Source organism: Chenopodium album, chromosome 8, assembly GCF_948465745.1.
Source record: "Chenopodium album chromosome 8, dcCheAlbu1.1, whole genome shotgun sequence".
Taxonomy (NCBI): domain Eukaryota; kingdom Viridiplantae; phylum Streptophyta; class Magnoliopsida; order Caryophyllales; family Amaranthaceae; genus Chenopodium; species Chenopodium album.
The window spans coordinates 76,963,243-77,035,331 of record NC_137841.1 but is presented as its reverse complement, the minus strand read 5'-3'; the positions used below and the strand labels follow the sequence as shown (position 1 = coordinate 77,035,331).

Below are 72,089 nucleotides of genomic sequence, written 5' to 3'. Positions count from 1 at the left end.
TATAAGCAATGAGTCTGGTCTATAGATCTAGTGGTAAAGGCAAACATACCTGATACAATCCACTATCATCTTTAATTTAGAACCTTATAAGTCTCACCGATCAGAAACCTTATCCTTTGCCATTTTCAAAACTAACATGAGTAACTCATTAATTAAAGGAAAATTTTTAATTTACCACCCAAAAATGTAACCATTTTCTATCTAACCACCCAAAAAAAAAAAATTATTTTAAATTACCACCCCATAATTTAATTATATACTCAGATTACCATCCAATTTGATTTTCAGTCGGAATTCTGTCATGTGGGCCCCATTCAACGGCTAAAAATGGCTAATTTTTTCCTCTATTAGTTTTCCTTCCCCGATATTTCCTATAAATCAGTTTTCCTAACTCAATTTGCCATCCCATCTTCAATTTCTCCTCAAATTCTACAAATTGAAGCTCAATTGTAACTGCTAATGCAACCCTAACTACCAGAGAAAATCATTTCGCTTTAGGTAACCATTTTTTTTGTAAAAATTAGGGTTATTGTTTCAATTAAATTGGGGGAATTTGGGTGGTTACTTAATTAGGGCTTTGCAGGCGATTTTATTGATTTCTGTAGGTTATTAGGTTATGTAATACTATTGAATTGGGGTTTCTGTTAAATTGTGTGGTTGAATTTGAAATAATTTTGCTGAATTTATAGTTACAAATTGTTGGGATTGTTTGAGTTGATTGCTTGCCTCTTGCGATGCCATTTAGGAAGCAAATGATTCTTACTGACCTAAGCAACTGATCCCCAACAAACACGCCCAAGATGGCGATTTCTCTTCAGCAAAGCTTCTCCAGTAAAACCAACTACCCTCAAATAAATGCGTTGCAGAACAATTAGGGTTTCAAAAGAAAATTAGGGTTCTAAATTCTAATCTGAAGATGTGTTCAGAATTAAGAAGAAAAGGGGAATTTGCTGTGAATTAAGGGAGAAAAATGAATAAGAATGGAGTTGGTTGACATAATTGAATGAGAAAGAGAAAGAAATCGAGAAAAAAGTAAAAAAAAAATTGGAGGGAAGTAACTACTGTGGGGCCCATATGACAGAATTCCAACGGAAAATCAAATTGGGTGGTAATCTGAGTATATAATTAAATTATGGGGTGGTAATTTAAAATAATTTTTTTTTGGGTGGTTAGATAGAAATTGGTTACATTTGTGGGTGGTATATTAAAAATTTTTCCTTAATTAAATACTACGTACCCAGTAGCTTGTTGAGTTAAGGGCGATCATAAACACAAGTACCATTGAAGAGTTAACTTAAAATAAGATATGATTAATGGATATAATAAGTAGGGAAGGGGGCAACATCCTATTTCTAAGAAAGACCAAATATGATTCGTTTTCCTGAAATGGTGGTGCATCCACAATGTGATGGAGACAAGATCCATAACTAATCTCATGGGTTGTAACACAAGATTATTAATGAGCATAATTTGATAATTAAACCGTATAAATTATATGCAAAGTAGCCAAACTTTCGCTAAGCACTGTCTGCTAAATATTGTTTAAGCACCATTATGTTATTGGTTACAAAAGATTCACCTTTGTTGTAAAATCTTTGAGATTCCTTGCCTTTTGGAGTCACGTGCGTGACGTACCGTATGCTTCCCACTAAAGTTAAATGATGCCAGAAATAGGTTACTAGTGAATATGTGAGTGACTGAGTGAGTATAATTTATCTTCATTCATTTTGGTATGCAGAGAAGTGAGAACGTGAGATAATTTGGAAAGATACTTTCAAGTTTGTTTGCTCTTTTTTAGTACATGCATGCGCTTGACTGGTTCAGCTATTTGTACTTGTATAGTACGACTATATTATTAATTCTACGTATACCCCTAAAAAATACATAGTATATGTTGATACGAGTAATTCCTTACAAGTTACTCCGTACAAACAGTCAAATACATATGGTCATTGTTTTGATCATTTAGACTAGATGAGTATGTAAAAATAATGGGTGTACTATATCACATTCATTTTTAAGTACATTCGGGTGTATAATCAATGATATGAACATTTATGAGTAATATAATTTGTAATCTTTGGATGTTGATGAACTGAATTTCATTGATTTCAGCTTACATAGTTGCATGATTTCGTTTTATGTATCGGTGTTTAATATCACTAAATGGCTTCAATAATGATGTTTTAGATGTCACAATGATGAAGTAGTTGTAGGAATATTAAGAATAAGGGTCTGTTCTTTTACGTTGAAATTCGGTTCGGTTCAGTTCAGTTCAGTTAGTTCAGTTCAGCTCCTAATTTCCTTCTCTTATAAAACATTCAGTTCAGTTCAGCTCAGCTCAGCTCAGTTCAGTTCAGCTGAGTTCAGTCAATGAGAACAGACCCTAACTTAAATTTAAAAAAGAAATGAGAATGGCTTCCAATAAAAATATACAAGTAGTAAATTTGTAGAGGGCTCTGAGCAATGAGCCCACAACAAAGACTTAAATCCTTTTGGAATATACGGAGTAATCCATCCAATTAATGCTCGGCTAACAAAAGTGAATGGTCCATTATCAGCCCAACTAAATGGGCCATCCAACCAGCCCAGGATCCAGGCCCAGGGGATCTGTTCCTTTTTATTACACACACATACTTTTATTGGTGATTGCTTTGTTACTTTATTGAACCCATGTGTTAGCTTATAGTTTTCCTTTCGTTTAAATTATTACACTAGCTCCTAGGCCCTATTTAGTCAACTTAATTTTCACTTACTTTAAAAAACAATGATTTCTAATTTAGGGTAATTAAGGATAGCCCACAATTAATTCATAGCTAAACTGAGTTCTATAAAGTTTGGCAAAGTATATCAAGTACACTACGTATATTCAGATAAGTGAACAATGTTGTTAAAAAAAAAAAGTGACACTCTTGGTAAATTGGATTATGATGTGAAGGGATAGGCTATATGGATAAATTACGGAGTAAGATATGTAGTTTTTCACTTTCCTTTTTAATTCATATAAACATGATTATATTTTTTGGTGGGAAAAGTTAAGGTTCATACAGACCACGTTAGTTAGGTGACATGCCACCATAATTAGAGGGCCACCGTGGGCCAATACAATTGTCTAGATTAGAGTTATCAAAAGACAAAAGATTAGAATAACTAAGTAGTACATTAAACTGTAGTAGCCACTCGTGGTCAGGCAAGTTGTTGACAGAGGTAAGGCCTAGGTCAGACTTGGCTTTCCTGGCAATGAAATCCACCTGCTTCAGTCTTGGCATGGAAACATACACCAGAATTGAGAAGTTCCCTGCAAATAGAGCTGTCAATTCGGGTAAACGGGTAAGGTTTGGGTCAGATAAGAGTAGGTCGGGTCAATTCGGATTAATTCCATAACCTATGCGGGTCGAGTTTGGGCTGGGTCATGCTTTAGTCGGGTCACATCGGGTCATACTTCTTATTGGGTTTTGGTCGGGTGTAGATCAAGTTACATTCGGGTCAACTGAACAATAGGTCGGGTTTAATTCGGGTTTTCACGGGTTAAGGTAATTGGCGGGTTCGAGTTGGGTTCTATTGAAGTCAATAATTTGCGGGTTATAACCAGGTCAAGTCATTCTCAGGTTTGAGTCGGGTTTAGTTCAAGTCAATAATTTGCGGATTATAATCAGGTCGGGTCATTTTCAAGTAGTGTCATTCTCGAGTTCAAGTCAATAATTTGCGGGTTATAATCAGGTTGGGTCATTTCCAAGTCGGGACATTCTCGGATTCAAGTCGGGTTATGTTAAAGTCAATAATTTGCAGGTTACAATCACGTCGGGCCATTTCCAAGTCAGTTCATATTCGGGTTCAACTAACTATAAATAGATAATTATCATTTTTATCAAGCTTATTATTTCCTTTGACTAATATACTAGGGAACTACTCCTTTCGTTTTAAAATACTTGCTCCATTTCTCCATGCGCGGAGTTTTAGGAGAAATTGAAGAAAGTAATAAAATATGGAGGTGGTAAGCTTGGTGGAAGAATAAAAAATTTTAAAAAAAAACCAAAAGTAGTGGAGATAATTGAAGGAGATAGAATATGAAATTAATATTGTTGGGTCCACTTGGTGAGAGAAATTAATTAAATATTGTAAAAGTTTCCCAATTAAGGAAATGGAGCAAGTATTTAAAAACGACCGGAAAAGGAAAGTGGAGCCAGTATTTAAAAACGGAGGGAGTATAGTCTATAATTTAGGGAGATAATTATCTCATTTGACCATACAACAAATATATACTATATTTAACTCATAAATTTGAGGATTATGCTCCTTTCTTTTGCTGGCATGGACCGACTTGGTCTCCTTAGACAAAATGCTTTAATCAACAATAATAAGGTGGTCTAAATTGCATATAAGGTGATTTGAAATCGGGTCAGGAACAATTTGAGTTGAATTTAGGTCAGGTCAATAACAAGTCGTGTCAATTTCGAGTCAGGTTAGTAACATATCGGGTTGAATTTTTGGGTCGGGTAAGTAATAGGTCTGCTAAAATTCGGGACGGGTCAATAACAAGTCATGTTGAATTTCGGTCAGGTAAAAAACAAGTCGGGTTGATTTCGTGTCAGGTTTGTAACAGGTTGGGTTAAATTCGGGTCTGGTTAGGAACGGGTCGGGCTGATTTCAGGTCTGGTTAGGAACGGGTCGGGCTGATTTCAGGTCAGGTTAGTAATAAGTCGGGTTAAATTTGGGTTTTGACGGGTTAAAACGGGTTAGGGAAAATTTCGGTTCAAGTCAGGTTCGGTGCAAGTTAATTAAATTGGCCGTTATAAACCGGTAAATCGTAGCAAGTTGTAAACCAGTAAATTGGTCGTTTAACAGCAAATTGGATGGTTCCACACCCAATTGGACTACCGTAGGATATTAAGAAACATGGTAAACATTTCGGCAATTTTTATTTTCGGTCAAAAAAAGTCATGAAATTCCAAAATTGAAGGCTAATATCCACTCTTTTTGAGTAATTTCGGAGGTTTCGGGGCCCGATGTTGAAAAGTATTGAAATTCTAGGGGATACATCTCGAGGTCATATAATGTCGTTTGGAACCATATATGATCATTATTTGTTGTCATAAATGTTCGTGGTATATGCCTGAATTAATGAAATCGATGCTAGTTGTAAAGCGGTAAATTGGTCGTTTAACAGTAAATTGGATGGTTCCACACACCCAATTGGATTCCCGGAATTTATTAGGGATCATGGTAAACATTTCGGCAATTTTTATTTCCGGACGAAAAAAAAATATCAAAAAAATCCAAAATTGAAGGCTAATATCCACGTTTTTTTTTTTTTTTTTTTTTTTTTTTTTTTTTTTAAATTTTGGAGGCTTCGGGGTCCAGTGTAGAAAAGTCTTGATATTTTAGAGGATACATCTCGTGGTCATATAATGTCGTTTGGAACCATATATGATCATTATATGTTGTCATAAATGTTCGTAGTGTGCTTGAGCTAATGAAATCCGTGTAAGTTGTAAACCGGTAAATTGGTGGTTTAAAAGCAAATTGGATGGTTCAACCAACCCAATTGGACTCCCGGAGGATATTAGGGACCATGGTAAACATTTCGAAAAATTTTATTTCCGGGCTGAAAAAAGTCAAAATTTACCAAATTGAAGGCTAATATTCACGCTTTTTGAGAAATTTTGGAGGATTCGAGGCCCGGTGTCGAAAAGTCTTGAAATTCTAAGGGATACATCTCGGGGTCATATAATTCCGTTTGGACCCATTTATGATCATTATATGTTGTCATAATTATTCGTGGTAGGCTTGAGTTAATGAAATTTGTGGAAGTTGTAAACCGGTAAATTTCTCGTTTAAAGGCAAATTGGATAGTTCAACACACCCAATTGGACTCCCAGAGGGTATTAGGGACCATGGTAAAAATTTCGACAATTTTAATTTACGAGCGAAAAAAAGTCAAAAAATTCCGAAATTGAAGGCTTATAACCACGTTTTTTGAGAAATTTTGGAGGTTTTCGGGGCACGGTGTCGAAAAGCCTTGAGATTTTAGGGAATACATCTCGGGATCATATAATGACATTTGGAATCATATATGATCATTATATGTTGTCATAAATGTTCGTGGTAGGCTTGATTTAATGAAATTGGTGCAAGTTATAAACCGGTAAATAGGCCGTTTAATGGCAAATTGGATGGTTCCACCCACCCAAATGGACTCCCGAAAGGTATTAGGGACCATGGCAAACATTTTAGCAATTATTATTTCCGGGCAAAAAACGTCTAAAAATTCCAAAAATAAAGGCTAATATCCACGTTTTTTGAAAAATTTTGGAGGTTTCGGGGGCCGGTATCGAAAAGCCTTTACATTCTAGGGAATACATCTCAGGGTCATAAAATGTCGTTTGGAACCATATATGATCATTTTTTGTTGTCATAAATGTTCGTGGTAGGCTTGAGTGGATGAAATCATCTGTGTAAGTTGTAAATCGGTAAATTAGTCGTTTAATGGCAAATTGGATGGTTTCACCCACCCAATTGGACTACCGGAGGGTATTAAGGAACATAATAAACATTTCGGTAATTTTTATTTTCGGGTGGAAAAAAGTCAAAAATTTCCAAAATTGAACGCTAATATCCAAGTTGAGAAATTTTGGAGGTTTCGGAGCTCAGTGTCTAAAAGTCTTGAGATTTTGGGGAATACATATGGGGGTCATATAATGCCGTTTGGAATCATATATGATCATTATATGTTGTCATAGATGTTCGTGGTAGGCTTGAGTTAATGAAATCGGTGCAAGTTGTAAACCGGTAAATTGGGTGTTTAAAGGCAAATTAAATGGTTCCACCCACTCAATTGGACTCCTGGAGAGTATTAGGGACCATGGTAAACATTTCGTCAATTTTAATTTTCGGGCGAAAAAAGTCAAAAAATTTCGAAATTGAAGGCTAAGATCCACGTTTTTGAGAAATTTTACAAGTTTCGAGGCCCGATTTGAAAAGCCTTTAAATATTAGGGGGATACATTTTGGGGTCATATAATTCCGTTTGGAACCATTTATGATATTATATGTTGTCATAAATGTTCGTGGTAGGCTTGATTTAATGAAATCGGTGAAAGTTGTAAACCGGTAAATTGGTCGTTTAAAGGAAAATTGGATAGTTCAACCCACCCAATTGGACTCTTAGAGGGCATTAGGAACCATGGTAAAAATTTCGGAAATTTTTATTTGCGGAGGAAAAAAAGTCAAAAAATTCAAAAATTGAAGTCATATCCACGCTATTTGAGAAGTTTTTATAGGTTTCGGGTCACGGTCTTGAAAAAGCTATGAGATTTTAGGGAATACATCTCGGGGTCATATAATGACGTTTAGAACATATATGATCATTATATGTTGTCATAATGTTCGTGGTAGGCTTGAGTTAATGAAATCGGTGTAAGTTGCAAATCGGTAAATTGGTCGTTTAAAGACAAATTGGATGGTTCCACCCACTCAATTGGACTCCCAGAGGGTATTAGTGGCCATGGTAAACATTTCGTTAATTTTTATTTTCAGGCGAAAAAAAAGTCAAAATTTGAAGGCTAATATCCACGCTTTTGAGAAATTTTGGAGGTTTCGGGACCCGGTGTCGAAAAGGCTTGAGATTTTAGGGGATACATCTCGGGGTCATATAATGTTGTTTGGAACCATATATGATTATTATATGTTGTCATAAATGTTCGTGGTAGGATTGAGTTAATGAAATCGGGACAAGTTGTAAATCGGTAAATTGGTCGTTTAAAGGCAAATTGGATGGTTCCGCCCACCAATTGGACTCCCAGAGGGTATTAGGGACCATGGTAAAAATTTCGAAAATTTTTATTTACATGCGAAAAAAAAGTCAAAAAATTCCAAAATTGAAGGCTTATATCCACGCTTTTTAAGAAATTTTGGAGGTTTCGGGGCACGGTGTTGAAAAGCCTTGAGATTTTAGGGAATACATCTCGGGGTCATCTAATGACATTTGGAATCACATATGATCATTATATGTTGTCATAAATGTTCGTGGTAGGCTTTATTTAATGAAATTGGTGCAAGTTATAAACCGTTTAATAGGCCGTTTAAAGGCAAATTGGATGGTTCCACCCAGCCAGTTGGACTCCTGGAGGGTATTAGGTACCATGGTAAACATTTCGGCAATTTTTTATTTCCGGGTGAAAAAAAGTCAAAAAGTTCCAAAATTGAAGGCTAATATCCACGCTTTTTGAAATTTTTTGAGTTTTCAAGTATAGCTGTCAATTCGGGTAAATGGGTCGGGTTTAGGTTGGTCATATTGGGTCGGGTCAACTCGAGTCAGGTTAATTCAGATTAATTCCATAACCTATGCAGGTCGGGTTTAAGTTGGGTCATGCTTGGGTCGGGTCACGTCGGGTCATACTTCTTATCGGGTTTAGGACGGGTTAATAACATGTCGAGTTACATTTGGGTCGGGTGAACAATAGGTCGGGTTTAATTTGGGTTTTCACGGGTTACGGTAATTCTCGAGTTCGAGTCGGGTTCGGTTCAAGTCAATAATTTGCGGGTTAGAATTAGGTCGGGTCATTCTCGGATTTCAGTCTCGTTCGGTTCAAGTCAATAATTTGCGGGTTATAATCAGGACGGGTCATTTTCGGGTCGGGTCAGTCTCGGGTTCATGTCGGGTTCAGTTCAAGTCAATAATTTGCGGGCTATAATCAGGTTGGGTCATTTCCAAGTTGGTCATTCTCTGATTCTAGTGGGGTTATGTTTAAGTCAATAATTTCCAGGTTACAATCAGGTCGGGTCATTTCCATGTTAGGTCATATTCGGGTTCAACTAACTATAAATAGATAATTATCATTTTTATCAAGCTAATTATTTCCTTTGATTATAATATATATGACAATATAATAGGGAACTATAGTCTATAATTTAGGAAGATAATTATCTCCTTTAACCATACAACAAATATATACTATATTTAATTCTTAAATTTGAGGATGATGCTCCTTTCTTTTGCTGGCCTGGACTGACTTGGTCTCTCTAGACAAATTGCATTTAAGGTAATTTGAAATCGGGTCAGGAACAATTTGGGTTGAATTTAGGTCGGGTCAATAACAAGTGTTGATATCGAGTCGGGTTAGTAACTGATCGGGTTGAATTTTTTCGTCGGGTTAATAATAGGTATGGTAAAATCGGGTCGGGTTTGTAACAAGTTGGGTTAAATTTGGGTTGGTTTAGGAACGGGTCGGGTTGAATTCAGGTTAAGTTAGTAATAAGTCGAGTTAAATTCGAGTTTTGACGGGTTAAAACGGGTTAGGGACAATTTCGGTTCAAGTCGGGTTAGATTCAGATCAATAATTTACGGGTTACATTCGGGTCGGGTAATCTCCATGTCAGTTATTGTTCGGGTTCGAGTCTCACATACTCGGGTCAACTCGGGTCTAGGGTTGGTTTCAGTGCGGGTCAGGTCGGGTTTGGATCACCATTTTTCGGGTTCAGATGGGTTGGTTAATAATCGGGTTTGAGTAAGTATTTCGGGTCGGGTCAACTTTTGACAGCTCTACCAGCAGATCATGTACAGATAACAGGATTCATCAGAAGGAGTGTTAGGAGTGTTATGGTTATTGATACCAATAACCGCCCTTTGACAATCAGAACAAATCACAGCATCAGACCAATGTTTAACTTGTATCAAATAGAGGCCTGCCATTATTACTAAAATTTCAGCAATTAAGGTAGAATGAGCAATGATATATCTTGCAATTCCACCTAGGCAACTACCAGAAGAGTCGCAAGCAGAGAGGGGTTGGAGAGAGCAAGAAGGAGGGATGCGAGCAGGTTGGTTCATAAGGAAAGTAAGCTCAAAGGATAGCCTTCTCAGGGAGTTAATGAAGGAAGGGATAGGGATGGAGCTTTTCTGGAAAATCCATTTGTTTCTTCTATGCCATATTTTCCAAGCACAAAGAGCAAATATGGAGCACCAAGGTTGCTGCAGGAAGGGGTGAACTGAAGAAACCGACAAGTTTTCTTTCAGCCAAGTTGAGGGATTGGTCTGAGAGAAGACGGAAAGAAGGGGGGATAATTCATGCCACACCTCTAAAGCTCTAGGGTAATCTCTTAAGACATGTAAAAGATTCTTGATCCGCAGGGAAGAAGGTGCAGAAGGATGAGGTGGTGAAGTGTTTAGAGAAGAGTGAGGTTGGAAGTTTTCCCCAAGCCACCTGCCAATCATAGAAAGATATTGGCAGGAGAGCAATCCAGGCCCCAAATTTGGCTTCAAATGTCATCAAGAGGCTGGTGAGAGTGGATGTTCAACCAGAGGTGGTTGTAGGCTAGCTTACAGTCAAAGAATGATCCTTTTCCAAGCTGGCAGAAGGGAATGTCATCCTTGTTGGGGAAGATGGGGATTGATTTGATTTTGGAGATGATATTTGGAGGAAGGGAGAAGGAAAGGTTCCGCAAGTTCCAGCCTTGATCAGAAATGATGGCATTCAGTTTTAGGTTCAGTTCATGCTCGGGAATGCAATGGGACCAGCAATTACGTCCCTCAAGGGACCACAACCACTCCTCAAGGGACCACAACCACTCAAGTTGTCATGCCAAAGGATGCAGGAGTTCCCATTTCCCACCGGCCACTAAGTAAAGTGAGCATAAACATCCCACCCTTTACCTAAGGCTTGCCAAATGTGTGAACCATTCTTGAAAGAAGTGGGAATGGTTCTGATGATTTGGGAGGAAATGTTGCTAGAATTATATGATACAACTTTGGCTCTTATTTTATTTACATCAATATATATATATATATATATATATATATATATATATATATATATATATCCAATTCAAACCACGATGTCATTTTCTTGTTCTTGAATGGGTCTCTTTCATTTTTTTAGGTTTATGCTCTACTCCGGGTAAAGATCTGTCCGATTTTGATTTGCACATATAGGGCAAATCTTTCCAATACCACTTGTTTGTTTTTTTTATTTCATATCTTTTCTTGCATCAATTTCAATATTCAATCATTACTTTATTTGATTGCTTGAGATCACTCTTTTTCGAGTTTCAATTTCAAATTGAAACGATTAAGAGTTAAAGTAAATAAACTCTATAGCAGTAATCTTCAATATATTTCCAATTGGGATTGGGTTTTTATAAACGGAGCCTGGATACTTGATTTTTTTGGTCCACTCGAGCCAACCATAAATTTTATTAATTGATAATATTAATTTGAATCCTCCGAAAACTAAAAATAGATCTAATTCCATTTCACGCTCCAAATTTTGGATGATTCAATCAATCTTTCTTGGGTGAAAGGGAGGATATCTCAATCGAGAGAGAGAACGGGGAAATACCATATGACCCAAGATATCTGACAAGCCGCACTATACGTCAACCCAAGCTGCATCTTCCTCTCCAGGACTTCGAAAGGGAACTTTTGGAACACCAATAGGCATTAAATGAAAGAAAAAAATTAAGTACTCTATTTCACTTTAATGTGGAAACGTAATAATTTAGGGTTATTGTCTTTATAATATCAATCTTTATTCGATTTATATATATATATATATATATATATATATATATATATATATATTAAAAAAAAAAGTCATGACATCTTTTTGGATATTTTGTGAAAAACTACCTTTTAAACTTTGAATTTTGCGAGAAACTACCCTAAAAACAAAATGTTGTAATTAACTACCTTAAGTATAAAATGTTGTAATTGACTACCTCCCACTGGAATAACACATTTGTTTTTTATTTTACGGTGTTGACCATGTCATGTGAGGGTCACATGACCCTTTAATGACTTAATTCCCCCCTTTTCTCCCAAATTTTCCCGCTTTATACCAACTCTTTTCCTTAACAATATGATTATTCATATTTTATATTGTTTATTTGCAACCCCTTTGATAATTATATGGGCTGAATTGGTGTAAAGCGGGAAAATTTGGGAAAAAGAGGGGAATTAAGTTATTAAAGGGTCACGTGACCCTCACGTGACATGGTCAACATCGGGAAATAAAAGTCAAATGTGTCATTCCGGTAGAAGGTAGTCAATTACAAAGTTTTATATTTTATAAGGTAGTTAATTACAACATTTTGTTTTTAGGGTAGTTTTTCGCAAAATCTGAAATTTTAAAGGTAGTTTTTCACAAAAAATCCTATCTTTTTACTTCCCGAGTTTCATAATAGCTATGACAATTGGAGATTTGAACAATTTTTAAGGTATGTATTTAGTTATGATATTTTAGAAATTAAAGTGTAAAACTTCACATTGAAAATTACATTTCATGATTTTTATACATTACAATATTATTCGAAAATTCAGTTATTTTTGGAAACTTTGACCATGAAAAAAAGTGTTAAATGCATTATGATATAAAGACGTAAATATATTGTACATGTTACCTTAAAAATGCACCTTAGTCATAATAATTGAACTGATAAAAATCCAATTCCAATACTGATGGTTGAGAAGATCCGAGCACCCACCAAATATATTTAAAATTGTCTCAGAAAATGATTATATAAAACCGCAATGTACTACTTTTTTATGATTTGATGAATGACACGCCTTAGCTTGTAGATTAAATTTATAATATATGATGCTCTTTAACTTTGTTGGCAACGGCAACTTTATATGTTTTTATTGTAAGCTTTTTGGATAGAAAGAAAGTATAACCTTATCTTAAGTTGAAGGGGCATAAACTCTGATTGATAAAATAGGATCTTCAACTCCCTTCACTTTTGGGATAGTTGCTCATTCATTGGAACTCTGTGCAGTGGTCCTTCATTCATTCTTTCTTACACATTCCTTCTTCAAACTCCTACTTCTGTGCTCTACACCTAAAGTCAGTCCACTTCCATTTGTAACTTTATTTCATCATCACAACATTATTATGGAGTATTTCACTACTTGGATATGCATGTTTATATAGTTATTGTCAATCATCTTTCAGATAGAGGTGATAGATCATAGATAGATGCAACTAAGAATACCGTTCGAGTCGATTTCACTTTTTATTAAAAAAAAAAAAAAATCATGTAATGTTGTGCACACTTGACTCCTACACAATATTATCACCAAAAGTAACTTGTACTTAGTACATTTTACGTGGACACGAATATTGAATATAGCCTGTTTGTATACAACATTATTGGTAAGAAACAACATGCTTTAAAGAGAAGCACAAAAGGCAAGTGTAAATGACCTCTAATAAAAGTAGCATGCAACTTTTTCTCAAAAAAAAAAAATCTAAAATCTTAACCAAAGAAAGAATCCAAGCTAAGGTCTCATATTTCCCTTTCATGGACATAACAAAAAAGCTAAGAGAGATGAGCTAAAGGATGTGATGGCAATTCATTCATTTTTAAGGCTAAGGATCACTAATAATAAAGGTTGTTTTGTTTGCTCTCCAGCAATGAATATGGGACCAATTGCCACCCACTTATTGCTCTATGTACTTGACTTCAAACTAAAAGGACACTTTGAACATCAGATTATAAATAAATAAAATAAAAGTTGGAGGCAGATGCTTATGTAGTACTTCTTCATATATTTCATACATAGTTTCATATACTTCGTATTAAATTATAATTAAACTGTTAAATATATAAATGGTATAATTTTTGCATTGACAATCATTTAAAGTTGCAATTAAAAGAGAGCGAAAAAAGTAGTATGAATTATGAAAGCTTATAAATATATAATTTAAGTCACTAATAAATAATACTCTATCTTTTTTTTAATTTAATATTAATTTTCATTTTAATTTAGATGATTGAGATCCAAAGAACCATGTTGCATGTTGAGGGTTTGGGGGTATGTAAACTGACCATCGGCAGTAGTTGATTTTGGGACATTTGCTAATTTGATCAAACGAGTTCAAATTTTGTCAATTCAAATAGCGTGATGTGTTTTTTGGGACAAGACAATTGCATGGATCCAAGGTTGCATGTCCTACAAATAAGTCAGGTTTACTAAACTAAGTTGCGCTAATTAAAATACAACTATACAAGAATTAAATATAAGTAATCCGTATTAAATTATTCAACTCCGTCATTTTTTAAAAACAAATAAAAATGGTTACATAGTAAATATTAGCTAAGTGTTCAACAAAGATGCTTTTGGTGGTATAAAGAATTCAAATATGTAAACTAACAATTAGTTCGATGCTGACCTACCTTTGCCAAAAAGAAATTAAAAAAAAAAAGGGTCGAAAACCAAGTTGTTCATAGAACACATCATGGGGAACTAACATTATAATATTTTTTTTGGTGACCTTAAACCTAATTTCTAGCTTTTGGACTGATATTTCATTCCAAATTCTAAGGTAGGGTTTCCTATTCCTCCCATGACACTATTGGAGAAGAAACTTGGGTTGGGGCCTACAAAAAACTATCATTCCTAACAAAAACTAAAGAGTATCTTGATGAAATCGTACGTCCTCTAATTTTTATAGCTTAATCAATACATTTATATCAATTTCCCCATATTATTCTTTTTATTTCTCTTTCTCAATAAACAATATTATATATAGCACTTGATTCTATAGAACGAACCGTGCAATTCAAAACAAAGGGAGCCTAGAGAGGTTCATACGCACTACTGGCATAACAACATATGGAACAATAAAAATAACAGGTGTTGGACAAACATAAGTAGAAAAATCAATCAAGGATTGAGGAAGGAATAAAAAATAAAAAAAAAAAAAAGGACAAGAAAAGAAAGGAAAACAGTAAAGAAGACACCATTAAAGTAGACAGGATTAAAGAAATGACATTAAAGATGTGTAAGCTAATCCATATTATCAAAACAACAGAAAGCAAGGTGGCTGTGTGTTGGATCAACCAATAGCACAATTGCTTTGAATTTTAAAGCAATCAATCATACAAAAGTAGCAAAATTTATAATAAAACCAACCTCATCAACATAATATATTACAGTATTACAGATTTACAGTACACATCCATGAAAATTTAGTGGAGCTAAAGTGACGAATCTCAAAAAAGTTGATTTATTATTATTACTAAATTCATACTACTTGAAAGATGAAGATTCAAGAGGGTCAAATTGCAGTGTAACGCGGCAGAACGAAGACAGCTGCATCTGCTAGTATGAAGAAAACTTCATATATACTTCACTTTCAATTCCATCCCTCTAAAGTCTAAGGTACATTTTTCAAGTAAAAGGGGGTACATACTACATTACTACATACTCGCTTTATCATTCTTCTCGTGTTATAGTCGATAACATCTATCAATCTCATACAATTTTCATTAACAACCTATCATCCAAATTATTCCAAACTCCAATGTCACTGCCAATCATCAGAATAGTTCTGATCCTCTATTAGAGATTATTTATTCTCTATTATCCTTTAATTTATCCACATATAATCAATCAACTGAAAACCGCCAACTTATTTACTTTTGAAACGTTAATCTGTCTGTCAAATGGAGAAGAGGTTTCGTGATACAAAGTAAAACACTAAATTAACAAAATGGAGGATCTCAACTAGAATTCCTTTAAATCCTAATAATAATATGAAATTTCCCCTTTAAAATAAAGTGGCACGAAATATCTCCTCTTAAATAATCATAATATTAACCAATCCTAGTCTATCTCAACTCTCAACTACCTCTAACTAGTTTGAAAATGGCCTAAAAGAGAAGTCAGAAGAAGAATAAGACTAGTGATAAGTGGGGTTAGGTGCTCAAGGAGCGCAGCTTAAGTAACATACGTAGATTGTTCACACCTAAACATAATCCTTAATTAATACAAACAAAGCCCTTCTTCAACTCCTTTTAATCGCAACGTATTCTTTATTAGAAGTATACAAAATACAGATTTTTTTTTTTTTTGGTGTATGATTCTTTCTTTCTCATTATCACATAATTTCCTAGTCAAGTCTATATTATCTTCTTAGAGAATAGAGATTGTACATACCCGACGTTGCGATAATAGCGAACAGATGGTGTATGAAAGAAGTCTACTTTATCCATTAGTTTAAACATAATAATCAAAAATCAAAGTTTTTATTTTAAGGGGTAGTCCAATTTATTTCCTTAACTTTCCCCTCTTTCAGGTGTCAACCAAAGCTTTATTTAGACAGACAAAGATCTTATAAAGAGATTTGGTAAAATTTGATTAGACAAAGATGTGCAACATGGAATCATTTTAAAGGGAAATTGTTTAATAATTAGAAAAGGAGAGTAATTAGCAACAAAAAAAATGCCAAACTGCACTTACTTGGTTCTTTCTTTTCAAAGGGCCTTTTTTACGTGGGGTATTTATTAGGCAAAAGTCACATGAGTTTGGTTTTCAATCATAATAAAAACAAAAGCTAAGATTATACTTATCTTAAAGAGTTTACTTTAAGGATTTGATGATGCTAAACTAATAATAATACAGCATAGAATACCTAGAGCTGGGCATGGGCCGGGTCAGCACGCGGGCGGCCCGGGCACGGCACGAGGATGGCCCGGCACGGCCCGGCCCGACGGCAGGCCCGGCCCGGCACGATGGCACGCCCCTCGTGCCTCGTGCGGGCTGCGGTGAAAAAAAATCCAAAAGTGGCCCGGCACGGCACGAGCCCGGCCAATAGCCCGTGGCACGGCCCGCAGGCACGGCCCGCAGGCACGGCCCGCAGGCACGGCCCGCAGGCACGGCCCGTAGGCACGGCCCGTAGGCACGGCCCGCAGGCACGGCCCGCAGGCACGGCCCGCGGGCTAACGGCTATAAACTGGCGCTGCTCTTGTTTTTTCCCTCCAATATTTACTATGAATGCATGCAACTCGGTGATGGTGTCGAACAATATAAAAATCATGTGAAAGATAAATTTTTTGAGTTATATAGAGTTTATGAATCTAAATATGGAACCGTCACTCATTTTGCCCCTTCTCAAACATCCAAAAGCGTAAGTAAAACGGGCAAAAGTTTGGCGGCCCAAGCTGCTAACATGTTATCTAAGTTTTCAGGTAGTGGATCATCATCAAGGCGAACACAAAGCGATGTTTCGGAGTTGCAAATGTACTTAAACTACGACTTCATGAAAGACTTGGACGAAGATTCGAGGTTGGGGATGGACATCCTAGATTGGTGGAAATCCCAAAGCACAAAGCATCCAATTTTGGCGGCAATGGCACGTGATATTTTCAGCATCCAAGCCTCCTCCGTTGCCTCGGAACGAGCTTTTAGTGCTTCGGGAAGGGTTCTAGACGATAGAAGAACAAGTTTGAAGCCCGAAACACTAGAAATGTGTGTTTGCTTGAAGGATTGGATGGATGCCCAAGAACGCATCCAAGATCGTACTTTTACGGCCAACGACAACATCGATGGTTCCGATCGTTCTGGTTCAACTAGCTCCTCCGCATTAGCTAGTGAACATGAAGCCGAAAATGAAGACGAAGAAGATAATGAAGACCTTGATTGAAGATTACCAACAACTCGAGAATTAATATTAATTAGCGAAAATTCTAGTATTTCCTATGTACTCTATTAATTAGTGAAAATGTTAGTATTTCCTATGTTGGCTATGTACTCTATTAACATTAGCCGTATAATAAAATAACAAAATAAGTTATTCATCAATTATTGTTAGTTGTACACTTGTACTTCATATTATCTTTTACTTAATAAATTTTTATGAATGAATTTTTTCAACTTTTAATTTTATGGAATATGTTATATTGTTATTTAATTTTTGTCTAATACTTATATAGTTATATGAATAATATGATATATAGTAAATTATGAATGAACAATAAATATTAATATAATTTAAACAATATTTAATATAACTTAACTCCATAAAAAATTTAATAATTATTAAATTCAAATATTAAATTGTATAATTATTCAATTCAATTTTTTCTTTCATAAAAAAAATTCAAGTTTTTTTAAAGTTTTTTTTAATTTTTTTTTTTAAAAAAAAAAAGAAAAAAGGGTAAGCCGTGGGCCGGCACGGCCCGCCTCCACCGTGGGCCGGCACGGTGGCCGGCACGACGGGCGGCCCGGCACGGCACGACCGGCACGGTGGGCCGTGCCGTGCCGTGGACAGGGAAACCTTGAAGGCCGGCACGGCACGGCACGGCCCGCCTCCACCGTGGGCCGGCACGGCCCGGCACGACACTGTTCATGGCCCGCCTAGGCACGGCCCACGGCAGGCCCGGCACGGCCCATGCCCACCACTAAGAATACCACAATATTGAAGTAGCTTAGAGAGACTTAGGCTTGTATTTACAAGAAGACTAGTACTCCACCTCACCTTCCCCGTTAACTTGTCGGCCACTTGTCATCATCGCCACTGTGTTCCAGATATACGACAAACACCTCCTCACATCTCCTTTCGACACGTGGGAGCGTCTCATTGGGCCGCGTTTTTAGTTCCAACCTCTGACTAAAGTCATACAAATTCATTCAACCCAACCCAACCCAACCCACCTCAACGTCCGATTCTAAGTTTCTAACTAACAAGTGCTAAGATTAACTAGTACGAGATCATTGTAGTTTGTTTGAGAAATGCCTTCCCTACAATTGATGTCTAGCTTACTCGAGTTGGAAGTTAGTGTCAACTAGGCTCTAATAATTAAAAGCAAGTAATAGGTTAAACGGTTTCATAGTAAAGATAAAAGTTATTTCAATCCATTAGACCTTATATGACACGCTCTTTATTTTACCTCAAGTACACATATTAAATATTTGGTACCCAAATATATAGATAGGACACTTCAACCCTATAATATTAACCAAAATCATGCATGAAAGTTTGATAAAAATAGACAGTTCGAGGTTAGACACTTTAACATGTTATGTCGGACATGGATACCTGAGTCTAAAAAATATTTTACTCAAGTAATCACACCAGTAAATATACTGGTGTCAAAACATATACTACCTCCGTTACATATTATTTGCAACGATTAGACATTTCTCCTCTCTACTTTATGTCAAATCGTTTATGTAACGGAGGTAGTAATATAAGAAGGAAACAAAGAAAAGTCTGAGCTGCCAAAATAATATTAAAATGCAAAAGAGCAACATGAACCAAGTTAAGTGAGACACTTCAAATAGGTAAATTCTCATCAAATCTGAAGAAAATATACCACAAATCTCATCTAAATAATTGATTTGTGGTAAAGAGAGAATACTCTGACATGCACATACATACTTTTGATGATGAATATTAAAAAAAAAAAAAAAAAAAAAAAAAAAAAAAAAAAAAAAAAAAAAAACCTTAAAGTTTGAGTGCACACTGATGAGTATCCCACCAAATAATAGCTATATTTAAGTAAATAAGATTAGGACTAAAGAAGATGCATGTTGTAAGTACAACCACTACCATTAGAATATTTGGCAACTGGCAATCTATGAGAAGATAACACAAATTATAAACAAACAAATTAATACATTACATTAATCTGTAATTAGTCAGAGGCTTAATAAGTTAGGACACAAGTATGCTTCCCTCTAGGAATATAATTAGCAAAATTGTACTATCTTTGATTATACTAATTAGTTATACATCTTCTGACAATGAACGAGGAATCAGAAGATAAACAAACCCATCAGCATGCACTGCCCTATTGCAGTACTATATGTCAGATGCATTATTTGACACATGGCTTTGCCCGATTCGGCCACATTTTCACTTGTTATTTTTTATATGCATGGAAATTGGAAATGATGCAATACAAGCAAATGATAATATATACACTCTTAGATACAAGTATGTTTTTCTAGTAGTTTAATGGTGTACATGATGGTGCTTTTTCAGATCTTTCGAGCTAGATAGAAGGGTGATTTTGGAATGAAAACATATTATTTGACTTTTTATTGTTATTTTTTTGGAAATCAGCTAGGAGTTCCTTTACAAAAAAGTTTTATGTAATACAAGTGAACATTGCAAATCTTAATATTAATGATGAAGTAAATAAAATGGTAATAGTAATGATTTAATGATTGGTTATCTAAGATTAAGCATAGACACATAGCACATAATTTTGACTCTTGATGAAACACATGGTGATTTATTCTAATACTCCATATGTGCAAGAAATAAATTTGAAAAATTTCAAGGCAACAAAAGAAGTGGGGAGACAAAACTGAAACAATGAAATTTCCTGGACAAAGACCTTAAGAGAAAGCGATTAGTTCCTAATATTTTGTCCACCAAATTAACCCAATCTCTTGAGTCTCTAACAAGATGTGCTCCGACAATCATTACAGTTTAGACCAAACTAGTTAATGATAGTTGACCTTCTACCATATGCAACATTCTGCTATATATATGGTTTAATAGTAAACTATAGACCTTTTTTTTGTGGGACCTCCATCATCAAGTACTAAACATTAAACATCAACTCCTAAACACTTGACCTTTTTTTTTAGTAAATCCTAAACACTTGAACTTGAGTAGCACAGAGTGATCAACCACCCTTAACTACTAGTTGATGAAATCACTCCAATCTCTAGCTGTGGGGCTCTAAGAGTTATCTTATTGTGAAATCACAATCTCACTGGTATACTAATTTGACAATTTTAGTTTTGTCACATTAACTTGAGTAACAATGATCAACCACCCTGAATTGTTACTGAAATCACTTCAATCTCTAGATGCAAGGCACATCGCAACACATATCCTCGTTCTCAGTTTGTATCTATATACTTTATGTGTTCCAACTATTTTACTTTTGTCACATCACTTTAATATGTAGACATTGTTTAAAGCTAAACATGTAATAAGATTAAAAAAAAAAAAAAAAAAACATGAACAATGAGAAATTTGGGCTTTCTATCACTTCTCTATGATTTCATTTGGTGGGAATTAAGAAGTCATGATAAGTATCCAATTGGGTACCACCCTAGCAATAATTTAGATTGAGGTAAACAACTAATTTAGTTCAAAGTGCACAAGGAGGCTAATGAATATTAAGCAGTAAATTAAGTTAGTGGCAAAATAATTAATGTAGGGAACACCCCAAGTCCAAAAAAAGCGGCACCTCATAAAAATTCACAAAAGGAACAAACCCCAAGTGACATGGGACAAGCTGCCTCTAACTGATAGTCTAATCTGCAGTACAAGGTTACCTTTGTCCCCCCATTACTAGAGCACTCCTTAACCTCCAACAGGTATAAGCCCACATAAATTTCACTCTTTAGGCACTTTGCCTACTGACAAATTTTATGTGTACTGTATATCAAAACTTATCACCTCTAACCAAAACTCTTATCATATGCCCCCAGTTCTACGCCAAATATGCATCTTTACAACTTATATGGGGTCCACTTAACCAATGAGAAAGGGAATAATCAAGAGACCCTATAAGCGATTATGTACACAATTTCCTTGTCGCTGTCATCATAGTCCTAATTCAAAGACGCACAAAAACATCCAATATTTAAAGTCCTTTCTTCCAAATATATCTCCATATTTGATCAGGAAAATCCACAAATGCCCCTAAAATTAAATTATTTTTTTACCCGTTCGGAGTTGAGTTTGTCATCCCTTCTCCCCTCATTTATTTAATTGGTTTCAAGCATAGTAAATGGCGCACATTCATATTCCATGAGAATAATATATAAATAAGATGAATAGACTAGCCATAGGCCCCTTTAGATTAGATATAGGCATAACGTGCAGTGTCAAATTAAAAAAAAGTTTGTGGGGTGAATAAATAAGTCTCCTGCTCTTAGATCAACATAAGAGACACTCAAACCCAATACACTACCTAGTAAGAAACAACTTCAAACAAAAAAAAAAAAAAAAAGTGAATTTCTTGTGTTCATTCAATTCTTCATATAAAATAGCAGCAGTGAGTGCAGAAAATTCATTTACCTGATGGAACAAGCAGAGCTAGAGCCATGCCTTTCGGGCACATCGAGCACGATCTCAGCATCGCAAGAAGCTCTGCCACAAGAACGCCTGTACAGGTCACTGCATCAGCAACATAAAGCAAGCAAAGGAGCACAACAACTAGAAGATCAGGATGCAGAGCAAGAAACAGTATCTCAGACACAAATACCATTAGATTTAATGCTTTCTAATGAAGATTCATGTAATGAATTCAACGCGGAACTCAATCTGATCGACTGCATAAACGTAGGATCATCTCAGAGTTCGTCAGAATCTCCTCCCCAAGGATCAGAAAACTGCGAGCCTAGAGTATTCTCGTGCAACTACTGTCAGAGAAAATTCTACAGCTCGCAGGCGTTAGGTGGACACCAAAATGCTCATAAACGAGAGCGTACAATTGCAAAAAGAAACCAGAGAATAGGAGCAACAATCGCTGCGACTGCAGCAGCGTTTGGGCATCCTTACTTGCACCAGCACCACAATTACTCAAACATTGCTTCATTACCATTACATGGTTCTCCCAATAGATCTCTTGGAATTCAGGTACACTCAATGATCCATAAAACTCCTAATAATAATATGACAATGTCTTCTTCTGGAAATGTGTACGGACATCATGGGTGGTTAAGGTTACCTATCGAACAGCAACCCGCCGTAGGGAAGCTAGTGTCAGAGACCTACCACGGTAGCGTCACCGCAGGACCGTCGTCCAGAGGTGGACCTGGTAGGTTCAATATAGTGGATGAGGGTGTCACCAGTGGCGGCTGGTGGACTGGAGATACTCAGATTAAAAGTAATTCAGAAGAATCTACAAAGCTTGATCTATCCCTCAAGCTTTGAGAACTTTTTTTTCTTACAGGAATATTTTTCTTTTCTTATCTAGAATTAGGGGGTTTGCTACAATATGCTTGGAAAATTATTAGCTTAATTATTCTCTTTACTTCCTGGGATTATATCATGTAAATTTTCTAATGACAAAAGGTAAAAATGATTTTTCTTTCTTGAAAGTTTTTCAGCTTAATTTGGGTGTAGAAATGGTCATAAAAGCAATTCTGTAGACAAAATTTAACTCCATGATGTTAACCAACTAATTTAGTTGACATCCGAATAAACAGCTTATAACAAAGTTAGAGTTAACTTCATGTTCATAATCTTGTAAACCAAAGACAGCCAAAATCTGCAAAACTATTCTTCAATGTTTCAGCTTAAGATTTCATAAACAATCTAATTCATCCTGCTTTAAACTATAAGACAATAACTGACATACAAGGATGATAATGTACCACGAACTGTGAGCAAAGTGTCCCAATCAACTGTAGAACTCTAAGAAAAAAGCATTTAAAGTGGCATAGGAAGCAATATATTCAAATTCTATATGTTTAATTAATAATGCTATTATTAATAGAAGACAAGAGAGTAGAAACACCAAACCCAACATAAAATGCATTTGGCATTTTGCAAGTGATATCTAGTGAAAAATCTTCTACCAACTTTTCTAGTGTCTACTGTCTACTGTCTAGAGGTAGGCATCTGATAGAGTTATATAGCCTTCTGGATACTTGGCATCATGCCATAAACCATCAATCTATTTCCCCTACAGGGGATGGCTGCGGAGGCCAGTGGGCCGGGTTAGCCTGTCTCTAGTCATGGCCTGGCCCAGCCCCAGCTCGAACTGCAACCACCCCCACCCCCAAGCAAAGCAGCAGGTGGGTTGGGAGCAGGTTATCCACCACAGGCTTGGTTCAAACTAACTAACTATTGACAATTAAGAACCCTGCCGAGACTGCCTCACCTCTCAACCCGGCGTGTACAGTTGCTTCATATCGTGGTCATAATTCCCCTGACTGGCTTACTTACTACCTCTATGTAGAGGTATCTTACTTCATTCCATCGATTCATATAATCATCATAGCAGTGCTGATGATACAGAAACTCGAGCAACCTTATATGTGATCACATAAATAGAAATGCATACACACTATTAGAAGTGCTGTATAAAGAATTGAAGTTTAGACTTTCCAGCAGCCAATCAGCAACAAATCTATTGGTGCTAGTTTTCAAAGTAATAAGTAACGTCAACGACTACAAATGTCAGAGATCAAACCTCATTTATTTTCGTGCCACTGTCAGCTAATTATTGGTTTACAGATCTTAGGGGCCAAGTTGATATACTTGCAGACCGCTTATCTGCAACTTACCAGATACACCCTACTGCAACTCTGCAAGTGGAGACGTTAGCAGAGTCTAACAGGTCTTGAACACAGTCCATAAATTATTAGTTTACTACATTATGCAGTTAGTAGTTAAGAGAGTCACAAAGCAATACTTCAGTCTTCAGACCTTAAATTTGTACTAGTACTATCACCAAATATAAGCAACAATATCAATAGTTCACATAGAGATGGGCAGCGGGTTGGGCTAGCAGAGCTGGCGACCGGCCAACGAAGTAATAGAGCTACACGACACTATATTCATTTATAATAATAAACTGAGGCTAACTGGGTGGGGCTTATTTGGTCCACTAGGCCCGGTATCCAAATGGGCAATGTCCGACCTGGACCACAGACCACATCTAAGTTTCAATAAAAAAAATCCAATTAATCCGTATACAACTTTTCAAGCTGCCTTGCTTCCACAACAAAGCTCTTATAGGAATTAGTATCGTGAATAGACAAAAACAATTAAACGGTACAGAGCTTCCGATGTCATAACTAGTGGGATGTCTGCAATTCTACATACCTTCCAATTCGTTGATTTCAAACTTAAAGCTGTAAAGATATTCTCAGCTTTCAGCTAATCCAACTAAATTGAAATCAACAACACAATGATCATCAACAATAATGAGGCTGGATACTAATATCAACTCTAGAAACAAACACTGAAATGTGACTAGCCCTTCATTAGTGAAAGTGATTGAACAAAAAGAGAAATAAAGGACAATAAGCAGATTATGAAAGAACAGAAGTTTTTTGTTTTTTGGAAAAAAAAAAAAAAAAAAAGAAATAGCAGAAGAATGTAACACAGGGTTTTACAGATCCAAAGATGATATAATGACTGCAAATCTGTAACTGTAGCACATTCAAAGATTTAAAATTCGATGTGATAAATATGAAGCCCAATCAATGGATGTAATAAATATGCAGCCCAATCAATCATAATTTTCCATTACAAGCCAACCTTTCTTCACGTCTCTATTGTATTGTAAAGGTTTTATTAAGCAAACCGCAACTGTGATCTTAGGCTGCAAAGTAGCAAGCTAACTGCATTACTCGTAAAAAAGGTTTTTGCAAACATTATTGCGATCATGATCGTATCTGGGACTATATCCCTTAAACCAATTGAATTTCCCCAATCAAACCATCAAACTTCAGTCACTAAAATAGGCCCACGAATTCCACTTCCACTAAACCCAGGTAGAGAAAAAGTAAAACAACTAACCCATTCGAAATCTGGTTATAGGTTTAAGCTATGTTTAACATGCTAATAAACCTTCACCTGTTTAGTAAAGCTTCTGTACAGCATCAGGCAAATGATGCAATCATGCGACTAACATGCAGCCAAATGAAGAAAATTGTTGACCTTAGCATCCCAATAGTTCTAGTTCTATGCTTTTGTCACCAAATTTCTTATTTGACGAAAGCTAACATAGCAAATCTAGCCAGCAGGAAGAGACTGGTATTTGAAATAAACTCATAGTCAAGATCCAAAAGGCAGTGTTAAACATCATGTACAATTCCGAGACACACACCAAGGTGTCATGAGCCAAACCAATGTGGAAGCAGCCTAATTAAGTCTCAAGTTAGCTATCATTATTCATTACCTAACACAACCATCTCCTAACAGCTTGTCAAGATGAGGAGTTAGAATCTAACTTAGATTTAGCATAACTGCCCTTGCTCATGTCATCACACCAATAATGAATTGATCTCAAAATATATCAATTTTGTCAACATTCAGCAAGCAAGCAATTCAAAAAAGAGAATAGAGCAAAATTGCATATTATGAACAATTATTATGTTAATGGAACATTCTATACCCCCTAAAATCTAAGTAAATTCAATGCCATTACCATACATCTGATCTTCCAAGGCTGCCAGAAAGGCACTCTACATTTCGACAAAACACTTGACAGTTTCTAACCATCTCAGGAGTTCGGTTCTATCCTTGTTGACCATGTAATGATGCAAGAAAACAGAAAGTTCACCATCCACTCCTCTTGCTTCCAAGTATTGATGAAGTGCCTTACGGAGTTTAGGGTCCAGTTTTCTGAAGTAATAGAACAATAATCATGTCAATTACAGAGAAAAGAGCTGTAGCCAAGCTAAAACAGTGGCTAGCACAGGCCTTTAGGTAATGCAGAAATCTTAAGTCACATTGCAATAAGATTCCTGGGGACATGTATACTAGCCTATTATACAATCCAAAATTGTGTGCAACCAAGAGCTCAAAAAAAAAAAAAAAAAAAAAAAGAAAAACCACATTTTTTAAAGTCTCAAACTGGAATAGGGAGTAGAGTGCAATGAATATTGAGAAGATAAAAGCACTAATCATTAGCAAGATGTGCAATAGATTTCAAAAAACACACCCCAATCTTGAATACATAGATTAATTACATATATTTATTATCTCTGATGCTCGGTATACAATAATGTAAATTATTAATCTTTGGCAAACTTTGGTGGAGCTACTACTATTCCACATTTCCACTACTTTGAAAAATAATGAAAACAGGAAAATCTCAAAGAAAATGCTCATGATCATTGTAACCATCATAATTACAAAATCAAACACTATCATGCTAAGCACATGAAGCTGTTACGGCAAAGGAAGCAGTACCTTATATTAGGACCCATGTGAGCTTTAGGCAACAATTTGTTCCCATGAAGCATGTAGACTTTCATGATCTCCAAGCCATCTGGCCATGCAGAGCAAACAAATCCTAATCCATCAGATCCTTCTCCCTTATATATGTCAACCAGCAAGCTTATGTGAAGACGAGTATCTTTGCCGTCGGCATCATCCCCAGTTTTTGGGTCAGATACACAACCATCGAACATTGTAGCCTCAATTTTGATATCTTCTTTTTCGCCGAATTTGTGTCGTAGCCTAACAAATTGCTCGCCTGGGCGGTCTTCAATTGAGAAGAAATTGAAACTTGCAGGAGGCTGCATATTCAGATAAAATAAGTTTAGATAGATAACAGCAGCCATTCTTACAACTGCAACAATTGAAAGAAGGTGAATGTACTGCTGTGCTGTCCTAGGAAAATGAAAAGGTTTTTAGAATATTTTTAAAACTAATTTTGCCCAAGGTTTCTAACGGCTGAATGGGATGCCAGTAGATACACTGGCCCATGATTCATTATTCATTTTTCACATTCAACCCAAATAATGTCGAAAGTAACCTGATAAAAATTCATCAACATTAATCTCCTATTTTGCCCATGTCAAATTTTCCTTCCCAATGTGTTGCCAGATCAATTTCATACTTTGGTCAAAATGTGGCAATGACAAAAAACCACAACATGCAACATGTGACAATCATACCTTAAAGGTCTATAGGTGATCATAGTGCTATCATATTACAAGATCATCCATCTTCATTTCAAAAAATCTGATACAAGCGAGGGAGCAAGATCATCCACCTTCATCTTAAAAATTCTAACACAAACAAGGGAAGGAGATAAACATAGTCTTAATACCAAAAAGGGGTCAGCTACATGAAGATGAATGTAGTCAAATGCATAAATTCTATCCATTCATTCCTTTCCACTAACCATCAGGTGTTCTACGAGACCCAAAGCCTTTGTCCTTTTTAATACCTCAACACATGTCATCTCTGGCTTCCCTCAGTTTCTTTGTAGGTCAACAAAATTCCAAGTCTCTAATCCCCATACAGCCATACCAAGCATCCACCCCTCAACAATGGCCAGACTAACATAATCGACTTTCATTTCTTTTTTAGTGTGAATTTCAGCATTGTGGACTCTATGTTCCTTGTGTAACCACACATCCTCACGCAGCTCCAGTCACCCTCTTTATTTAAACAATCCTGATCACCCAATATTCTGATTGTTAAAAAATTTAAATAGGCTGGCCTAAGCAGTCCTATATGAATTTCCTTTACTTTAAGAGACACATTAGTCACCAAAAAATCTCCCATTGCTCCTCTCTATATATTTAGCCGACACAAATCATATGAGTGACAGTTTGATCAACATCTCTAAGCTTTTGTAATTTGTACAATAGACCCTGGATACTAGAACGTCTATAAACACTAACATAGAGTTAATTATCCAATCCAACTTTGCTGTACTATGGTCTTTTTCTTTGTTGATAGTTTGATACTAAACTTAACTCCAACTACATAATCACTTAGTAATAAGTCCTTATCATAAAACCTCAAAATTTTAACTCTTGTCTGTAAAACTCCAATTTAGCATCGCATCCTGCTTTAGTTGCAAAAAAAACACACATTTAAAACCACAACTCATGCCAACAGTTACATCCGCCTCTAAACCAATCCTACTTGAGCAGTCTAATTCCGGTAACCAGACCTCAAAATTAGACTCGATTCTGCTCTAATTGCAACCAAGAGCTGATATAACCAACTCTCACAGTCTCACACTAACAGTCACACCCATCATTCCATCCCCGCGCATTACTACTAGAAGCCCTATGATCCATCCAACCAACATTTAACATGTCCAATTCCATGGAAACTAAAGGAGATACCATCAACGTGTCTGACAGAAAAGATACTATAATCAGTAACATCACCCGTACTTCACCTAAGCAGCACTACCTTACTCCATAAGGTCTCAGGTAAAGGGCACTCGATTTTGCTTATGTATCATTATCTTCTACTTCTATCACTCTTGGTAGACTTTGAACCGATTTTAGGTCTAGAAAGTCACTTCTTTCTCCCATTCCATAGTTCTCACAGCTACATTTTCAATAAAACATGAAATATTTACAAAAAATAAATAACGATGTGTTGTAATAAATTTCCAGAATCATCCATTTGTAATAAACCCATTTTCTATTACTCCCCTAAATCACATGAAATTATGATATATACTCTTTCACAAGTCACACCATCAAAATCATTCATTTATTCTGTAAAATTTCCAAAAACAATACCAATTGAAATAAAACCATCTAATGCAATCTTATTCAATAACCAATAATATCAACATTTCAAAGTTTTACCAATTGCAGAATAAAAAATTGAAATATTTGCATAATACCTCTTGAGGGGGAGCATATTCAGTCTGATATTCGACCTCAGTGCGAATAATTCGAATAATGTTGGAATCGAAAGGTGATCGGAGCTTTGCCGCTTCAGAAGAGTAAGTTTGAATTTGTGTCGGAGAATCGAGGAAGCGTCGAAGAGGTAAACAAAGTCGGTTGCCGGAAAAGGGAGATGAAGAAGAAAGACATTTTCGGGATATTCTGAAGAGAGAAGCCATGAAAATTGGAATCTGTAGCAATATTGGGAGGTTGAAGAAGGGTTTTTGAATTTCTGGGTTTTACTGTGATTTTTGGGATTGTTGAGTCCATACTCAAAGAGTTATAGGCCCAATTGTGTTTAGGATGGGAATTGGGAAATTAGCCATTACACTGGGTTTACCCGTTTTACACTAACAACTAATAAAAGAGACATCAATGGATCGGCACATTTTACGTGTCAAATGATTTACAAATTTTAATGTTGGACTTGAAAATAAGATAAAAGAATAAGGGAATCTTTACCACCAAAAAAACCTCTAGTAAAATTAGATCACACTTACCACCAAGAACCCTTGCTACTTTAAATTTTGTATATTTGATTGTTTTGCTAGCGAACAAGTGTACAACGGTAGACATGTTGTGATATTTAAAATTTATTTATTCAGTTCTTTAAATAAATAAGTAAAATCCTTATGATACAATTGTTGTTTACTAGTCTTTAAAGGCAAGAGGCCAAATGAGCATTCATGCTTTTTACATGTCATTGTAATTATGAGCGGGGGATAAATAATATTTTGTGGATAGTATTAAGGAGTTAAAATGAAGTGGATGGTACTAAGGAATTGAAATTAAATCTTATTTATATCATCATAAGCCTAAATGTACGGATTGCTTATAGGCCAACCAAAATTCTTCATAATGACATGGTTTAGTTTATGCATGGGTCATGCCACAATACATTTCAAATAAAACCAATGGTTCATGTCATGGAAAGGCACAAAGATAAGGCACAAATTGTATAATTGTGGATCATCTCCAATGACATAGAAGTTAATAGGGTGTCCGTTCGGTTTTCGGTTTGGATTTAGTCCAAATCCGATCCAATTCGAAATATAATTCGGTTTTCAATTTTTCAATTCGATCCGATCCGAATTTCTCTCTTGATCCAATCCGAATTAAAATTCGGTTATTTGGATCCGATCCGAAAATCCGAATTATAATACATTATTTTTTAGCTCCTAATACAATTATAAAAATAAAGCTTTAATACAAATAAAAGTCTTTAAAATAATGAGTAAAATAAATAGTTCAACGTCAAGTCATTAATTAATTAATACAAAGTCTCCCTAATTTATTTTTTGTAGTAGTAAGTATTTGAGCTAAACTTCAAAAAATAAAGAAATCCATATTTATACAAGCTTAATTTTACAATTCTGTTTTCGGTTTGGATTGGATCCAATTAGGGTAAATTCGATCCAATCCGAAAATCCGAATTTCCAAAAAATCTCAATCCGATCCAATCCGATTTAAAGTTCGGATCCGATTCGAATTGATAATTCGGTTTGGATTGGATTGGATTTCGATTTTTATCCGAATTATGGACACCCCTAGAAGTTAACTCAACAATTAGCTAAATCTATTACGAGTATATATCATCCACATCAACTATTCACGCAAATACTCATAAAAGACAGAGAAATAAAAACCTAGGAACACGTAAAATTAGAGCAGCAAACAATGATATTAAAGAATTAAGAGTAAGAGTCCTAGACTAGAATAGTTGACAACCTCAAATTAAGCAAATCCTGTACCATACACATATTATTATGTCCACGTCTCAAGGTACACAACCTCTCACGGACACCATATTAGTATAGTTGCCTAACAATCTAATCTTTACTCGTATTCGTATAAACTTGAGATATTTATTAACAGTATCCAGATATTCCACACGCATTGTACTGTACTTCTACCCTGTGTAATTAATGTCACATAATTTATTAGTAACCAATAAGGAACAAAACTAAACCATTAAATTTAAATAAATAAATAAATAAATTATACGCTACTGTATTATATTGTCGTATAGAAATAGAATTGGTGGAGGAGTAAAGCAATAGCAAAGATTGAGCGTTAAGATATGGAGAAAGTGAGAACACAATTTTATTCTCACTAAAATTTTGCGTTCCATTCATTCTCCTCTTTTTCCTTAACCATTAATAATTAAATAAAACTCCTCTACAAATATTATCTTTCACTCTCAGTTTGCAATTTGTTTTTAGCTATAAAAACAATCATCCGAGCGAACGTGGACGGTATCAAGGTTATCGACCAAATAAGTTCGAAACGAGCGAGTTGTTTTCTTTCGAGCTAAGGAAAGGAAATCGTTCAGTTTCCTTTCTCTTTCTGTGATTACGAATTATAAAAGCCCGGAAAAGGAATTTAATTACAATTTTCTTGGCCCATATTTTTAATTTTTCTTGGGAATACCAATTAGACTTTATTCTGGATTAGAATTATTTTATTATATAAGTGTAAAAATTATCCAGTAGGAGAGAGAAAATACAGAAGAGTTTAGGAGAGAGAAAAAAAAGGGAGTGAGGCAAAATGTTGTGTAGAATGATACCAAAGAAGAAGAAGACAGGCGCGGTTCCAGTTTACTTGAATGTGTACGATCTTACCCCCATTAATGGCTACGCTTACTGGCTTGGTCTCGGTGTCTATCATTCTGGTGTTCAAGGTATTCTTTTCTCTCTCCTAAATTCTTCATTTTTTAATCAGATTCAGATCTGTTTTTAGCGGTTGTTGTGAAAAATGTAATGTGGGTTTGTTTGGATTTATGTTAATTTATAATGGGTATTTTTTAAATTTATTTTTTTTGGTTTGTTATCTTGTTTGTAATTGGTTGCTGAAAATTGGTTCTTTTTTGCTTGAATTTTGGTGGGGTTTTCTGGGATTTTGACGTTTTTGATTCTGGAATTTTTAGTAGATCTGGTGATTCTAATTTCTGTAAATTTTATTGCTTTTGATACACTCAAATTAGCTGAAAATTTAAAACCCAGGTGCAATTTTCATTTTGTTGTTTTCATAATTTGCATTTGATAGAAAAATGTCTTGATGACAATGATACAGCTGCATGATATACTGGAATTTGGTGCTATAATTCTGGGATTAGAATAGTGTACTTTGTGTGGATCCATGGTGTAGACCCCTCTAATTATCTCAAGTGTGTAAGTTATGTCATTTAGTGTTTATCTCTTTGTGAAATTGAGATTATAAGGATTGTGCATTTGTATTGGATTAGGATTGAAAATCGTGTGCTAGACTTTTGATTCATGGAGCATTGTTGTCGGAATATCACCGACGCTAACTTATTTTCTTTTCACCTTCCCTGGAAATTAAACTTCAGTTAAGGTATAGATACTGAGTACACTATATACAGCTATAATTAAGCTCAGATAAGTGGAATTCTGGTGGATAGATAGATGCCTACGTCGTAAAATGATTCCAAACCTAGGGTGTTCCATGTTGAACTCCATAACATGTATTTGTTGCTTTGTATAATTCAGAGTGTGTTTAGAATTTGCTTATAAGTTTTCAGTAATATTTCTGCTGTAAATGCTGGGTTTTGAAACTGAATTATGCTCAATTCTTCAGTTCATGGGATCGAATATGCTTTTGGAGCTCATGATCATGCCACGACTGGGGTATTTGAAGTGGAACCGAAGCAATGCCCTGGTTTCACATTCCGAAAATCAATCTTGATTGGAAGAACAGATTTAGGTGCTAAAGAAGTTCGCGCATTGATGGAGAAACTATCCAAAGAGTACTTTGGCAATACATACCATCTTATTAGCAAAAACTGTAACCACTTTTGCAATGATCTGTGTATACGTTTAACCGGAAAGCCAATTCCAAGTTGGGTCAATCGACTAGCTCGACTGGGTAAGATATATGCTCTGTGTTTTCTATTTATCTTTGTAGTTCAGTGCTTTGAGTATATTTTATATGTTTTCCTGCTCATGCTCTTGTTAATTCCATAATTTGGTGATGAATTTCTGTGCTTAGGCCCACTGTGAAGTGCTTCTTCTATCATGTACTACGTATTAATGTTGTGTGAGTCATGCTTCAACTAAATGTATTTTAGTGCCCCTCAAACAATTAATTAAACCTAAGTGTGTTGTAGTGGTATGACTACAATGACCTCGCAGCTTATAATAAATTTCTTTTCATGTTAAAGTTTTATTATGTTTCTAGTTAACAAATTACAAAATTTGGTAGACTAAATTTTATTTTCCCACTGTCTGATAGTGACAAATGTATGAGGGAGGCAGATTCAGGCCATATACTAGCTGTTAAAAATTGAAATGCCGTGGTTCCCTTGCTATTTGTTGTGACCAACACTGTTGACATCCGGTGTGAGGAAGATGGACTTTTGTTAGAGGTGTACTTTTGTCATATAAAGTTCTTAATAGTTATACAAGTATTAAGAGTCAATGCATGCTGGTGGGTAAAGATTTAGCTATTAGATAGGAAATTTCATGTTTCAGCTGTATATTGTAAGGAGACCCCGTATCTTTCTACCACACATCATAATTGATTTGGTAAAATCTGAGGGTGTTGGTTCAAGAATTAGGTTTTACTTAGTGGTGTCTGTTAATGTCCCAAACATTTTCCTTACTAGCCAAAGTTCTTTTTCTGTTGGGGGTGCACCATTTATTGATGTAGAAGCAAACTTGTTTGTAGGGTTTAGTTTATTTTACTCTCTGTGTTACATGGACTTGCACACAAATGTATATCTGTAGAAGTGTCTGACCAAGCTATTTTAATTTAAAATTAATTGAAGTGTCAAATATTAATACCCATGTTAGAGTGTCGAGGAATTCTGAAATTAAAAATCAGAGTTATAAAACAAGCTGAAGTGTTTCTTACATATGCAAATTTTCAATCTCAATAATTTTTTCATGGAAATCTTGTTTATTCAAAAACTAAAGAATTCACCCAAGTCCAATCAATGATCTTTTTGCTAAATCATCTTTCTTCCTATCAATTTCAAGGTCTACTGTGCAAATGTGTTCTCCCAGCAGCCTTGGATGAAGCTAAGGTTCGTCATATTAGGGCTGAAAGCAAGGCACGTAGTGATGTAGATAAGAAAAAATTGAGAAGCCAATCAAGTAGGTTTGAGCCTTCAAATTCTACATCATCAGCATTGTCTGATTGTTCGACAGCTTCTGCTAGCAGAAGTAGGAGGCAGAGACGCTGTGTTCCTCCATCTTCGTCTTTGATTTGTGCTTACCCTCAGCAGGAAGCTGTTTCATAGAAAGCATCTATTTTTTAGGTTTGCAATGTAAATTTGTGGTGCAGACATATTTGGTAGAAGGTGCATGTTTCAATTTATTTTAAATTTTCGCTGATAGTTTCTGTTACCAGCTGCTGGTGTAAGCAATGCAGCAGTCTCTCAAGTGTATCAAGTTCCTTATTTTGCCATGTAATTCTTGTTCATGATACCGCTCTTTTATCTCCGAAATTATCCCCCAAGCCCCCTTACCCCTCCAAAAAAAAAATAGTCCGGCTTATCAACTATTCAGTATAAAGTATATCTATACAATTCACACCCTAAACTAATGACAATTGAGAAATTTCGCTACTTATTAGTTGCCTAACAAGTAATGGAGTAATTAGTAGCACTTTTTACAAAAGAAAAAGGGCTTGATACCCTTTTAAGTAATCTTATCTAAGTTCATACTTTGTGAGGGTTAGTCGTTTTCATGAGCTGTATTTTCTTCATAGTTTTTCGCATTTGGCTAGCTGATTGCTGATGTAGCTAACTATCTATGTCATGGAGAGCAATAGTCTCATACCAACCGAGTTATTGTATTAGCAATTGACACACTAGGGTGTTGTTGACCAAGTCAATTAGTATTGCCAACTTTTTCAAGTGTTGCTTTTTCCACTTTGATAAATCAAGAGCCAAACATGCTACGGAGTAATCAAATTATTATTTACTTATTATTTCTTAATTGAAGTTGCGCCAAAATAATAAAAATTTCTCTCTCTAAATGTTAATGAACTCTTCTAAGGTGAGAAAGTAAGTTTATCGCTTTGATAAACTAGAGATGGTATTTTTGTATCATTGGCTTTTTTTTATTTGAATAAAACTTTTTCTTGTTGTGTTGGTGTTTAAAATTGGTTAGATATCACCCAACTTAATTTCGTTGCTTTACAAAAATACTGGTATCTTATATGGAGTACTTTTATTTCATACCCCAACAAGAATTAAATATCAAGTTGATAACTTCAAATATGTAGAGTAATAAGGAAACTAAAAAGCTCGTAGTTAACCACAATTCTAATTAAAACATACCATAAAGAGATTAAGAGAATACTCTTATCACACAAAGATCGAGTCTTCGATGTCCAAAAGATTATTAACATACCTCTAATTTTGCATAATAATTACCATAAGGAGGTGATTAAGGTATTTGGTAATTGATTAACTTAATAATTAATACTCCGTATTTAATTTACATAGTAGATATGTTACCTCAATAGTCAATACAATATTTGTATGAGACTATTTGTAACAAGCTAACAACAAAATATATTTGTAGGAGACTATTTGTGTTAGACTATTAGGTAACAAGCTAACAACAACTATTGAGATTTTGACCATAGTGTGAATTATACCTTGTCTTAGAAGATTGCTTTCATGTTAGGAATGAAGTTATATGAATATTACACATGAAAACTGACAAAATAAATCATGCAACTTTTTCATGATTACTTCTTCTTCATTTTGTTTCCTTCTTTATTTTTTTAATTTGTAATATTCCCTCTGGTTTTTTGCTTTTGTCTGTCGAAAGAGATTCGAGTGACCCGTAAATTCATACTATAAAAAAGTTTAAAGAAATTTTGAAATTCTTTTATTAATTTGGAGTATGTTCTAACCTACCTCGTTTCTTTATATTATTTAGTAAAATAAAGATCATATATGAATAAAGGCAATAATAAGGTCAACAGTACAAATTGAATGGCATCTTCTTCTTCTTGTTTTTTTTTTTTTTTTTTTTTTTTTTTTCCTTCTTGCTTTAATGCTTTATAAGTGTACTTTCAATTGTTTCTCCATATTCTGTATTTAAACGTTTTCTTATTTAAAATGCTCATCAGCTCCTGCAATGAATCAAACTAGGTGGTCAAATACTCTTCTAGTATTGAAATAAATAATACAGAGTACATTTATTTCGCGTTAAATGCTAATACCATTTGTGTAAATATAATGTGAAAAGATAGAGTAAATTAGCTAACCCTCTGTTTAGTTCAACTTATATTGACTTCAAACATACAATTAAATTAAATTTTAGAAACTTCCCACATAATAAAGTTTGTTTACATGAAAATAATTAAAATTGAATAATGAATTTTTTTTAATAGTGAAGTTCAAATGAAATACTATTACATATTTCCTCTTCATTTCAATATTTCATGATACAAGTCATACAACACGTCTGTAATTTCGGAGATTAAACTTAAACCTTTAGTTACTCTTTAAACACGGTGATATTTTCATTAAATGATAACAAATTAGTACTTGTATTACAAATATATATATATATCATAAGAAGGAATTAACCTAATGGAATATATAATTTTTCATTTTTACTTGGGAACTAATGACTAAAGAGGATTCTAAAATTTCTAAATAAGAATTAATAAGTGGCATATTATCTTCTGGATCTCTCTCATTAATAATGTCAGTCTTTCTCTTTCTTATTTGATTACTTAATCTTGAGTCTCTTAATTATAACTTAACAGTATTGATGTTGGTGTGTTATTTTCATAATTGGCGAGTGATTATGGTGTGGGTGTAATTAATTAGGGCTTGCAGTGGTTGTTGGGTTAATCTTTAGGTTGTCTTGCTCATGTATTGCTGTATTATATTCATGTTGATATCATAAAAGTTATCTTGAAGTATAAATCTTGTTTTTATTGCTTGATGTATGATTTAACCCTTTAAAACTGAATGTTCGTTGAATTTTAGGTCTTGATTGGGATTTGTCTAGTTAGGCTTAAACCTTCGGTATTGTTGTGTTTCAACCCTTGCGCTTTGGGTTAATTAAATTTTATGTGTGGTTTTATCGGTGGAAAAATTAAATTTTATTCGTGGTTTTATCCGTGGGAAAAGCTGAAGAGAAGGAAGAAATAAGTATTAATTATACATGGTCTTGAGAAATCTTTGTTATCCTTTTAAATAAGATGTTAATCTCATTTGGTTGTACATTATTTCATGCACTTGAGAGCAATGAGAATGGTGCTTTCATTGATTAGTGAGTAGAGTCAACAAATGTAATCGCCTTTGCCCGGGCAAATGTAATGCTACACTAGCTAGCAAATAAACTTGTAAGCTTAGATAAAGAGAGGAATTTTCTTTAGTTATGGGCTTTTCCAATTATACTTTGAATGGCCCATTCAGAAGCCTGCACCCAGTAAACTTGTAAGCCAGTTTCATTGAAAAGCTGGGCCAGTCCAAGACTATTATTTCATTTGGACTCATAAAAAAAAATAATTGTGTGTTTTGTGATTCACAATTCGAGTACTAAATTCACATACGAGTATAATATAACAATAGTACTGTACGTAATAAAAGTCACGTTCACGAGGCTCCTACGATGTGTGACAGTGCCATTCCTAGGACATTGCTTCTCCTGAGTCCTGAGTCCTAATACTTCAAGTTCCTAGGAATACAATTTATATTCAAGACATAAAATATAATGTGAATATATATATGATTGGTATGTTTGAGGAAACGGTATAGATCGAGTTTTATTGATTGAGAAAGTTTAAGCAAATAAATAATTGTTGGCCTGGAACTCTTTATTAAGAGGGTTACAACTTACAAATGAGTGAAGTATGTTACCCTCAACCTAAGTAAGGGAAACTGTTGTTCTTTCCTTATATTGGAACTTGGAAGTAATTTACGGAGTACTAGTAAATTTCGTTTCATCCCTCAAAATCTTTCACACTAAACATATTACTTGTACTAATTAACAGTATTATTTTTCATCACGTCATCAATAGTGATAGAGAATATCCATAGAATATTCTCATCCTAGGTTTAGGATATATTTTGTATAAGATTATCTTTGATATCTGTACATATCTTATAGTTACCTAATATGATTAGGTTTCTCATTGTAACCCTATAAATATTGATCAATGGAAATCACTCTATCAAGGAGTTTATATTATCTGACATGGTATCACAGCTTAGGTTAGATCTTGGGATTATATACAAAAATTCTCACCCTGCCGGTGGGTTAGAAAATTAAACCCACCGGCGGGATATACAAAGTTTTTTATACTTCTGCAAACACACATATAGATTTTTTTTTTCTTTTCTCAAAGTTTTTTTTAGAATCTTTATGTAACCTTGCGCCTCCCACCAACAGTAGCAATCGCGAAAGCCTCCTCCATCATTGTTGGCAATCGCATACACTACCGCCTCCCACTACTGGCAGTAACCACATCTGCCAACCTACTCCATGTGCCGCACTCTATTTCCACCTCCCCATGACCAACAATGATTCTTACATTGCCTCATTGGTTTTTTTAACACATAATCACATAGATTTTGTTTGGGTGGTGGTATATCACAATAAGGTCAACTTTTGCACATCTCTTTTGCTATCAAGTTAGCTCCTTTTATTGTTGCAGCACTTGGAATCTTTGTGGAGCATTACTTCTTGCTACCTGGTTTCTCTTCTGAGAATTGATTAATTTCAAGCGGTGGGATTTAATCTTTTCTTGCGCAATTTTATTTATTTTTCTTCAACTGTGATTTCACGTAGTAGTGTAGTGTCTTCTTCCCGATGATGGTTTGATCCCTTAGCTTCTTCTTCTCTGGATCTGCAACTTAGCCCAAGTCTGTGTGCGGCTCTTCTCCTTCTCCTCCGGCCTAGCAGTGCTTATCTCTACTCTATGTAGGTCGTGGCTGTTGCTTCTCTCGTCATCACCAGCACATTTCTACTACTTTCTCTTTTGATCATGGGTTACTATACTATGCTTACCGTTCGATGCGTGATTCAGATCCAGTCTGAGCATCCGATTTTCTCTCGCTTTGACTGCGGGGGTGTGATAGAGAATATCCATAGAATATTCTCATCCTAGGTTTAGGATATATTTTGTATAAGATTATCTTTGATATCTGTACATATCTTATAGTTACCTAATATGATTAGGTTTCTCATTGTAACTCTATAAATATTGATCAATGGAAATCACTTTATCAAGGAGTTTATAGGGTTACAATGAGAAACCTAATCATATTAGGTAACTATAAGATATGTACAGATATCAAAGATAATCTTATACAAAATATATCCTAAACCTAGGATGAGAATATTCTATGGATATTCTCTATCAAATAGTTTGTGGGTTAAAGTAGCATTTATAAATCACTCTAAATTCGGACTAGTCTATAAATCTCAATCGATTTCGATCTGATCTGAGTAGGATCAAGATCTTTTTTTTAAAAAAATAAATAAATAAATAAATAAAAGAAAGAAAGATACATTAATTAGGAAATTAGAAACGTCTTCTCACAAAACCGTAACCTAATTTATCGAACAACAGAAAAGAAAAAAAAAAAGTAAAGAAAGAAAGACTATGCATGTTTTAGTTTGGATCAACTTTGAATAATCACACTCTCAACCAGTTCAAAATAAAATTGAATAGAGCATCAATACAATAATAAAAAAAAATCATTGCCTATTTGCCTTAGAAAAACTATTGCCCTGGAGAAAAGTATTATGTGTACTACTTATCAGAGGCGGACCTTTGAAGGGGCGGGCAAGGGCTTGGCCCCCCTCAAAATTTGGCCCAAATATGTTTTCATATTTAATGTCTAGTAAAAAGCCCAAAAATTCCTTAAAAAGTTGGTATTAGCGTCCAAGCTCGCTTACGTCATACCAGTATATGACTTATACATTCTATTTTAATTACGCACAAATCCCAAAGCAAGTGAAACACACGTGATTTCACTACTTGCTGCAAATTAAACTACACAAATAAAAATACAATACTACCCTTTTAGATTTTAGTATCTCCTTTTTTTTATTCTTGTTTTAAAAGACACTTTATCAATTATGGATTATTTCTATCCAAATGCCTTGAATTATTATTTCCTCTTCAATATTTTGGTTGTGCAAGAATTGAGTCTTAGCTATTACTCGTATTTGATTTTTATTTATTAAGGTTTGTTCTCATAACCTAAACTGAGCTGAACTGTTTATGAGAGAAAGAAATTAGGAATCGAACTGAACTAAACTAAAATTAAGTTGAATAGAACAAACCCTTAGTCATAAACTCATAATAATTACTCATATAGTTCCTTTATCCAGCCTTTGAAGTTATATATATATACATATATGTATATTATGGTATTTGTATAATTAATACTCGTAATATTAAAGTAATTTGGCCCCCGTAAAAAAAACTGTCAAGGCTCGCCACTGCTACTTATGTATCACTTGACACTTCCTTCATATTTTTTTTATAGTAGATTTTCCTTTTGCATTGCACAATTTTTAATAAAATGATGATTTAGAATACACATTTTCAAATACTCCGTACATAATAGATACAAAAGTAAAAACTATATCACAAAAAAGCTTGAAAAACCATTAGTCGTCAAGCTCGCACAAGCTCTATGCAAATGCAATAGCTTAATTTTACATTTGTATTTATTTATTAAACTATTAAGATTTCTAAAAAAAATACTCGTAACATAAATCAAATTCAAATACAGGATAGTAATATATAGACATTTCGTAGCAAATCATGTATACCGAAACATTGCATGTAATTAAGCATTCATGAATTAGTCTTAGTCAATGGCTGCCATAGTTGATTTTGTAATTTGAACGTCTTGACATTATTTGTATCCAGCATTTCAAGTGGCCCAATCAAGGAAAAACTCCAAGTTGTGTGGAAATATCTGGGAGATTTAAGTATAATTCGTTTAGTAAAAGAAAATAAAAACGGCTAATTGCCGACTATATGACTTGCGCTTCCAAGCATGAAACACGGACGAAGTCTATGGGCCACCCTTCCAACGGTTTGCTTGATCCAATGTGCCCATCTATGTCCAACAAATATGCTACCGCTTTCTTTTTCCCTTTTTTTTTAATAATTATTTTATTCCATTACTTGTTATTTTGCACAAAATCAATAAGCACTTTAGCTTATTTTCATTTTAATTCTGCTCAGTTCAATAAATGTGAACATACCCTAAGTTTTCTGTGTGTTTAGTCACACACTCATACACGCAGTCACATTTTATTATTTTAATGATAAGGATCTTAAGTTCATTCACTTTGTAAGTTTAAAGTATATTATGTATTTTTTTTTTTTTCCGAGGGAAAAGTATATTATGTATATGAGTACGTATATCTTATAAAGTAATTAATAATTATAAAAAAAAAATGAATAAAAAATTGTTGTGACTATTTAAACTAATAAACGATGAGATACCTTAAAATTATATATCCTATTCATATACAAGTAATAATTAATAAATGTCTTTTTTGATACAAGTATGACCATAGAGTTAGATCTAAGAATAAATAGTACGAGTAGTAACCGTTTGATTATAGTACAAGGATATCACATGGAAATTGTCTTTTAGGGTGGAATACTTACAATCACTTGTGTTTAAACCCATAATTAAACTCAATACATTACACATGCTCTTCTGCCTGGATTTTTGCTAGATCCAAGATTTGAAACAACAAATTTAAAGAACCTTTATTTATTTTTACTGTATTTAAAAGACTAAATATGTTTTGTTTAATTACATACTTAGCGTTAAGATGTGGTAACTTTTATCATAGAAGGGGTGTTTAATTGGAATACGTACTTTGATTAAAATAAAGATTTGTGGTAGTCATATGCATCAATCTTTAGTTCTTTACATGACACATGGAATCATTTTTTTTCAACAAGTTTGACTGCATGGGTTATAGTAATACGTTAATATAAATATGAACTCATCGAGGTGGGTTCACATTAGCGTATGCAATGAATTCAATCATGGTACTTAATGGAGGCTTATTGGAGTAATTATATCTTGATAATCACATGTGGCCATATGGGGGATGTAGTTTATCATACTTTATTTCTCAAGGATTTGGTAGCTAGACGTACGTCTAAGTGAATCATAAGTCATCAGTGTTGATGATTTAGGGTTATTACATTTTCACTTTACCTAAATTAAGGTGTTTTGCTGTTTTATTAAGGCAATGTTGAATTTGGTCGAAATTTTTATAATGCAATATGTGTATGTAACATTGTAACTTGATGCCATGATTTGAATAAATTTTAACCGTATATGTACACGGGTGTATTTGGTTGGGGGGGAGGGGGGAGGGGAGCAAGCTAAGCACATATTTTATGAACTTAGGTCATAATTTATTCACCTTATTTCTACTAATTTATAGATTTATGAAGATAGATTTACTAAAATAAATTCTCATTAACTCATACCTATTTTAAAGGGTATATTTAGTTTAATTTAAAATCACTATTAAGGTCTAATAGATATAGGTAATATATTCGAGTAAAGCATAATAATATAACTGCCTGAACTTTGAAGAAAGTTGTAAATAGGTCCCTCAACTTTGAAATAATGAAGCAATAAGGTTCCTCAAAAGTAGATGAAAACCTCTAAAACTATTGCCTAATTCCAAAGTTGAAGGACCTCTCAAAATGAAAGAGTTGACTGTAGCAATTTTTCTCCTATATAATTTGAGTTGTGTACTTGTGTTGCTTAATTGACTTTACTCAACAATTTTAACCATGAATGCAACTAATAATATTACTCCGTAGCGTTTTTCTCAAAAACTAATAATATAAGGTCTTGTTCTTTAGAGGTGCTTGAAGTAAATTTTTATTATAGGTCTGTTCTGATGTACTAGAAATAATTGAACTAAACTGAATAGAGCCGAAATGAATTGTTTATGAGAGAAGGAAATTAGAAATTGAACTGAACTGAACTAAATTTAAGCTGAACAAAAAGACCCTTTTGACTAACCTTTAACCTAACATTAATTGCATTAAATTTGAAGTACATTTTTATTTTCATTGTCCAAAAGATAAAGAGTATGTATCAAGTTTTCAAAAACAAAATCCCTAACATTATGAAATCAAAACATTGAGCTAATATAGATAGGCACTACCTTATCCTTTTTTCCTCCACTTCTATTTAGTTGACGCGTTTGCTTTAGACACATATATTAAGGAGAGCAGAGAGAGTGAGATAGAATAAAAAAGCAAGTGGGTAGCTTGTAAATGCACGATAAAAAATTTACCTTAAAAGAAAACATGTCAACTAAAAAAACAACTTCCTAAAAAGAAATACCTGTCAACTAAAATGAAACGAAATTAGGATCTGTTCTCTTACGTTGAAATTCAGTTCAGTTCAATTCAGCTCAGCTCAGTTCAGTTCAGCTCAGTTCAGCTCAGTTGAGTTGAGCTGAGTTGAGTTCAGTCAATGAGAACAAGCCCTTGGTCCGCATAATTCTACGTAATATCAATTAAACTAGCTAATATCAATAATCCACAATGGACTTTTTGGCCAAAGTTTATTCTCTTTAATAGTACATCCTATCTCTTAGATCAAAATAGAATATCCATAAAATATAAGCGTATATTATATGCACACTTTAAGACTAAAGCAGTTAGAAGAAAATACATCCAGTAAAAACCAAAACATCTGGAAGCTTTATTCAATCAATCCAACAATGCATGGAACTTTTAACCTTTTTCCACTTATGACTGTCTGAAGCAGGCGCCCAAAGATACTCTAAATTTTTTTTTAATTAATTTTCTTAAAATCCATGCTACAAGAATCCGGTATTTTTGTTCAGCGGATTTTTAGGCCTATACAGTCAAGATGCCATCATTGACCACTAGTACACATATTTTCTAATTTTGCTACACCATTTGGTCTTAAGTTGGACTATTAATTTGCCAAGAAAAGTATGTTTTTTCTCCTGTATTACTTAGCAACAGCTAGATTTCATTACCACTTTCAGATAATTTTATGAATTACAGTATCAATTTCATTGGAAGAAATTGATTGAGTAGCATTTGCAGTTTGTAATTTTGTATGAACCTCTCCCCTACTATTCATCCTTTGACGGAAATTGATTTGCAATACAGAGTAATAACTTTCACAATAATCAATTCTTAATTTCTTATAGTACAATTCACATTTACAGTACTTGACATTCAAACATTTGCTCAATCTCACATTTATGAATCAAATGAGGAAATCATCAATCCAAAAATTTTAAAAAAAAAAAAAGAAAATAAAAAGTAACAAAATTGTCAGTGATTTCCAGATTTCACCTATATATCTGTATAATACAATCTACTCCACCTATTAAATTGGGTTAGTTTGGAATTGGATCACCAAAAATAATTGAAAAACAAAGAAATTAAATTAAAAATATATATAAAAAAAGGGGGGAAGAAATTAATTATCTGCAAATTTACTTCAACTCTTCTTCCAAGCATAAACTAGCAATGAAAAACCAGTGGGCCCCTTCAATTCATTCTCCTCAACACTTTCCCACTCCAAAACAGAGCTACTTCCAGATGAAACAGAGGAGAGAGAAGATGAAGATGAACTCCTTGTTTTTACCAGCAATTTCTTCTTCATCTTCTTCCTTTCGTAATTCAACCCACACGAATCTTGTGACCAAATTACCCCTTTGTTACTCCCATTATTACTTTCCCTCTCCTCCAATTTACCATTTATGGACTGTTTCAGAGCTTCATCTTGTCCATTACTTTTCTCAAATCTGAAGGTAAACAGAGCATACCCATCATCGTGGGTCCCACAATCTTCCTCAAATAACCAATTGTAAACATCCCATGAGAGCTGAATCGGGTGCCCGTCAACTTCGACCCGTTCACTTCCCCTGAATTTCCACCTCAAATGCTTCACTTGCAAAACCCGTTTCGAGTCGAATCGGATCACTAATCTCGGATCTTCTTCATTACTTGTGTTCAGTTCAATCAAAATATTCCTCAATTTCCCGCCTAGTTCAGTAGTTGTATTATAAAATCGATTCCCAAAAACATGCTCTCTTCGAATCACCAACGATGGCGGCGGGTTTCCGCCATTGTTAGGCAAACTCCCAACCTTTTTCGCCTTGGTTTTGGCAAAAGCCTCCTTCTCTGAATCCCCAATCAACAACACAATCTCCCCTTCAAAAACAACCGCAATGTAGAACCCAGAAACGGGCTCGGGGCCGGGCCCAAACTTGGCCCCAGTAAGATCCCAAAAAATATAGATAGGGGAAAGAGATTGCGGGGGAGGGGGAAGCTTTTTGAGGCCATTTTTGTTCCAAAAGAGGAAAGGTTTGAGAGTAAGGTGGAAGGAAGGGGAGGAGAGAGAAAGCGGAGGAGGAGAGGAGAGAGAATGAGGAGGGTGGAGATGAAGATGGAAGGATCTAGAAAGAAGAGAGCGAGACCAAGTGAGAGAGAAGATGCCGAGGTGGGTTTGGTAAAGGCAAGTGGTTAAGTTGGGCGTAGAAGAGGTGGTTGTGGCGGCGGAGGAGGGAGGCGCGTGAGGGTACTCGAGGGAAGGAGCGGTGGAGGAGGGGCGGAAACAGAGGGGAATAGGGGTGGAGTTAAAACGGGTCATCTTTTTGGATTGGGTGGGTTTAGGAATTGGGTTTGGGAGAATTTTGTTCTTCATGGTTTGAAATTTAGGGTTAAATTAAATTTGAGGAGAGAGAGAGAGAGAGAAAGAGGGGGGTTTATAGTTTATATGGCGTGAAGAACGAGGGTGGTGTGGGTGTGGTGGGGTTAGTAGTTTTCAAGGAATGACCAACAATGGAGGATAGGAAACAATAGGAAACAATAGGAAAGAGGGAAACTGCCTTTTTTTTTGGATTAGAATTCTCGTGTAACGCGCTATATCTTACGGGAGTACACAATCGTATATTAGTATATTACAGATTTACGGTCATGTTAAATACTCCGTAGTAAGATAATTATTATACTATCTCCTTTAATTATTATATGCAACTTTGAAATATTTTATATTTCTCAAATAATACCTTAAAGTTGCAGATAACAATTAACGGAGGTAGTATATGACTTGTTTAAGGGACCTGCGCATAATTTTAACCATTAGGAGTAACTGTTTAGACTCCTAAATCGGATGTGATTACGGAGTATTAATTTGAGACATACAAGTGAATTAGTAAAATTGCATATTGTGTTGTTGTTTATTTGATTTTTTAATTAACTCATAATTGAATTTTAAAAGCGTAATAATATTACATAGTAATATCTACAAAGGAGCAACAATCAAAATTCTTGATATGTTTCCAAATTTAAGGAAAAAGATATCAAATCTTGAAAAATTTTCAATGTTTGATTTGCCAAATCAATATCTTTAAAGGATAAATAAATCAAAATCTTGATGATACAATCTTACAAATACGTTAGAAAAAGAATAAAACAATTTTCTTTGTACAATAACTTGCATTGAGCTTGTCAAAAAAAAAAAAACCTTGCATTGAGACAACCAATTAAATTTGAAAATTAATTCGAATGATTGATGATTTGAAGGTGTAATATACTTGTGCATGAATTATATACTAAAGTGTATTCAAAAATCAAATTGCCATTGTTAGTGTACATAGTTCCTCGAGCATATAAATTTGAAAATCACTTTCCTCTTTTTTCAACCGGATACATACAACTCACATTAGTCACACATGCACATTATATAAATAAAAACTTGTACGCAATATTGAATATGGAGTACAAAGTATACCTTGTAGACTTGTAAATTTGTTTCATGTTTAATTTATATGATTGAGAACAAAGTAATTATCAATTATGGAGATTATATTGTTAGGCCAATCCCCTTAACTAAAGGTAGATGAGCCAAAACATAAGGTTTTTGTTTTTTTTTTTTAAAGACAAAAAATAAGTTAAGCTAATTAAGTTAAGGTAAATAAGAAGAGAAAAGATTTAGATATATTAAGTTAAGGTAAGTGAGCCGATAAAAGTTTCACATAGCCAATTAAATTCCTCTCCGTTCCTTAACTAATTATAAGTTGCACTCAATTTTAGCACCAGAATTTAGAGTTGGTAGCCCCAAAAATTAATGGCAAAATAATTTTGAGCACGTAACTAATTGCTTTCAATTATGCTTTGCATTTTGAGAACTACTCCATAGATCAATAAACAGAATAATTAACAATAATCACCCGAATTAGGTAAAATTTGGTAGAGCAACATAATGATCGAGCTTCCTTTGGTGATTTCTTCATAGATTGAGCTAAATTGATGTGGAATATAAATAGTTGAGACGTCAATTCATTTTCTAAGTTTGTTGCTTGTTTAATTTAATATGATTGACATATTACTAATTTGTTGTTAGTTGCTTGCTACATCTTTATTAACCGTGTATTACGATTAAATTATAAAACAGGCATACAATTTTATTTATTTTTGATGCGAAGGCATACAAATATTTAATTGGTGACAATACAACATGATCTGGATTTAAATCGTATTTTTGCGATTAAGCCAAAACTAATTTGTTTTGTTTTGTTTTGATCTTAATAATAACGTAATTTGGGTTGTGACAACGTAGATGTATAGCTGGAATAATGTCAGAGGATTATCTTGGCTTTCTATCCTTTAATAATAGTGGGATGTATAATTATTGTACTGTACAATCTCTAAATATGTTATGTTCTTTGATTTCTTTCCAGCTCATTTATAATGTTTTTTTTTTTTTTTTTTTTTTTTTTTTTTTTTTTTTTGAGAAAGTACATTTATACAGAATACGAGTACATATTACACTAATGATTAAAGTTATTCTACAAGTAGACAAATAATGATTAATGTTATCCTATAATTCGGTAAATATGTTGGTTAAAGTGATGCATATATTTTTTGGTGTAGTAAAACAAAACGTGAGAAACAAATTTTTGGGTGCTATAGTGAGAAAATAGAATTAAATAAAAATCAGTGGACCCTTAAGATATTAGCAAACTGATCTTATAAGATGGAGAAAGAATCAAAGAAATATAAGATGGACAAATTGGTTGCTTTTCTTATCTCCTTACCTAATTAAGAATGAAAAAGTAACGTAATACAAATACAGAGTAGATATTTTTACGAGATAGAACTGCAATCTATTTGTATACATGATTATGTGCAATGTGCGGTAGTAATAATACTACAATCAGAGTACTTTAAACAATAAGTTCCTAAATAATAACTGAATTCGTAGTTTAAAATACAAAAAATTCTTATAATACTATAAGAATGGATTTAGCTGATATGCATTCTTTTTATTGGCATCAATCAACTAACAATTGACTAGTTTTAATTGTGCTAGCAAAGTTAGTTTTGACTTTTATATCTAAAATTTGACCTTAACTAATTAGAATGAACACGATGCATAAATTGCATGCATTAGAATATTAGTATATTATGCTTTTCTCAAATTTCATCGTATATATCCTGCATTTGCAAAATAAAAGTCAAAATTTGAAGATTACAACATTTACAAATTAAAGGTAAGAAAAAAAAAAAAACTGCAACACAATAAAAGCAAATTTAAGTGGAAATATCACCCACCGGCTTTGGCAAATGGGGTACAATTGCAATCTGCCGATAATTTGATTCAGTAAAGTAGATAGATAGATCATCCACGATTATGAACACAACAGAGAATGATCGATGTTGATGCATGGCATAGTTCTTTCACTGTTTATGGTATGGTAGCATCATTTTTATTTGTCGTACCACTTAAATTGCACTCAAATAAATAAGCTAAGGTTACATATATGTACTCCATAATTTTATAAACTAATTCAATTCGTGTAGGTTAACTATTAATATATGCAATATTAAAGGACCAACTTAACTAATAGTTCAAGCTAATTATTGAAGCTTAGGATCAATTTATATACTCTATCGTCCAATATATGCTTCTAATAATTTCGGGTGTATCTATTCACATAACGATCTTAATTAGGGCCTATTCTCATTGACTAAATTGAACTGAACTAAACTTATTAGAGCTGAACTGAACTGAACTGAACTTATTAGAGCTGAATTGAACTGAAATGAATGTTTTATAAGAGAAGAAAATTAGGAGCTGAACTGAACTAAACTTATTAGAGCTGAACTAAACTGAAAATAATGGCATGAGAACAGACCCTTATTTTAATATCTTTTACTTGTAAATTAAACAAGTATGTACTTTTATATAATGTTTTAAGTTTTATAGAGTACTTAAATTTTCAATATAATTACTTATATGTAAAAGATTCAAACTGAAAAAAAAAAAAAAAAAAAGAAAAAAAAAAAGAGAGACTTAGGGCCTGTTCTCATTGACTGAACTCAGTTGAACTGAACTGAACTGAACTGAGCTGAGCTGAACTGATCTGAACTGAGCTGAAATGAATATTTTATAAGAGAAGGAAATTAGGAGCTGAACTGAACTAAACTGAACTGAATTTCAACGTATGAGAACAGTCCCTTAGGGCATGTTCTCTTCACCTTAATTTCAGTTTAGTTCAGTTTCTAATTTCCTTCTCTCATAAACAATTCATTTCAGCCCACTTCAGTTTAGTTTCAATCAGCTCAGTCTAATTTAGTTGTTTTCAGTAAATCAGAACAAACCCTTACAATATTTTACTTAATTTAAAATTATATTGTAGATGATTGTTAAACTAATAAGTTGTACGTACAAAGTCTTGGCAATGATCATTAACCTTTGATATGTCATTTTTAGTGTTCAATGCGACAATGCGTGCGTACGATATTTGGGGCTTGTGTAGATGTTCAATATGTGTTGGCTCTTGGTTAGTCGTATGAAACGATGAGAGTAATGGAACACACACATCACTAAAAATATGATTGTATATATTTGTATTAAGATGTATGTTATAACTAGAATATAAAACGTGAGTTTTAAAGGAGTCAATCATAACTATTTTATTAAAAAGATTCAACAAAAGTTGAACAAAATGCAACTCAGGTTGTTCTTAGAAAATTGAAAAAAAAAAAAAAAAAAATCACAACCTTATGCGGAATAGAATTTCTAAAGCACCTCAAACTTCATTAAACAAATGCCACTACTTAGTACTTACACTTTTACATGCAAAAAAAAAAGGAAAAAAAAAAAAAAAAAAAAAAAAAAAAGAAACATGTATTAAAATATTGTGCATAACAACCAAACACTTTTTTTAAAAAAAATAAATAAAAAATAAATACAAATAGAAGCACCTCATAACAAATAACAATCATGTCTGCCTTTATCAAAGAAAGAAGGCAAACTAGCGGGTGCATACCCTGATAAAATTGACAACTTATATTAGTGGGACTAATAGAAAATAGTCATATGATACAATTGCATTAAAGAAGACATTATTATTCAAACATAAATTAAAACACTAATTAAAGCATGACGAATTGAGCATATTATTTTTAGATGGGACAACTTTGGCAAAGGAATAAATATATGAATATTAGCTCACACCAGTTGTATTTTATCATATAATAAATGAAAATATTTAATGATCTCAGCAATTGCATGATACATATAAATTGCAAAAAAAATAACATCCTCTCCAGACCACATACGGCACATGGTACATACTTATCCATTTTCAGCTTCATATAGCCAATTTATTCAAGGGAAAAATCAACTTTGACCATGTCTTATTTGACCCATATATAATTAGTTATCTTTGACATTCAACTTCAGGAAAATTATGACCCCTAATAGTAACGTTTTTAGGGTACGTGCATGGTTAGGGGCGTGTTCGGCAAAATATAACTGTAAAGGTAGTTGTAACTGTGGAGGTAGCTGTTAGCTGTTAACAAGTTGTTAACTATGAAGATAAATAATTTTGATATGAGTGTTCGGTAAAGTAGCGGTTGACTAGCTGTTATATATAAAAATCAATATTTTATTTTTAAAACTATAGATTAAATTTTCAAAAGCTACCTGTAATTTCAAAAGCTAATCTTTCTAACTTTTCATAAAAGCTACCCCACCACTAAAAGCTACCCTAACCACTACTTTGCCAAACACTCACATTTTTTGTTAAGTAATGGTTTTACCGAGTCAAACCACTAAAAGCTACCTAAAAGCTACTCAAAAGCTAACGCCGAACATGCCCTAGAAGTTGTTATTAGAGTTTTGATGGAACACCAATTAGCTTAACATTGTTTAAATGTTAAGCATGTTGATATAGAACTTCAATAATTATGTTTGTAGTAACATATATGATTGAAGCTTGGTTAGATTTTGTTTGGAAATTGTTGAATGTAATTGCAAGAATAGGGATTGCTTATTTCACTAATTGCTGAATGTAATTGAAAGAACAGAGAATAGGGCGTAGTTTGGATTAGACCTATCAATTTTAGGGTTTAGGATTAATAAGTTCATATAAGATCAGATAATAAGTTCAGATAAGTAAAAATCAGGTGAATAGAACGTAACCTAAACGTATTTTTTAACACTTAAATTTGCTCCACACCAAATATATAATTGCTTTTTTAATTAAGAGGCTAGGGATGGTGGTGAGGGGAATAAAGCTAAGCTATCCAAATTTGTTGTAGTGGAGTACGTAACTAATAGAAGACATTATCACTAAAGCTTATGTTCTGTTCTCAACCATGCTAATTGTCTTCCTGCTTTCGTAATGTCCCCTTATATTATCACTAGCTTAGCTTTCCTATCCCAACTATGTTCATTTTATTAATTTTTTTTTTAAAAAAATATAAATAATAATAGCTGTAAATCATTTTGCCAAAGTTGTTGCATGCTGCTATGTTAATAAGGCCAGGCCATCCCTTGTTGCAAATTTGTTGAGAAATGGTGGTTAAGTTATGTCGTGTCACCTTCATTACGCACTTTTTTCTTTCTTTTCATTTTTCAACTATAAACGATTCCAATCAACTGAGATACATATGAATGTATCCAAGATACAATAAAAGTTTTCACTTATATTCAAAATCGTAAAAGTTATCACTTATTTATTTGATTGCTTTAGATTTTACTACACTGTATGAGGTACTTTCTCGTTTCTTTTTAATGCATTACTTTCATAAAATGAATTTTTAATTTAGTTGCATCACTTTCTTTTTTGGTTGATAAATTATCTCTACCTTTCTCTTAATTATCATACGAGTCCATTTTTTTTATTCTCTTTAATCCTGTCATTTTCGAAAATTGTCTAAGTCTTTGCAATTTGTAATGTGATGCAAAAAAAAAAAAAAAAAATAAAAAAATGTCAATTTTGGTTTAATATTATTTTGAAGTAGGTTTTAACAACTTAAGTTAACTTTGATATAATGACAAAGACTTGTTGCATAAAGTATTTGAAGTGAAGAACAATGTACCATTATAAATAATTATTGTATCCAAGTTTTCTACCCTCTCTCTAATAGTCTAATAATTATTTAATTTAACAAAGTCATTCACAGTATATGACGGTTGGATCGTACGAGTACTAGTCTTAGCTTCTATCTTCTATGCCGTAAACGTTTTATGTTCAATGGCGTAAAGATTCTGCTAAAATTAAAGTTTGTAATTTTCTATCTCTTCTTTCATTAAATAAAGAATTATAACATGATTTATAATCTATGCTATGCCACATGCTGTACCTGAAGATGACATGTCAACCAGTCTTAGTAAAAGTCAACCCAAATTAGTATGAGGATTTCAGTTTGATAGGTAGTTGACTGATTCAGACTCTTTGGATTTAGGCCCTGTTTAGTTCACCTGATTTTAGCTGATCTGGTCTGGTCTGATCTGATCTGATCTTATCTTATCTTATCTGATCTGATCTGATCTGAACTTATTTTTTCTGATCTGATCTGAACTGAACTTATTTTTTCTGATCTGATCTGATCTGATCTGAACTTATCTTTTCTGATCTGATCTGAACTGAACTTATTTTTTCTGATCTGAACTTATTTTAATTATTTCAATATTCTATTTTTATTTTAATCAATATTAATGTTGTTGTTATTATTATTATTATTATTATTATTATTATTATTATTATTATTATTATTATTATTATTATTATTATTATTATTATTATTATTATTATTATTATTATTGTTAGGAAAATTTTTATTATTATTATAAAATATTTTAGATCCCTTACAAATATTTTAAAAGAAACCTAAAATTATTAATATTATCAGATAGTATAAGGTAATATACTTGTAATATTTGATAATTTTATTATTTACAATTTCCAACATCATAAATGAATTTGTTTATAAGAAAGTATTAAAATGGGATCCTAAAAAACCTAAATTGCAAATTAAATTTGTCATAGCTTTATAGGAAATTTTACAAATTTTTTGGTAATGTAAAATGGTTGACTAAATTGAATTGAAAATTATCATTTCATATTTCAATATTCCGAACAACTATGGGTAACACCTCTATTTTCCTATATAAAACAACATCTTAGTGTCATAATTTTCACACTCTAAATCAATCTCCTAAAATATTTTTCTATTCATTTGTTCAATAGGTTGTTCGTCTTTTATCTCCATCATAGGTAAATACTTCAACACTCTATGTCATTAATTTTATCATTTGTCCATTGTTTTTTTTGATAATGTAGGAAAATATACATTTATTTAATTTCATGAATTTTACATTTGACCTAATGCAAGTAATATCGATGAAAATGTAAAGCACAATTAATATTTTATCTTCAGTTCATTTATTTCAAAAGAATCCTTTTGATTATAATCCTCGTGCCAATTCAACATTAATGTCTATAATTTTATGCATGAAATATTGATTCCAAAGTGCTCTTTATCATAGTGTAATGGCTGGTAGGGTAGCATGGTCTGAAGAATGTACGGAGATATTGTTGGATATATGCTTGGAGATGAAAGAATTTGGATATTTAAAGCTTAATTGGGATAGAGTAGTGAGTACTTTGATCGTAAAATGTGGAAAGCAATTCAATATCAAACTAGTAACAAATCATTGGAATGATTTGAGATGTTTTGGACAATTCAAATCTCAATGGAAAATACTCACAATGATGCCAAATATGGACACTAAACATCAATTGGCGATTATGGTTGCTGCATTCACACTTCACAGTTTTATTCGATTACATGAGTTGGATATACCCATTGATAGTGGTATAGAAATTGAACCAAGAGCAGGTTATGATTTGTTTAATGAGAATCGTAAGGCTGTAATGAACGAAGTACAACTTAATATAGCGAAGGAAATTTGGAACTTCTTATGATGGAAATTATATTTGTAAACGTTTATAATTTGGAGTTTATAATGAAAATTTAATTATTATCGTTTATTGTTTGAACTTGTATTTAATTTGAACTTATCTGATCTGATCTGAACTTATTTTTTCTGATCTGAACTTATTTTTTCTGATCTGGTCTGATCTGAACTTATTTTTTCTGATATGATCTCATCTGAACTTATTTTTTCTGATCTGACCTGATCTGAACTTATTTTTCCTGATCTGATCTGATCTGAACTTATTTTTTCTGATCTGATCTGATCTGAACTTAATTTTTCTTAAATAAGTAAAAATAAGGTGAACTAAACAAGGCCTTACTTTTTGTTGAAAGTTCTACTTAGATTTGTCATTCAAACTTGTAGTTAAACATCAACCTCTTAGTTTTCTACTTTGATTGTAAACTATTCTTAATGACCATTGGCGATGTTATATCTAGATGCAACGTGTAAAGATTGATTCTCAATGTCTCATAAAAGGAATAAACGGTTTAAATAATGTTATAAAAAAATTTGAGGGAAGAGTTTTTCCTTACTTAGAACATCTCCAATAATTTGAACAGAGGTTTTTCAGTGCAGCATGCCACATGGTGCGGCACGGGTTACTAGTATTTTAAGGTTACTTGTATTCTGGGGTTACTTGTAGGGTGTTACTTGTATTCTGGGGTTACTTGTAAGGTGTTACTTGTATTATCAGGTTACTTATATGGGTTACTTGTATCGTGGGGTTACTTGTATCTTGAGTAACTCTTACAAGTAACTCCAAACAAAAATCTCATACCAAACCAGTAATACCCTACAAGTAACCCCTGATCAAAACCGGTAACACGCATACAAGTAACCCTAGAATACAAGTAACCTCTGACAAAACCAGTAACACCCATACAAGTAACCCCGACCAAAACCCGTAACACCCATACAAGTAACCCCAGAATACAAGTAACACCTACAAGTAACCCCTGACAAAACCAGTAACACCCTACAAGTAACTAACCCCGACCAAAACCAGTAACACCCATATAAGTAACCCTAGAATATAAGTAACACCTATAAGTAACCTCTGACAAAACCAGTAATACCCTACAAGTAACCCCGACCAAAACCAGTAACACCCATACAAGTAACCCTAGAATACAAGTAACACCTACAAGTAACCCCTGACAAAACCAGTAACACTCTACAAGTAACCCCTGACAAAACCAGTAACACTCTACAAGTAACGCCGACCAAAACCAGTAACACCTATACAAGTAACCCCAAAATACAAGTAACACCTACAACTAACCCCAGACAAAACTAGTAACACCTTACAAGTAACCCTTGCCACATCATGTGGCCAGCCACATACAAAAATTTGTATAATTTGAAAATTTGAAGCCAACTATACAAAGATTTCTGAATTATTCTTTCTTAATGGGTGATATATAATTCTTGCTTTACAATTTTTGTTATTTACCTTGTTATTCACATGCACTCATCTGTAACTCACGAAAACTTTACAATTAAATTTACAATTTAGGGCAATAATTATTAATTGAATGATAAAAATTCGAAAACAAGTCAATTTTCTATCTTCCACACTCCATACTCAAGGAGTCAAGGTTACTCATACCACTCATACCTTGCCCATGTGTGTGTGTTTATTTTTGTTTTTGGTACCATATATACATACATAGGACTACTTTGAGATAGAAAGTTCAAACTTTTAAAGGTCCTTATACATACATAGGACTACTCATACCACCTTTTTTTAAAAAAAATACAAAGGAGCTAGAGGGATAAAATTTAGAAGGTTTGAACAAAATTTAAAAGAGCAAAAAATTTTTGTAAATGATCTACCCCACCATGTGGTTAGATTCTGTAAAGTCTCAACAAGAAATGTTATAATTTGTTAACCTAATTCTTTTTCATTTATGTTTGAATCACTTCTCCAACTCTCTTCCCAACCATCCCTTAAACCAAGCACCAACTAACTGTATAGTGTATATTACCACCAACCAAAGACTCTCGATTCTCTTTAATTTATTGTGCGTCCTCCACTACTTGTTTATGTTTTTAATCATTACAATATATTTTGCAATCATTGCTTATTTAATTATTTTGCATATCACAACTACTCTTCGTTGTTTAATTTTTTCGTGATAATACCCAGGATCCTATGATTTCATTAAATTTTCATTGAGCTTAGTTATACTTGTATTGAAGGAGAATAAGTCTGATTACATACAAATTTATAACGGGTGAAGTAATCCACTACACTTAATAAGAACAAAGAAGCTGAATAATACGAAGTATATGGGACCAATAGGCTGCTGTTACCAAATAGTTTTTGGCCCCATCCTTATTGGCTTAATATGTGATCAATATAATCATCTTAACAGCACGGAATCTGTTATATAAACTCGGGTGCACTTAAAGGGTGGATTTTGCTACACTTTATCCCGATATGTACATAAATATTTTCATAAGCCGCACCTATGAACGGGATTCATTTACCAGTTATCAAGTAAGGCCTGCTTGAACCGACTAATTTGCATCAAAAAACAAATTCCACCTTGTGGGCTTTTTCTTCATTAATGAGGATAAATAACATTATGAAAGATGAGGAGAAAAGTAGGGAAGCATAGTTATTTAGCGGCCCACTTAATTGGCCCTTTGACTAATACACTATTGAGCAGCTGTTATTTGTTAATATTAATAAGTTGTACTCCGTTAGTTTAACTGCTATGACTACGAGAATTACTTGTTACTCCGTAGCAAACCAACGTCATTTTCATACTCGTAAAAATTCAATAAATTTGATATTACCAATAATAAATATATTGTGAGATGAAGTTACGAAGATCACACATTTATATAGCGGAGCATCATGACAAGTTAACAAGAATTTATGATCCAAATGGAGCAAACAAATAGGGCTAAGTGGAGTAATAATCCCAATAAGAATTTATATTACTAATTGAATAAAGACCTGTAAGTTTGGCCCATTGGCTCATGAGAGTGCCCCAATATATATGGTATTACCAATTGCTGTCCAACAAGCCCCTTTTGTGACCCAAAAGCCGATATTCGATATAAATTTTTGAAATGGTCCGCTTTTCTACTGAAACTTGGTTGCTGACTTTGGCCTTCATCCAATTATCAAATCAGTAGACACTTCAAGTCTTCAACGTTTAGAATTGTAGTCTTCCAAAATAATTGGCCGAATTAAAGATGACATTGGGCTGGGCGGGCCCAAAATCCGGCATGTCCCAGCACAAAATAAGCACGAGTGCACCACACATCATGTTGTTGTGCGTGTGGGCCGTGGGCCGGGCTTTAGCTGCCTTTATTTGGAGAAGCACGAAACACATGACGCGATATTAATGCAATTTTTCTTAGTCACTTAAGCCCGACTCGATGGCACGTGGGTTTGGGCCGTGCATGGGCCAACCCTTTGAAAACTTCGGCCAGGTCTGGCCCATCACGAAACTTGTGGGCTAGGCCTAACTAACCCCCAAAAGATGTGAGCCTGACACGAGGCATGGCCCGACACGGTCCAGAGCTATCTTTAGCCCGAATGCCATGAGAATTCAAACTTTTGTCCGAAATTCTCTCATTCCTTTGATTTAAGTTTTCAACGATTTAAACCATGTACGATATTTGTTCCACCAAAATAAGTAATGTAAGTCTTGTGTTTTGGTTGGATTTTGGATCCAAACCCAAGTACACAGCACTAAAGGTCTGTTCTCATTTACTGAATTGAGCTGAACTGAACTGAACTTATGACATCTGAACTTAACTGAACTGAACTGAACTTATTAGAGCTAAACTGAAATAAATATTTTATAAGAGAAGGAAATTAGGAGCTGAGCTGAACTGAACAAAACTGAACTGAACTTATTAGAGCTGAGCTAAACTGAAAATAATCGTATGAGAACAAGCCCTTATTGGAGGTATCTTCAAAGATGAAAATAGTAATTCCTTACACAATAATTTATCATATGTGGGGATAACTGGCTCAACTGTACGTGGTAGAAATTTTAGCAATTATCTTTACCTCCAAGACAATGTACGGTACACAAAGATTGTATGAGAATTGAGGAACAAGAATTGGAGTCCATGGAGAATCCAAAGGCGTCAAAACTATTTTCGAAACCATCAACTTGTATCAATTTTTCTTTCTTAAAAATTAAAAATAAGACAATTAATTAAGTAATTAAATCTATGAGTTATGACATGATTTTATAAAAATACAAATAAACAAAAGAAAAAACCCTAATGATAGACACGATAGTTTGTGCGAGAAATAGACAAATAACTAGATGATGGATGTCTTATTATTAAAAGGATGGAAGAGTGAAATGGGTAAGGGGGGAAGTGTAGTGTGTAATATAAATGATGTGATTAGCTAGCTATAGATTAAGCTTAGCTAAGCAAATCTAATAGCGTAAATTGCAATAAGATTGTGTAGTTTGAAAATAACTTTCATGTACTTGGAATTTAGTCGTGTAACCAATTACATGCAATGCCCAGTTGTTATAGTGTGACTGCTGATGAGTTCATCTTTCATTATTAACAGCGCCCACAACGCGGTATTACTAGTTTTTATTCTACGTGTGACAACAAAAGACAGTTGTTTTATTACAAAATTATCAACACAATACAAACAATTAACTTACGCTACTAGTCTATTACAACTTATTTTTTTCTGACAGATTTTGAGAAACTTTTGATTTATATATACATGATTACATGACATGTCTAAAACTAAATAATTGTGTACTTGATCATTTTCAGACTTTTAGTAAAGGAGGGTAAGAAAATTTCCCTATGATCAAGTCTCAACAGTATGCATGTAGATTGTTTTGGCTCGAACTTGTAGCTTTAAAGTGGTAAGGTGAATTATTCCACCTAAAAGTGCATAGTTAGGTTGGAAATATCAAATATAAGGATAGATTATTTTTACAAGTTTTATACATAGGTGGTCAGATCATTAGCTCACTAACGCACGTGTTAGTGGGTCACAAACTCTTACTTTTTCTCTAATTACTTATGAGGTAACCATATGGGCGTTACTGAAATATGACCATAACCCGGCCTCTCCAAAATGATAAATCATGTATGTATAAAGATTCATGGAGTAGAGTAAAGGGCTTGTAATTTTAACACATTGGTATTCCGAATTGATGACAAAGACATTGAAAAATAAATAGTTGTGTATAGTCAAATAAAGAGCAATGTAATGCAACACGACAAAATACTACATTGGTGTAAAAAATGTGTTTTCGCAATTTGGTTAATGTATAGGCATTTTCACGGTGGTCTAGTAGAAAAAGCAAATTCCATATACTAAGGTAAGTGATCAGGTCAACAAGCAGCAATATAATTAACTGTTAATTAATAATCCTTAACGAAACCGCGTAAGCAGCCAGCTTCATGCATTATATATAAATTTTAATTTACCAAATCACTTTCAAAAGCTAGGTATCATCTCGATCTCATATTCAAGTCATGGACTTTAAAATGAGTATATTTTTAAAGCTAGATTATTGGATCAGGATAATGTAACTTAGGATATATAGATCATAATGAACGAATTGAAGCTCTATAAATATAAAGTGTCGTTAGTATATTCCGGTCGTTTTCTGATGGTCTCATCGTCATTAATAAAATAACCAAGAAAACAAAGACTTTGTGAAATCACAAAAGAGATTACACCATTATATTATTTAAGAGAGTAGTGGAAGTATATTGCAGAAGCACATGGTCTACATAAGCCAAATATTATGTGTCCGAGAGTGACACCCCTTTCTTATACTTTCTACAGATTTTATTCATTTGCTTAGACCAATTCAACAAGACATTTTATTAAGAATGAACCGACATTATTATCAAATGGCCAAATACTCCCTACATCAATAAAGCCCTAGTCCTAAAATACTTTGGGGTCGTTTATCATGGATCAGGAATCGTACAATATAAAGAAAACAACATAACAAAATAATACTCCTTCTCGCAAATAAGTTCAATTACGTTCAGATAAGTAAAATAGAACTAACAAACCCTTACTATAAACTCTTATTTTGTTTTTATTTAGGTATGTTTGAAAAAAATTGAGTAAAAAAGAGTGTCAAAGTAGGAAGATGAACAAAATGAGTTGGAAAATTTAAATATTGACATATTGTGGGATAAGAGAATGGTTGTAAAAAAAATGTTTGCCAAAATAGGATAAACCAAAGTGAGCCAAACTTTTTAACCATTTTATAAGTAAAAGGGAGGTGAATTTTCTAAACAAAAAGAGTATATTATAGATTGTGCAAAAACGCAAATAGGAAGAACTTTAGAACAAATTGAGTAATTAAAATTCATCCTTATCAACCAAAAATTTAAATGAACTTTATTTTCTATTATATCTTTTGATTAACCCCAAAAATACATTATATACTCTATCAATAATAAAATTGATTCATATATATATTGATTTTTTTTAACATATCAACTAGTGTGTAGTCCAAGCGTTGCACCGGTTGATACTTTAATTAGACATTGTGATTATCAATTATATACATTTATTTTCATGTTTATAACATAATTTATGATTGGCTTAGATGGTTAAGTAACTATCTTTCTTATAAAAGGCTTTGGTGACGTGACGTGGTCTACGTGACACAGAGACGTTCTTAGTAACACCTTTTAGTATAGATATATCACATAGTGTATTTATTAATTTTGTCTTACTAATTTAGTGTCAAATTCCTAGAAAAAGAGAGAGAGGGAGAGAGAGAAGCGTAAGAAGCGCCGTGACATAGAGTAGTAAGAATGATCAAAAACCGTTGGAAGCAACTGGAAGCCAAAAAATTGTGGGCTCTTGTAGTTCACAATCTCCATAAACTTTCACAAGAAAAAACCCAAATATTTGGGCCCACTTCACGCGCTTTGGGCTTATGGGCCCCACTTATTCATTTATTTTTCCTCTTTGAACCCGCGAAATATTCTTCAATCTTGACCTTTCTCTTTCAGCAATTTTAATTTAATTACAGGAAATCTTAATTAGCTGTAATCCAAAACACTAAACACGATTAACTCATTAATTCGTGCAAATTTAAGTCATCTCATCTGCAGTTGTTGTTAACCCTCTTTTCCTTAATCTCCACATTACAACTGTTAATTATATTTTTTATGGTGTCAACGTCGTTTGAAAGATTTTGAATGGACTATTTACTGTTATTTTGTTAAATTATTAATGATTTTATGTTGAATAATATCACAAGAGAATGGATCTTTGAAGGCTGTTAGACCCCAGCCACTAGGTGTAAGTCAAAAATAATTAGTACTATACGCTGTTTTATAATCTCGTCATCTGATGAATTGACAGTATTATAGTCGATAATTCGAATTATTAACGTGATAACCAAATGAATGGAGTAAAGCGTTAACCAAATGACGATAAAGCATTCAAAATACTTAAGTTTTGTATTAATTTGAAGTTTGAACAAATATAATTTTATTTTACACTAAATTATCAAATAAGTTTGGAATAAGATCTTTTTATCACTAACCAACTATACGAGAAGTTTATTTATTTTATTTCATATAGTTGTATGAATATAAGATTTTTTTTTTTTTTACAACGTTAGTTCCACCCATCTTCATCAAATGAAGATTGAAAAAAGATAGAAACGATAAAATTTGGCAATTATTATAGAGAACTAACTTTACTCCTGTACATGTACACACAAGTGCAAGGAAAAGCAAGCAATTGTTCTTGTAAGCATGCAATGAAAAAGGAATTAAACCCCAAACAGGTGAAAACTCACATAGTATTTTGTTGAAAAAAAAAATATTTTGAAGGCTCGAGAAATTGGATCCATCACTTTCTATTGCTCACTGACACTCACTTTTCTTATCAATATAAAAACTTTACTGTTGTGAATTCTTTTGTTGTTGTTTTTATAGATAATAGATCTGATGGCATGTTACATGCATATCCAAAAATTTTAAAGGATATGGCTTAGTGCCTTAGTGCTTGTGTTCACGTACTAATTAGTTTCATAGCCTCTCATTTTCAAGCCGTTTTGACGGTAAAACAATTTGTTGGACCCGGGTTGGTTAAGCCGCTCTCACATCTTCACTTCACATAATTATTATTATGATATGATGGCATACGGATTTATTTTTAAACACCTTCACATCAAAAGATTGGCCTCATACTAATGGAGTACGTAGGTGGATGCTTATAAGAAATACAACTCACGCTGTTGAACTTAGATTGCATATCCTAACGGAATTTATTATCGAATACTCCTTATGGTATAATTTGAATGATCTATAGCCTATACATACGTCTACTAAATCTCAAAACAAAATCCTTATAGATGCAAAAAGAAGTTTATTTGCAGTCCATGCATTTTTTGTTAGTCATATCAGGAAAATGAAAATTAAGAAAAAGAAAAACAAGTTAGGATATCTCTTTCGCTAGGATAGGATGAATCCTGACTGGAGCCTATTGCGGTAATGCGGCATATAAGACATACACAACTAATGATAGGGATAGAGAGAGACCACAAATTTAAATTCTCTAATATGTACAACCTTAATTAATCAAGTTTAGGCATTGGATTAATTGAATCTATGAACTATGGTAGTTTAATATTACGTCCATTTCCACTGGAATCATATTTGTTAGATGCATCATGCATTCCTAAATTATAAATATAATTAAGGTTGTATATAAAATTAACAATACGTATGTAGGGAATTTACACAATTTCTCGTCAGTGGAGTTTGATTAGATTCGTCTTGATGTCAATTTAATGAACAAAGTTGAGAAATTTGCAAAGGTAAAGCTGTAAGTTTTTGTTAGAGGCTAGGTTTATCAACAAAAATTATTTTGAGCCAACTTGTACAAAGTACATTCTATTTGTCAATCATTAGCACTTAATCAACAAACCAGATAATTAGTAATTTACTAAGTTGTAATCATTTCATTTGGGATACATAGAGATAAGGTGATGATTCTATACTACTTATCATGATAATCTAAAATAGCCAAGTTGTGTTAAATCTAACCTCATGATATAAGCGGGGCACAATATAATTAGGGGAAGATAATCCAAGTAAGAAATATAAATTTTATACGTAGTCTCTCCAACCATCTTTAAATATTCTTTCTGCTTTTACTTTTTATTTAAGACAGTTACTAACCAATCAAGAAGAACCCGTAATGACAAAAAGAGAGGGACAACTCAAATGGTTTGAGTTCTCTCCCGGTTTCAAGTTATCATGGGATCATATCGATTTTCATTACTCGCCATTGTGGCTCTCTTAACACCAAAAATATACTATTTGAATTAACATTATTAGGTTTCACATTATATTGTTATTATGACGTTTTACCTTAACATAAATCGTGGCCCAAGCTATAATATATGCAAATAAACCTACAAAGTTGGAAGGTTCACTTCTAATGTAATGGATAATCAAATGTACAAATGTAGTAAATCAGAAAAATGAAAGAGTTTTGACTTTTTAAAAATGTAATATCAACATAGATTTTCTAATCTGAAGATGAGAATATTGATCGAAGAAAACAAAACAAAGAGAATCGATTCTAAAAAATCAAAAAAATTATGTAGCAGTATGTAATGTGAAGAACTAGAAGACAAGACAGTAGTTACCAATTAAAATTTAATACATGACTCAAATTAGTGAATGCACGTGGGTCGGACCACAAACATACAATACACTGAATGAAGCAGAAGAACATAACATAATTAATTAGTTAATCAAATTTTCTCAACAACAATTCAACATACACATGAAGAGTGCATGTTCTATTAACATGAAATCTTTAAATTGGATATATCGTCGTATGCTAAGGAAGCATAGTGGTCAGTTTACAATTTTAATTTTATTTAAAAACAGCAGCATATGATGCTTACATATCTGCAACGACATACATCAGAACTCTGGATTTCCTTGCCACAGGAACTACTTGGTAGTTTTGGACCATCCTTTTGCTTCACAACAGTTGAAACATGTATGTGTGGACCTATCTATCACCTATGTCTATGTCCGATCAGTTTGCTTCAGATGCGAATATATATGCAGTACAATATCTATGGAAAACCTTGAATCAAATTCATATACAATTTATTACAAATCAAAAATCAATTATGTATAGATGTAAAATACTGCTTAGTATTTCATACTTACCGTCTGTCTTCATGCATTTGTAAATCGTACTAACTTATTGAGCTCAAGTTAGCCTAATTCTAAATTTTGTGCTCAACAGTCAACCATTTAATTGAATAAATGTAATCAAAAGTGAAAATGCATGGTCAACTATCTAAAATTGGAGCTAGTAATTCTTTGTTGAAGAAACAGTACAAAAATCAGCTTATATGAGATGCCAAAATTAAAATGCAATCTAAAATAGTTTTACGTATGGGACATATAACTATACTCCGTATGAGCAATGGAGAATAGCATGGGGGCACACTCTACCACGTGGGTGAACAGTCGCAGCTAGATTTTAGGGCATGGTCTTCCTCACCATGCAAACTACAAATATCAACACTTTGTTACACTTACCACATACAACAACATCCCCATCAAGCTAAGGGTATCAACATACCCACCTTGAAAAAAAAAAAGCGAGCAAACGATTTTTTTCGAGTTACTAACAATAATAACAAGATGAGATTCGATCTTAATAAAGGATTTTTTGAGACTCGATATTTATTCGACATATACACAAGTTATTTTACTATACATATTTGTGGGGTAGACTGCTAGTATATTTTCACCCATATAATGAATTAATTAAATTCAACTTTGCATATCATTTGCAAACATTTCCACATCATTATTTACGTTGATTCAAAATCTACCACTATCTGATATCGATTAAAACACACTTATAGTATTTAGATTTTGGATTAGGACAATTAAACTTAATTAATGTTAAAAAGCAAGTGTCTTTGTCCCACTTGATTATTAATTTTTAACTTCCAAGTTTGCCAACCCGAGTAAAAAGTTGCCAAATATTATGTTTTCTGTTTCGGGTAATGGGTATCACAAATTGTATGCTACATTAGAATTAAAATTTTAATAACTTTGTACCCCACAAAATGATCAAAGCACAGAAAAACATTAACCATATTTTATAATAATTTGTAGTATAATTGAATAAAAATGGACCACTACATATATATCGTGGCCTACTTGACCCTGTGTATATTTACATGTTTTTCTTATATTAAAAATATAATGTTTAATATTCCCAAACAATGAGGTAGGGAAAAATAATTAATAGAAAATAGTAGTAAACAAATATAGTTGTATGAAATTAATATTAGACTATGATCATGATTTTGGTAGATTTTTTACCAGCTGTAAACCTCTTGTTAATAAAAAGGTTGTTAGTGTAATGGGATCAATTCAAAAACAGTAAATAAGGTATGAGCAAATGATTTTGTTAACAAAGGGTAATTATGATGCTTTGAGAATCATTGTCCTCTTTGTCTCATAAGAAGGTGGTCTCAAAGATTGCTTTTAATTAATTACATTTTCAACAAGATTTCACTTTCAATTGTACCTTAAAAATTCAACTTCAATTAACATGAGCGCAACTAGTAACTTAACTTTCTTTTATAGGCTATTGATGCAATATATAGGGTATTAATGATTTTTAAAGTTGTTGGTTATGATAGTGTTGAAGATTTTAGATATTATTTCCCCTCCATCAAATCACCATTATTTAATCGAGCATTGTAATAGGATGGACTTGCTTAGCACTATACACCTTAGGATGAAAAGGATCGGAGTTGCAAATAATAAGTTAATAGAAGTTGAAAAAGAATTGACTGAATCTTTGTTCTTCACACTTGGGCTTATTTCAAGCCTAATTATATATATATATATATATATATATATATATATATATTTTTACCAATATCGACATCAATTATGTATTTTACAATGATGTAAATTTATTCATGCATTAGATTTTGAGTAGTTGGCAAGTTTATATGGCAATTAATAATTTCATACAGCGTATAAGATAATATTAACGATAATAAATAAAGAAATACCCTATCATCAAATATATATATATATACGATGCCATTTAACAAAAAACTTATAACTACATCAAAGTGCATAAGGAGAAGCTAGCATGATGTTTAAACCTGGCCTGGCTTAAAAGGTCCTATAATAAGGAATTTTGATATCTAATAAAGAAATTATAGTTTCATTAAGACTTTAGAATATACACTAGCTAGAATAGTATTGTAAGTTTGTGGCATGGAAGAAAGCATGACTTATTATGATAACCCATGTGATCTGGCTTCAGTTGGGACACTTCTTTGAAATATTGACTATCCTATTAATCATATTACTCAACCTAAGCCAGTTGGTAACTACTAATGTAATATAGATTTACAAAAGTAATTTACAAATAATACTCTAATTGACATAAACCTATAATATTAAGTGGGACCCTTTCTTAATTTTTTTATGTGGGACCTGTTAATGTTGCTTGCCAGTAGTGGGCAAAGAAAATAAAAGTGGGCCCCATTTATTATTATTTAATTTTTTTAATTTCATTTTTATTTGTCTTTGTCAAAAATACCACAACTACATAAACCCCTTCAATCCCCCCGCTAATCCCCCTCCTTCTCTTCTTCACTTGAAACAATTTTTCCTCTTGGACATTTTTACAAACACTTGTTGTGCAACCTGATCACATATTATACACGAAACGTTTGCTTTAATTAACAATGGCAAGACCACAACAACGGTATCGCGGTGTTCGTCAAAGGCATTGGGGCTCTTGGGTCTCTGAAATTCGTCACCCCATTTTGTAAGTTTTGATCTTTTCTACGTACTTTGTATTTAACTTAGTCACATTATTGTCGTTAATGTCATCTACCTCAGTTGGTTAAAATCGATGACACCGCATGATATTAAATTCCGTCTACATTATTAATGTACTAGTAGTGTACAAGTAAAAAATGAATTGTTTTTTTTTTTTCTAACGAAACGTTTCGTATTTCTTTAACGCAGAAAAACGCGTATTTGGTTGGGTACATTTGAAACTGCAGAAGATGCAGCTCGGGCCTACGATGAAGCGGCCCGACTAATGTGTGGGCCAAGGGCCCGAACCAATTTCCCTTACAACCCGAATGCTCCACAAACTTCGTCATCAAAATTACTGTCAGCTACTCTAACTGCCAAGCTTCACCGTTGCTATATGGCCTCTTTGCAAGTGACTAAAAACTCAGCAATGCAGGCCCAACAAAGGGTACCCAGCCCGCAATTCTCGGGCTCGGGCCCTAAATTTGGGGAGACGGGCCCTTGGTCTCCCGAGTACGGCTCAACAATAGGACAAGTGTTACCTAGTCCCGAACCCAATTGGGCAATGAAGGTCGAGAATGTCCAACTTGAACCGCAACTACAATATACCCAATTAGAGGAGGATCATATTGAGCAAATGATTGAAGAGTTGCTTGATTATGGCTCATTTGAGATCACAATTTAATTAACTTAGCTAGGTGACTTTGGTTACCATGCTAAGTTGGGAGACTTCACTTAATTGATCACTCAATTGGCTTTAGTTAGTAGCCAATTACTTTGGTTGGACGGTACTTTTGGTCCTGAGTTGGGGAAAAACATCGTTGCCAACCGGTCCTTTTTATTTATTTCATTATACTACGTATATCCCTTTGGCCACAATTTTACTCAAAATTATCTAGTTTAGTTAGTTCCGTAATTACCTTCTTGTGCTAATTTTAACCCAATTATATCAATTGACATGATGTATGTCACAATATTTCCCTTTTTATAAGTTTATCTTTGAGTTAAGCTAAGGTACCTAGTTATAAGAGGTCAAAGGAAGCATATTATGTATAGTGTACTTCTTCTTAAGTACTTTTTTTTTTTTTTTTTTCTTTATAAGACAATATATGATATATTTGTATAATAAAGAAGTGCATTGAGCACTAATTAATCCAATTTCTTATTTTGGAAAGTTTCTTCATGGGTATTTTTGGTATTTCATTTGTAATTGGCTATATTTTTTGCCTACCACCTTGGATCTCCCACTAAAAGAAAAAGGACATACAAGATTAAATTTAAATAAATTAAATTAACTCAAATCTAATTTAAGAGGTTGTCTATGTCATGAATTATACTCGTTACATGTCTATTCATAGATGAAGATCTTGTCTTCCAATTAAAGAAATTTCAATAACGAAGTACTTTTAAGGTAATGACCAATCTTTGGAGCTCCTTCTTCATTTGATTTTTTTTTTTTTTTTCAAAAAGACACCCATCTAACATGTGATTTTATAGTATATAAGTACTTTTTTTTTCTTTGATCCCAAATTTAGTAAAACTCTTCTCAAGTTGATTTCAATTTTCAATCCAAAAAAAAAAAAAAAAAAAGGTTGATTTCTACTATACATGTATTGAAATCAATCCACGTTTTCTATCTTATCCAAAATATACTCCATTATATTTTTTTTTTAAAAAGAAGGTTTCTTACTAAAAAAAATTCAAGGAATTCAGCCTTTGTCAAAAAGGATCCAACTTCCATCGCAACCCTTTAAACTTTTATGAGCTAAATTCCTAGCGTGCTAGTAAATTTTTTTATTTATTTGTATTTCTTTATTTTTTATAATTTTATTAAAGGAAAACCAAAAGGGTATATAGTTTGACTTTGTATGATATTTGCTCTTGAAAAGACGAGCATTTCAGGAGCAACATTCTATTGTCCCGTTGCAAGAAAAAGTTGTCTGCATATTAAAAAAAAAAGATCACTATTCATTAATCACCATGATAAAATAGTGTAGCATCTTACATACCTTTTTCTCAAACTAGTAGAAACTTATAGTATGTGGTTCTCATATAAGGTGGGGCTACTTTATCATTCCAAGACTCCAAGTTTTTGTTAATTAATACGCAATTAACTCAATCCAATCCAAAATCAATTGACAACATTTAAGGGGGTTAGTACTTAGTAGACTGCTAGATTGATTTATGTGCTCAATTACAAGTCTACATGAAGAAAGCACTCTAGTTTCAATTAATCTAGTGTATGTAATAATCATATATGATCAATTACTCCCAATACAGTGTGTGTGTGTATATATCATTAAGTGAAGAGGATCGGACCTAAGTAATTAGCATAAAATTGGAATCATATCTATCATAAAAGAATAAAATAAATTAACGAGGTATTACAAAAGATCTTTACACTATTAGTGATTCCTTAATGAAGGGTCTGGTTGTTAACAATATAAGATGCTAAACAAATCAAAGGAAAATGAAGACATGACAAATGACATGTTCATCGTAATTATGTTAATTGAATCATTGAGGTAATCTATGTTTGATATTCCTTAAGACAAAAGGGGGGACAACCAATTTTCCGTGGGTTTGGTAGTGTTTTGAAAACGGAAAACCCTTTTGAATAATTGTTGGGAAATAATATGGTAAAGATACATAAAATTTTTTGTGTGGTTTGGGATGCCCCAATATAGGCTTTGTAGACTACTAGACTAGTTGTGGTTTTGGATTGCAACTCTTTACAAAGTGGTCGGATTTATGAATGTGACATTTCTCACTTTCTAATTTTTGCTTAGTGTTTAGTTAATAGTGATCATTGATTAGAGATCTAGATACTGTATTAATCTAAACCTAAGCTAGCCACAGGGAACTCCTAATTGTGCGCTAGTTAAAGTTGAATTACCTATTCCCGTTCTTATTTAAAATGGACATAGGTCTTTAAAATATAAGTTAGTCACAGGATATTCCTAATTGTTCAAAATGTTGGATTGAACGTTAAATTAGCTTTCTCCGTTCTTATTTAAAATGGCAAAAGAAAATAGTGTTCTCTTTTTACAAACTAATTTCAATATTGTCGTACTGTATGACATGAAGGCTAAGGTGTACGCAAAAGTTTGAATGACAAAAATTAATAGAAAATGTTCGGAGTATTAAATCGAGCTCGTACAACTTAGGGTAATTTTTTGGACATTAGTTGATGATTAGTGTTATTTATTGAGATGACAAGCAAAGACTACTAGGATTGAATAGCAATTTAAGCAAATCATAACAACCTTTTTACCATAACATGGGGATCACTAGGTGATTATGGATTGTTTTACCCCCTTGCTGTAACTTTCTACTTATAGAGTAAACCTTTTTGTAAATGATAGTGACTTATTATTATATAACTTCAATTCAACGAAGATCTCAATTTTTTGTCAGATCAATCAATAGTTAGTTGTCTATAAATGACATCCCCGTTTTTTTGGCCCTTTACCGTTTTTAAAATACGGAGTATGATCTTAAATCTTGAATACTGTCGCCAATCACCCTGATACGTACATTACCATATAAGCTTGGTGAATTCCACTACTCGTTTACTTCCAAGTGATCCTAATTTGGCAAATTTGACTTATTTATTACTTCGATCAATCCATGACATAGAGAACGCATAAACTTAAAGATATATCCGTATAATTTTGCAATAATTTTTAAAAGGTTGTGCATTTATTCCCGATCCAAGATGGTAATAATACTTTTATTCTAATTTATATCGATCCTATTTAGTACGAGTATTATCTCACAATATAAGTACAATAATCTCACCCCAAACAATTTTTGTTTTTGGCAAAGAAATCAAGATTTTACTGTACAGTGTGAGTCTCCTTGAGTTCTTGGTCTTCATCCCTTTTAAGTCTTAAAAAAAATAGGTTTTGTTTCTGTAGTTTGGTAAACTCTCTTTTTGTTTAGCTTCACCTCAGTGGAGCTGAGCTCATGATTATAAGCCTGTTCCCATATCAAATTTGTTCCCCACATTGATTATATAACAAAATTAAAGCTAGTTACATCATTATATATTATATCATCATCTCTCACTTTATTTTAGCAAATGTGGTTAAATCATAGCATGCATGTTAGTGAGTTTAACATCATGAAGTTTTTGAACAATTTAACTAGTGTCATCATGTACGGAAAGCTCTAAGAATTTTCTTCACCACATAACAAGATGGCTAGTTTACATTGTAATCATATGAGTTATAAAATAACGGAAAGAAAAGAGAACATAAAAGATAAAAAAGTTTAGGAGTGATATTTTCAAAGTGTTTCTTCATAACAAGTTGTAACATGCACGTAAACTAGTAATATGTGCTTTAATTTGTGATTGAGAACTTATGAAATGATGCTAATATGGAATATTAGCAATATCATACTAAGTATAATACTTTACTTAGTATTACTTATATGGTTGAAGAATTCATGATGAAATTGATATATGTACTTGTGCAAAGATGATCAAGATATGATGATAATCGTACAAGTGTGTTCTACCGGCCACTTGACTAATCGAATGACATTGTAATGTAACCCTACAAAATTAAAAGAGTCCGAAACAAACGCAAAAGAAAGCCTAAACGTTTACATGATACATGTACTACTATGCAAAATCACGTTTCCAACTACAAGCAAAGCTAGGTACTTCATCAACTTTATTTCAAACAATTATGTGTGAATATATATATCTATATAAATATGTTTGTGCGTAAAATTAATCGATAGATGGCAGCCTTACTATATACTATAAGTACATACTATATAGTTTTTAGGTAACTAGATAATTGAGTCC

At 33.3% G+C, this 72,089-nt stretch overlaps 5 protein-coding genes across 5 annotated transcripts; 3 read left to right on the top strand and 2 right to left on the bottom strand.

Annotated features, from left to right (window-relative positions):
- The first annotated feature begins 21,439 nt into the window (after window positions 1-21,439).
- LOC145556825 (zinc finger protein 3-like) lies at window positions 21,440-22,865 on the top strand. The gene has a single exon (XM_081618473.1). The coding sequence runs from the start codon at window positions 21,830-21,832 to the stop codon at window positions 22,682-22,684; it is 855 nt and encodes a 284-aa protein (XP_081474599.1). The 5' UTR covers window positions 21,440-21,829; the 3' UTR covers window positions 22,685-22,865.
- A 2,881-nt stretch (window positions 22,866-25,746) lies between these two features.
- LOC145556824 (uncharacterized protein At2g39795, mitochondrial-like) lies at window positions 25,747-29,410 on the bottom strand. Its single transcript, XM_081618472.1, has 3 exons — window positions 29,094-29,410; window positions 26,681-27,009; window positions 25,747-26,110 (listed from the first exon to the last, which is right to left on the bottom strand). Exons 1-3 carry the CDS (start codon window positions 29,313-29,315, stop codon window positions 25,951-25,953), a joined length of 711 nt encoding a protein of 236 aa, XP_081474598.1. The 5' UTR covers window positions 29,316-29,410; the 3' UTR covers window positions 25,747-25,950.
- Window positions 29,411-31,384: 1,974 nt separating this feature from the next.
- On the top strand, window positions 31,385-34,581 carry LOC145642497 (deSI-like protein At4g17486). The gene is made up of 3 exons (XM_081693706.1): window positions 31,385-31,816; window positions 32,734-33,021; window positions 34,134-34,581. Exons 1-3 carry the CDS (start codon window positions 31,684-31,686, stop codon window positions 34,394-34,396), a joined length of 684 nt encoding a protein of 227 aa, XP_081549832.1. The 5' UTR covers window positions 31,385-31,683; the 3' UTR covers window positions 34,397-34,581.
- A 10,048-nt stretch (window positions 34,582-44,629) lies between these two features.
- LOC145555542 (uncharacterized) lies at window positions 44,630-50,787 on the bottom strand. The gene is made up of 3 exons (XM_081617277.1): window positions 50,764-50,787; window positions 50,407-50,472; window positions 44,630-45,463 (listed from the first exon to the last, which is right to left on the bottom strand). Exons 1-3 carry the CDS (start codon window positions 50,785-50,787, stop codon window positions 44,630-44,632), a joined length of 924 nt encoding a protein of 307 aa, XP_081473403.1.
- A 16,291-nt stretch (window positions 50,788-67,078) lies between these two features.
- LOC145556823 (ethylene-responsive transcription factor ERF003-like) lies at window positions 67,079-68,468 on the top strand. Its single transcript, XM_081618471.1, has 2 exons — window positions 67,079-67,277; window positions 67,481-68,468. Exons 1-2 carry the CDS (start codon window positions 67,195-67,197, stop codon window positions 67,953-67,955), a joined length of 558 nt encoding a protein of 185 aa, XP_081474597.1. The 5' UTR covers window positions 67,079-67,194; the 3' UTR covers window positions 67,956-68,468.
- The last annotated feature ends 3,621 nt before the right edge of the window (window positions 68,469-72,089 follow it).

Bases quoted from the DNA above. Each gene is read 5' to 3' on its own strand.
- LOC145556823 (XM_081618471.1), top strand. From the start codon at position 67,195: ATGGCAAGACCACAACAACGGTATCGCGGTGTTCGTCAAAGGCATTGG. The intron at 67,278-67,480 runs GTAAGTTTTGAT...TCTTTAACGCAG, and splicing joins GAAATTCGTCACCCCATTTT to AAAAACGCGTATTTGGTTGG.
- LOC145556824 (XM_081618472.1), bottom strand. From the start codon at position 29,315: ATGGCTTCTCTCTTCAGAATATCCCGAAAATGTCTTTCTTCTTCATCT. The intron at 27,010-29,093 runs GTATTATGCAAA...CTGAATATGCAG, and splicing joins AATATGCTCCCCCTCAAGAG to CCTCCTGCAAGTTTCAATTT. The intron at 26,111-26,680 runs GTACTGCTTCCT...CTATTACTTCAG, and splicing joins CACATGGGTCCTAATATAAG to AAAACTGGACCCTAAACTCC.
- LOC145642497 (XM_081693706.1), top strand. From the start codon at position 31,684: ATGTTGTGTAGAATGATACCAAAGAAGAAGAAGACAGGCGCGGTTCCA. The intron at 31,817-32,733 runs GTATTCTTTTCT...TCAATTCTTCAG, and splicing joins CTATCATTCTGGTGTTCAAG to TTCATGGGATCGAATATGCT. The intron at 33,022-34,133 runs GTAAGATATATG...ATCAATTTCAAG, and splicing joins CAATCGACTAGCTCGACTGG to GTCTACTGTGCAAATGTGTT.
- LOC145556825 (XM_081618473.1), top strand. From the start codon at position 21,830: ATGGAACAAGCAGAGCTAGAGCCATGCCTTTCGGGCACATCGAGCACG.
- LOC145555542 (XM_081617277.1), bottom strand. From the start codon at position 50,787: ATGGATAAGTATGTACCATGTGCC. The intron at 50,473-50,763 runs GTATGTGGTCTG...CAATTTTATCAG, and splicing joins ATAAGTATGTACCATGTGCC to GGTATGCACCCGCTAGTTTG. The intron at 45,464-50,406 runs GTGCTTCTATTT...GGCCTCAAAAAG, and splicing joins TGATTGTTATTTGTTATGAG to CTTCCCCCTCCCCCGCAATC.